General features: G+C 41.6%; 1 protein-coding gene across 1 annotated transcript; it reads right to left on the reverse strand.

The window, feature by feature from the left end:
* Nucleotides 1-29,223: 29,223 nt before the first annotated feature.
* KIAA1958 (KIAA1958 ortholog) lies at nt 29,224-49,445 on the reverse strand. Its single transcript, XM_062513755.1, has 2 exons — nt 48,296-49,445; nt 29,224-30,269 (listed from the first exon to the last, which is right to left on the reverse strand). Exons 1-2 carry the CDS (start codon nt 49,443-49,445, stop codon nt 29,224-29,226), a joined length of 2,196 nt encoding a protein of 731 aa, XP_062369739.1.
* Nucleotides 49,446-72,089: the final 22,644 nt, after the last annotated feature.

Below are 72,089 nucleotides of genomic sequence, written 5' to 3' on the forward strand. Positions count from 1 at the left end.
TTGAGCTGGGCCTGTGTATATGTCCCAGTCCCCCACTCACATACTGATTGGTTTTGTCAGATTCAGGCCTAATCACTTTCAATTTACCTTAAACTGGTCAGTTTGCTCTGTCAGCAAACAAGCCTGCTTAACCTGTCAGTTTAGATAGACCATTTTTTTGGATGGGTTTGTTCATCACCTGGCACAGCAACATCCTGATATAAGACAGGTTCCTAAGCACAGGAAGTCATTAATAGGCACAAATAATTGCTGGTTCAGCCTTTGATATTGATATTCTTTTCAGCTAATCATTGCTAGAGGAATCACCAAAAAAAAAAATCCATTTATAGTTAAAAAAATTATTTCCATTTATTTCCATATTTGCACCTTATTCCAGTGATAAACTCAGAGGCAAGGTTTCAGAGATGTCAGTATGATGTCCTGACCCCTGCAGTACAGAAGAAGAAAGTGTGAGTCCAGCAGCACTCACCACAGCTTTCTGATGATGCAGACATATTTTAAGGATAGCTGGTGATATTCAACCAAGAGTGGAAAGTCTAAAACCTAATAAATTATTGCTCATCCAAAGCCAGACCTGAGTGATATCCTCCATGTCTTAAGTCAGCAATTGCTTCCCTTAGCAGGCCTGAGGACAGCTTAGTGCAGCAGCAGAGCCCTCAAGCAGACAGGAAACATGGTGATTCTTGTTTCTGTGATTATTACTTTTTAGTTTTTCCACACTGATGTGGCCCGTGATTCTAGCTGACCTGTTTATTGTGTGGTTTTGGTCCTTTGTAAGTCTTAACCAGCATTTTAAGACCTTTTAGGGTTACCCCTGCCAAAGTTACCATTTTTTTCCCCTGGTAGACACATTCATCTCTCTGTTACATTGTGTTGCTTCTTCAGCTTCTTTTCTTTCCCTCCCATTAGTGCTCTTTACTTGCAATATTCCTTACCTGAGCTACTTGGTTATGCCGCAGCAAGTGTGCTTTAATGAAGCTCTATTTCAGTACTAAACAAGATGTAATTGCATTTTTTACAGATGCAAGCAAGACTAGGATCAGAAATTTAATTTTGGAAACCTTTAGAGTATGTTCAGCTGAGAAAAGTCATGGCTTTATCAGCTAGCTCACCACCGCCCTAAAGTATTCAGATTCACTGATGAGAAAGTTGGGGTTTTTTTGCAGCACTTAAACAATTCTATTATGATTGAAAGGTGACATAAATTGTGAAGAGTTCAGCAAGCTGAGTCAAACAAAATGCTAGCTGATTCCAGCCTGAGCAGAAGCCTGATGAGTGAGGGATGCCGCCTGATTTTGGCAAAGACTAGGTAAGCAACAACAATACCTGATAAAGTGCATATCAAGACATCTCTGTCCAGAGCTGTCTAAGGGGACAGGTTAAGGCAAGGGGATGTAAGGTTCCCCTGCTCTAACCCACAGAGACCACCTGCATCCCACATGTGGTCAGTTTGCCACATCCTCAGGCTCCAACCCAGGGAAAGGCAATTAATTGGCACAGCCCTCACAGAAACTTATTTTTACCACCAGACTGTAAGGTCAGAAAAAGAGGGTAAAGCAGATGAGTGGGCAATGGGGCTGCAAAATGAGATGCCAGTGTTGTCTTGGAACATGTATTTGCACTATGCAGGCAGGAGCACCTCCATCCTTTTAGCTCTGGAAAGTTCTTAGTCTCTGCTCCTCTGAGCCAGCCTCACACTCCAGCTCTATGCTGGGAAGTGCATATGTCACCTTAAATACAAGATGATAATTAGAGCTGAGTGAGGCTCTAGTTTTCACTTCCCAAGGGAGGCCTTGGGACTTCAAAATAGTCTTACTCAGTGCTGATGCTTCTAAGGCCATCTGAGAAAGCAACCAGAAACCCCACAGATAAGAGTTTACCACACAGGAGCATTCTTTCTGTGTGCTGCTCTGTCCAGGCCTGGAGTGTGAGCCTGACCTCCATAGGCACAGGAAAGTGCCTGGATTCATGCTTGCAAAGGCAGTGCTCTCAGTCTGACTGTAGCTCTTTCCGTGGGATAAATGGTGAAAAAATAATTGGAACCTAAGCTAACCCACAGTTTCACACAGGCCAGATGAGAGCCTGACCCTCAAGGTCATGAGGCTGGTTTTGTCCAAACCAGTGAATGCAGTGTCTGCCTAAAGAGTATCAGTTCCAAAGCAGGAGGTTGAGAAAGATGTGTCAGGAAAATGCCTATTCTGTGCCAGTGAATATGTTTATGCATGGTCAGGACTAGCACAATGCCAAACTGGAGGAGGTTTCATTTCCTCTCAGTAGTTCACACCCAAACAGAATTCATACAGGACTTCTCACTCACTCAGAGGACATAAATCTCTATCAGACAGCAATTCACTGCCTCCCAGTTCTGCAATGTATGTTCAGTAGGCATTGTGCATTCCACATAAATATGCCACTATAGAGTCATGTGGATATGTCATTGTAGATTTCTTGCTTGCTTTTGATACAGCAATGAAAGCCAGTGCTGGGTCTCCTTCCCCCTCGACTTTTATCTGTGTTTTTCTTTTCTATCAGCTATTTCCTACAATATTTGTTTCAAGTGGCAGGAGATCTACCTATGGGATTTCCTAATGCATACAGTACAGTGAAAATTACAGGCTTCTCTTTAACAATCAAATTTATTTCAGACATATCCCCATAAGTAATATTTACAGCAAGTAACAAAATACACCTTGCAGATCTCTATAAATATGACAGCTTCTCAGAACCAAGATCATTTTCATGAAGAACAAAGCAAAGCACTGAATCACAGCAAGAGTTCTTACGGGTTTGACATATAACACATTATACACCAGCAAGTGTTAGCTTTCCTGCATCTTGTAATGTTGATAATTCACATAATGGGTGGGAATTGTGTCTTTAATTCTTTTGCACTTAGGGACTGGATTTGGAATTGAAAAAATTATAAAAGTCAGATGAAGGAGTAATGAGCTTACTGATTCCCGTTGACGTACAGATTCCAGCTGCAGGTTATATCTGTTGAAATATTTTCATCTCATTAGTAGTCAGATGATGATCAACAATTCTGCCATAGTGTTCTGCTTTATTCTGACCTGGCAGGGGAGTGGTGTTATACAGAACTAGAGCAATCAATGTCCGTGTAGTGGGCATGATAAGCCTCACCAATCCTCTCACAGTAGATATGGTATATAAAAACCCAGCCATGCCTTTCCATTAGAACAGAAGCTGATTGCATATCATCAAATACTGCTCCCCAGCTCTGTGCTAAGTCTTCCAGGTCATTTTTGTTTATGACTTAAAGGCTCGTCACAGCTTCAGAAGTTTTTTTCTCAAGAGAAAGTGGACCAAGCCATAGCTGTAGAAGTTCAGGGTAATAATTTTTATACCTGATCACAGTTTTTGAAAATTATATCATTTGAGTATGCGACTGATAAAATGTTTATTTATACTTTTAAAATCTCTCAAAACCTGGTCAGCCCCAAACTGCTGGGTTTTGATTTAAGTGCTCATCATTTATACATAACAGACTGAAAATGCTGTCCTTTGGAGATGCTATTTTTGTCTGCTATTAATTTGTTAATTAATTTCATCTTGTTTGTTTGTTTATTAATTGGTAAACCAGTAATAGATTACAGCAGTACCTACAGATCTAGTGTAAATGATCAGATAGTGAAAAATAACTATTTATAATACACCAAACATGTGTACAGAGCTGTGCACCATTAAAAAATATGATTTACAAGAAAGTAATTTTTGTACAGTGGCTCTGAAAGCATAGGCACTTGAGCTTCAAGGGTTCTTTGTCCCCAAAACTCAGTCTCCTTTCTCCTAGCTATGCTTGCTAGGGAGGAAAATCCATCATATACATATTGCTGCCTCCAATGAGGAAAAAGCTCTCCACCAGCTCTTGTCTTGGAAGACCTAGTAGTGATTAAGGAAACCACTGCTCCCCAGCTCTAGAAGAAAGCAGTATTCATCCCCAAAATGGGACCACACCATGTTCTGCTTTCCTCTGCCCTGTCCTGTCATTCCACTGTTTTCTCTTGTTTGAAAGCAGCTCAGCTTGTTCACATCATTGTAGAGACTTCTTGGGATGTTGGATGCTGAGAGCAGACAGAGGGCAGAGTTGCTCTATCTTAGGTGATAAGATGGGAAAATTTCCTGGAAGCCTTTAGTGAAGGAGAGAAAAATAAAATTCTCACAGTGCTCCAGGTTTCTTCACCAGTTTGGGGATGACTGCTCTGAAGGAGCAGATCCCCACCCCTTGCTCCGCATACCACGCATTCCTGATGCCTCTGACCTGCTGTCAAACTACCAGGCAGAGGGGTGACTTGGCCTCCCTTTGTGTCAGGGCCCTTGTATGCAAATGTAGAGAATGCACTAAAGGGAGAATTTGTGCTCAAAGGAGATCCGGCTGTAACAGTCTGTGTTCTGCCTGTTTTCTTGCTTCCTGTTACCATTCTGGCAAAAAATGACCTGTTCTGGGAGTCTCTGAGCAATTCAATGTCATCAAACTCTGTGCCTGACTGCTGCTGCAAGGTTTGCATGTTCAGGTCCTGGCTGCAGTATTTTCCCCTTTGGAGAGCAGGACTATGGGGCTTTCACCTTCCAATCAACCTGTCCTCCACACCTCTTCCTCATTAACAAGGAAGAAGTAGATGTTGTGAGAGCAGTCACCAGACACGCCAGCCTTTCTCAAGACCATAGGCTTATTCTTCAGCTTCCTTGTGGAAGAGCTGAAGGTGTTGCTGGTGGTGGAGAAAGCAGCCACTGGCATTCTTGAGGATCTGGTCTAAACCTTGTTGGATAGTACAGAATGATGTGATTACAAAGTCAGACCCATCTGTTTTCTTCATGGTGTTGTAGAAATCCTCCAGGGGTTTGCTCACCTTCACTGCTGGGATCTGAAGTAAGAGGAAGGGGAAAGATATGTCAAAGTATTTCCAGAAAGGGAATGCATCACAGGTGGGGAAACACATTTAGGACTTCTCTGTGCTTTCTCTGAAGAACCCTGCAATGGCTTCCATGCTTCCCCAGAAATTTGTTTCTTGGCAGCCTTAGAGTTTTGTGAAGAGCTGCAATAAAATGCTGTGGTGTAAGGGTGCTCACACAGATCAGACGAAGTTTGCTAGCTGGTGCCACTTTTGCACCACTTGTAGAAATCCTGATTCAGAAGGAGCCAAATTCCTGTTTTGTTTTGGTTTTTTTAATGAATTCTCTTTACACTGAAGTGTGACTGTGTGCAAAATGTGTGACCTACCACTTGGGTCTAATACTCTGAATACTTTCACAGCAAAGTGGTACTTAGGGAAATGGATATTTACAGGTGTAGAAGGAGAAGTTGGTGAAGGAGGACTAAGAGGAGAAAATGGTGAAGCAGTAGCAACTTCTTCTTTTAGCCATGAGATGTCAGTATTGCAATCAGTCTGGCTGCTTTTTCCTGCCAATATCTTAGATAAACCTAACAGAGAAATCTAAAAATGTAAAATTTAAGTAATTTAAGTTTAAAATTTTATAAAAATATGAGCAGGGTTTTTATACATTGGATCTTAGCCGAAGCCCTTATTTTTTGCGTGATGTTTTTGATGTTTCTGGGAGTTCATTTTTGGAGAAAAGTTCTCAAATGCTTGAGATTACACTGGCTAGCCCTGGAGACCATACCTTGCTTGGGGTAACAGCAGGAAATTTTGTCGCATAGTGTATGAGACTGAGGTTGTGCACAAGGGTTATGTACAAGTAAACATTTAGCATCACCCTGGGTTTCAAAGCTACTGGCTCAGCCATGAAGGAAACGGGGTATAAATTAGAAAAGGTTACAGTTTTATTGAGAGAAACTGGGAAAATCCCTGAAACCATAAGGACATAAAGAAGGCTGAAAATCCTTCTCTTTTAAACTTCATGATAATTTCATTTCACCAGAAGGACTGGCTTCCAGCTCTGAAAATAAAACAGTATTCTGATAAGTTTCATCTCCCTAGTGATGTCCATGTAATCTCTGAGTCCTTTGTTCATGCACCTGTACCAGTATCTCCACACACTGAGAGCACAGGGATAGCCTTGGTGGTGCTGGGGCTCACAGCACTGATACACGAATACTCAAAGTCATCATCAGAATTAAATTGTTGAGCTTAGTTGAATATGCTAGAAAACAAATAAAGGGGATAAAAATAGCTTGTCCTAGTGACATGCTGCCACCATTGCTGAGTCATAGGAATTTACATGTTTTTCAAAAAATATGAATAATTAAAGAAAGTTTATTTTCCCTGATGATTTCTTATGAGTTTATGTGCTGAAAACTCTAAGAAACCAAAAAGAAGTTACCCTAGTGTTGCTGAAAAGCTAGAAATTTATTGCTACACAGAGCCAGTAAGAGACGTGGAGTAACACACTGTCTTCTGTCTTGCTGTAGAAACCATGGGAGGATGGCAAAGGAAAAGGTTTTTCCCTTTTTAATTGACTCTGGCACCAGGGAAAAACTGTCTCTATTCCTACACTGGCTGACACTGTGCTGCCAGTGCATCTCTCTAACGCAGGTCAGGCAATGCTAGTCAAATAGCATTTCCACCCATACACACTTCCTTCTCCCTATTAGACAAAACAAAACAAGACCCTGTTACTTCAGTGGACCAAAGGCAGGTGCATCGTGATGAATACCATGAGTTAAATGAAGACAGGTAGTGTGCATTTCATAAATGGAGAGCTTCAGCCCTATAGGCAGGAACTAAAAGCAGAAGATTGATGGAGTTGGTTTTTTTTTTTAATAGATGTTCAGATACTGAATATCCTTTTTGGAAGAGTAATGCATTTTGACAATACCACTATAATTTTATTGTATCTACTATACTAAGTCTACGTTTTTATAGGGCTGAAACTAATGGGATTTTGTAGCCCAATGAATTTAGCAGTGAGAAGTTGCTCTGAACATTCATGCATCATGATCCCCACAGTGACTATCTCAGTGTGGCAGGAAAAGGGGAAAGGTGATACATTCAAGACCAAAAGGAGGGAGATGCTGGATTTCTCCTTCTAACCTTTGATTTTTTTGCCACTGCTGACTTTACTGCAGCCCCAGAGGTGTAATGCTGCACACTGGGAAGATATGATTTTAGAAGGAAGTTTATATTGTTGCGGATTTTGCTGTTAATATAGTATAAAAAAGGTTAAGGAACTGCATAAACCCAGCTGAGGGACCCACTGCAAGAAAATTAAGCTGGAAAGTGAAACAGGTGAGTCCTACACAGGCTAACAATGCAAGCACATTGTCTAATCCTCTGAGCTCTGGACTCTTCTGTCTGTGGTGTGCACATCCCTGACAGCTCAAGGTCTCCTCCTGAAGACTCCCAGGAAAGATTGCTGGAAGAAAGCTACACAGAGGGCACCTGTGATAAATGCACATTGCTGTGCAAGTCTGTCAAGGGACAGAAGTCTCATGAACTGAAGGGTCTTGCCTCTTCTTCTGCACACTGCAACTTGTCAGTGGGCAAAAACAGGACTTCCATCCATCTGAAAGGTAAGCTGCAAGCATTTTTTCTAAACTAAGCTGTGTCTAAAACCCTTGGTCATAGCAAATGTTCTTCCTGTCTGTGTGCAGCCTGGCAGCCACTTGACATGGTGCGTTATTAGGTGGACAGCTCTGCTAAGAGAGGCCAGAATGCTACAAAAATGATGAGCACCTCTCACCAGCAGTCTCCTTGACAAAGGTTTGCCCTCCTGTGCCCTTGAGTGTTGCCACAACCCTCTTCCAACCAGTGTTCAGGCACTGCTTGCCTCCCCATTCTCCTTAGAGTTTTCTACCTCCCAGGATGTTTCTTTGCCCAGTCCATGGATCAGTAACATTCAGCACCACATTTCCCACAAATTCCCATCTCATGGGTTGTGACTGGCTCATGGTGGCTCATCCAAGGCCTACTTCCAAATGCGTTCAGAGCATTTAGGGGAGCAGCCTGCTAAAATCAAGATTGTAAACATACCATACCAGTTGTCCTGCAAGATATAACAGCTCCAGCCTCACTGATATTCTCACACTGCAATGAATCCCACTTAATTCTGACAGGCCTTGGTGCAAAAGTTATGGTGGTGGTTCCTTGAATCACAGTATCAGGCAGTTCACTTAACTGTAGCAGGAGACAGGGGCTTAGATTCTGGCTTCCCAAGGCAAGGTTTATCATGTGCTAGGAAATTAAATCCTAGTTCCCCCTTTTTCCATACTCCAGATTTTCAAAAGTCTTGTGTCTAGTTTGAGTTAAGCTCTGATGCTTGATAGCCCACAGTAACAACTTATTAGTGCCATTTGGTCCTGAAGGGAAACAGTGAGAGCAAGGTGCATGGGGGGCCATTCAGGAATGTGTCCTAGCGCATGCACAGTCATGACGGTGAAAGTCTGTATCAGTTTTTCCTTCCCAGCACACACCTCTGTGGCAGGGCGTTCCCCTTCCCCAACACCTCAGCTGCTGCCTGTGGAGGAGGTAAGCCAGGCTGGGACAAATGTCTGGCAGGGGGTTATCCCTGTCTCCAAGAGGGCCAAGATCCCCAGCTGAGAATAAATGTCTTGGTCTGGAGAGCAGATATAGAGGGAGATAAAAATTAAATATCACTGATGGAAAGACACTGCTTTACGATATAAAAGCTGCACAAATTTCCACGGAAACAGAAGCCTCCTACACACTCCCTGGAAATGTGCAGGGCTTCTCCCACAGAGTTTGGGCACATCTCCATGGATACTTTTCCAGAAACTGAGAGGAAGGGTCCTATATAGGCCCTACCAAAAACTGGGTGGTAAGATGCACTCAATCCTAAGCTATACTATTTCTTCACTATCTGTAATGCAGGTACCTCACTCTCGTGCTGTGTTATTTATGTACTAGTAGTGTTCCTTGCTTATCCTGTGTAGTAAGTAAATCTTGTAAAAGTCTTACATCTTTTAAATCTATGTCTATCAAATAAATAATTCATTTTGTAATAGACCTAATTGACCAATATTAGAACTTGCAATGAGAGTGGGCTTTGGGGTGCTGGCTACCTCAGTAAAAGTACTGTCTACTGCCAAAGGTCTGGGCAAACACAGAAACTGATTTAAAACTCCTCCCTCCATTTCTAACACCCTTGTCCTCATAAACAACAAAAAATAGCATAAAATGCTCAGGGGCTTGGATGTGTAGGGAGATCACAAAGCAATGGCTGCTGCAAGCAGCAGGCAGCTGTAATGCTTGGAGAAAAGGAGTGTTGGCCTAACAAAATAAAACTGAAATAAAATTACACTTTTGTGATGGCAAGCATGTATCAGCTACCATCTGTAAGGGTGTTCTATCACCAGAAGGCTGGAATTAGAATTATCCTGCTTTCAACTCATCCAGGAAACACAGCATCTTTGCCTTTTTTACTGGTCCCAAAGAAAACAGTTTATCCCTTTCATTCTTAGTCTGGAAGAGTCCTGGGAAGACTAGGATCTTAGTTCAATACCACACCAGCTCATGGGCTCTGTTTAAAGATATGGGTATTCCCATCCTGCCTTCATCACTGACTTCAGCAGCTGGATACCAAACCACAAAGCTCTTTGCCCAGCTTTGCCTGTCAGGAGCCAGATGATGCTCCAAGTGTTTGAAATCATGTCTGAACACCTTGTGGAGTACTTGGAGTACTGTTGATGCATCACCAGGACATACTAACTATACCCTTACTGAAGAACAGGAGTTCTTCAGACCTGTCAGACAGAATTTGGAAAAGCATTAAGCTGCCAGGAACATGTGCCCTATAACCTGAAGAGCCATACAATCACTGGTTCTGTTTTATAGTCACATCAGCACTAGATGGTTCTAGATCAAGTCCCAGGAGACTGAATTTTTTATGTGTGTAATTGAGAGGCTGCCTGTGTAAACTCAGTGCCTGTGCAACTCGGTGCCACTGTAGGTACATGAGTAACTGATAAAGCAGGAGATCTTGCACCTACATCTGAGTCCTGGTCCTTCACCCCTAAAATGCCTTTTGTCTCCTTCCTGGAGGGTTTATTTTCTAACCACACTTCAGGGAATATGGGCTACCCATGTAAACACACAGCACCTGAGCTTCATGACCTTCAGTAAGGCAGGTTCCTTTGGAAAAGTTATCTCTGTTTTTGGTTCAGCTGATGCCATCCATACTCATGGCAGAAACCCTGCAAAATCACATAACACTGCCATCTGTGCAGGCAAAAGCCCTCTTGCCAAACTTCTGTCATTGAGATGATGGAGGAAGAAAACAGTTATATTTTCTTGCCAAAACATGCACACACCCTACATCCATGCAGACAACTGTGCTATTATCTGGATGTCTGGTGGGTGCTCCATGCCAGACCATTTAAATTGAAATGCACATGGTAAGTGTCTAGGCACCTAATGCTCTGCTCCATGCTGATGCCAGGAGTTGCACTGTGCGTGTGTTTGGTAAGAGAAGAAGAGGAGTCAAATGAGCTAAGGTACCATCAAAATGGGTTAGATCTCAGCTCTGATGTCTCTTTCCATCTCTTCATGCTTCTAGACCAAAGGCAGTTCCTCACACAGAGCTTGTTGCAGTTCATAATGCAAATCAGCAGTTACCTTCTCAGTGGCACTACCTCAGAAAAACCAGCATCTGTATTCATTCTCCCTCTATGGAGGCAAACGTACTAATCTCCTCCCACAGCTACTCTAAATAAAGAAGATAAAGATATCTGTAGTATCTGGAAGTTCCTAAAATCCACAGATTCTGCTAATTTTTAACAGTCTTTACTAATTTTTGTGCTAGCACATGCAGCAAAGACACTGACATACACCACAGGCTCCTGGCAGATCCCACTGCTGTCCAGAAAGAACAAGGATTTTAGTTGCTGTTTAGAGGCCACCCAGCTCTCACTGGGTGAGCCAGAACACACTTCCTGCTGGCCTGCAAGCATCAGGAGCCTGATGCAGCACCAATGCAGTCTGACCAATTTCTGGTGTGCTGAGTAGTTTCATAACCACTTTTTACAGCTGTGTAAATAGACCTGTCTCCAGAAGGGGCTCCAAACCCATGAGACTGAAGAACACAGATGCTGTGGAGAGGTGACCCCCACAGCAGATGGCATTGCAGAGGAGGATACAGCTTAGCTCTCTTTTTGTAGCATGGGCCATGTTTGCTCAATCATTTCCTCGTGCAACCCTTTGCACTAGAGAACTTCTGGTCACCTGAGCCTTCAGGGACATTTCTGAGTGTCCCTCACCAAGGTCTAGACATAGAGAATTTCTCCTTCCAACATGCCTTCCTGATGCATTCAATGGCATCATCTTGTATGACAGAGTTAATGGTTCCATGGCTAGTGGCATCCTAGCTCCTCAGTGCTCAATGCTTCTGCCTGTCTTTCCCTAGGTACACATTTGAAGCATGTTTTTTCTCCAGACCCCTTTCATTTTGCACGGTGTGGTGATTTAAAAATAGCTGGGAATTAAACTCCAAATAAGCTGTTCCTGTTCCCCCCACTCCTATTCCAGCGAGAGAGGGACAAAGGCAGATACAGTTTGAGATAACAATTTACTGAAAACAAACAGCAACAAAATAAGAAATACAGAAAAACAGCACAATACTAATAGCAAAAGTATACCAAAGACAAGGTGCTTTATATACAAAAGGTGTTTGCCACCTCAACTCAGTGTGCTTGGCTGCTGAGACAAAGACAAGATGGCAGATGCTGTTCTCAGTCTCCAAGCACAAGACAGTGAAAGAAAAGATGGACAAATCTCCCAAAACCTGGGATAGTCTGTGTTGTGTTTCCTGATTTCAACTGCTGGGCTTGGCTGGGCTCGGCTGTGCTTAGTATCACCAGTTTGGCTCAGGTTTCCTCTGCTGAGCTTGGCTCAGCTGGGCTCAGGCTCAGACTCACCTCTATCCCTCATGGCTCTTCCTGCGCTGTCACCATGGTACTCTGGTGGGCTCAGCTGTGCTTTCTTCTTGGAGCTGCATTTTTCCTGACAGACAGGAGGGGACAGGCAGTGGCAGGAGAGGGACAAAATCTGCAGTGCTGATTCTGGAAACTTCCCTGAGGAAAAACGGAACAAAATGGTGCTGCTACTGCAGTGCATTCACTTTTTCTCCCACCAAAGCCACAGCCCAGTGATGATGGGGATGGTACAGAATAGCAACCTAGCCATTGCCACAGGGCCACAGGCTCCCTCCCTCCCACTTCTCTGCCCCCACAAGCAAAATTAGGAGACATGGTGATAACGTAACTAATAGTTATTCCTAGTACATTAGGAGTTTTGTGGTAAATAATAACAGAGTCATAGAAATGTTTGGGTTGGAAGGGACCTTAGACATCATCTAGTTCCAACTTTCTGCCATGAAAAGGGGCATCTTCTGCTGGACCACGTTGTTCAAAGCCCCATGCAACCTGGTTTGGACACTTCCAGAGCTGGGGCATCTACAGCTTCTGTGTGCAACCTGTGCCAGTGTCCCACCACCCTCACAGCAAAGGATTTCTTCCTAATATCAAAACTAAAGCCGCCCAGTTTTGGTTTAAAGGCATTCCCCCTTATCCTATCACACCACATCCTTGTTAAAAGTTCCTCTCCAGCCCTCTATTAGAATCCCTTTTGATACTGGTAGATACCTATAAAATCTCCTAGAGTTTTCTCCTCTCCAGGTTGAACAGCCCCCACCATCTCAGCCTGTCCTTGTAGAAAGGTGCTCCAACATTGTTATGGCTCTTCTCTGGACTTCTCCATCAGGCCCACATCTTTATTATATTGGGGATCCCAGAGCTGGTTGCAGTGTTCCAGGTGGGGTCTAAGCAGAGCAGAGCAGAGAAGAGCAGAGGGGCAGAATCCCCTCCCTCCCCTGCTGCCCACGCTGCTTTGGATGCAGCCCAGGACACATTTGGCTTTCTGGGCTGGGAGTGCTCATGGCTGGGTCATGTCCGGGTCATATCCAGCCTCTCACCCACCAGCACCCCCAGTCCTGCTCACAGGGCTGCTCTCAATTCATTCTCTGCCCAGCCTGTGTTTGGCCTTGGGTGCAGCACCTTGCATTTGGCCTTGTTTAACTTCATGCCTCAGCAAACCTCTCGGGTATCCCTTCCCTCCAGTGTCAACTGTCAACAGCTCAATGTTGTCAGCAAACTTGCTGAGGGTTCCCAGTGTCCATGTCACTGACAAAAATGTTAAACTGCATTGGTTGAAAGACCTGTCCCTAAGGAACTCCACTCACATCATGCTACATGCAGGATTTTTTCTTAAATCTCCTCCAGGTGTCATTTCCTTATAGTTTTTTAGAGAAGTGGCAATAAGCATCTCATGTGCTGCCAGTCTTGCATGTGCATTCTCTTCCTGTGGGAATTTGGACCTTGGAACAAAGTCTACATGCACAAATAGCCACAAGTTCTTATAAATAGATATCTTATTTAGTAATCTTTTTTTTTTCTTTCTTTCTTTCTAATTAGTCTTCTTGAAAGGTACCAGTAGTGAAGATTGTAACATAGCAAGCCATCAGGCTATACCACAAAGAAATGGTGTGGATCCTTTCAGGAATAGCTGCCTTTTTCCATTCCTCTTTGGTGCAAAGCAAAGCAAGCCACCAGTGAATTACAGATGCCACTTTGCCACCTGCAAAGTTTATCTGGAGAGGCAACATGCCATAGTGACTCCCAGCAACTTCTGCATCAACTGAAGTCACGATACCCTTCAGCAATGTCATGAACACAATGTTCAGATATATTTAGCCACAACTGAGCTCAGAAAATTCTATCACTTTTGTTAGACTGCCCTGGGGAAGTACTCCAGATTTCCTGAGCCAAATTCCTTTGTGTTGCTTCCCCTGCTACACCAAAGGCCTGCAGAGTGTAAGATTGCACCCAGCATATGCACACTGCTGCTGGTTATCCAGCCATTCCACTTGCTGTGGGAGCATGGTAGTTCTTAAAGTGGCAATCTAAGTTAATCAGTGTACAAAGGGAAAAGTGAAAGCAGCTGAATTACCATAATTTTGCCAATTTGCTTACCTGAATCTGCATTAAACACTTTAGCCATTAACCACCCACTGCCTACTCACTTTTAGACCAACAGAAGCTCATTAACTTCAACCTCTGTGACGACTGTTTAATCCAAGCTATAAAAGTTTAATACAACAGGTTTACTGTGCATGTGTAACAGACAGTGAAAGCACCTGGTAGCTCCTGGCCATCACCTCACTTCTCTGTCTCTTCATCCAAAGGCCTTCCTTTCTTCCTTCCACTTGTCACTGGGACAACAGAAGGATCTTTGACACAGTATTTTTACATGTTTCTGTGCTGAGTACATTCCAGCTGCTAGCACCAAGCATCAAGAAGGGATTTTTTTAAAGCAGAATTTGCCAGGTGATGGAAATATATTCCCAGAATACCTGTGAAAAGCATGCTCCTCTATATCTCGCTCATGGTGTCACTTATCTCTTACTATCCTGCACTATCCTGCATTGATGTCCTAAAAAACAACACATATTGCAGTTCCCTAGATGCCACTTTTCAGGGGATTTGGCTTTTTCCTTTTTCTCATGTTCCTTTGGCAGAACTCAAGACACTCTGACCTTTTCCAATTGGGATGTTTTACTTTCACAATATAGGGGCTTTATTAGCTTTAGCATTTCTTTCATTTTAAAACCTCTTGAAAAGAAAAACTTCTTATCTGACAAACCTGTCTTAAAATATGCATATTCTTGGATTCATACTTCATTCTAGATGAACTTTAAAACAAAGAAATGTGGAGAGCAGACATTACTGCTGAAATTCTGCACGCAGAATAAATAATTTCAGGCCAAATTGTGCCTTGGCATAGAGGTTCAGGAAAATGGCTTCCAAAAGGCTCTCAAAAATGGTTCTAAGAATGTAGGCTTTCAGTGCTACTATATTGAGATTAAATGTGCACATGGTTCAAGTCAAGCTTTCTTTTAAGTACATTCATGAGTAGGGAAGAACTTGCTTAAGCAATTGGTTAAATGTTTTCCTGAAACACAGCCCCAAGAGCTGGGAGGGTAGGACAGCAACTATTTCTTGGTCAGCCAATTTGTACTCTACTAATCAAAATGCAGCACAGGTGCATGGGAACTCCCCAGATATGCAGATACTCACACTTGAAAAACATGAGACATAGCTTGTGCTATTTTTATACAACATACTTTGAAATGCCACATAAATTGTCTTCACTCAATTAAAGAAAAGAGTCAACTTTGCAGAAAACAATTTATTGAATACATGAGACTCAGTTGCTGCACCTAATTACAGACAAAATACTGTGAATAAAGCATGCACTTATCACAGACATCAATGACTATTTTGATTTATTTTAAATGGTCTTTATTTCTGTAAGTTAAGGCTGTACAATTACAAATTTTAAAAATCAAAAATACAAAGTCACACTACAATAGTAGCAAACACTGTACAGACACTGAAACCAATCTCTAATGCAGCAGAACCAGACTTATTAAAGATTATCGTAAGAGAATAAGATTGGAGGTGAAGTGCAATAAAGATCAGAATATCTCTGGAATTTACAGACCAGTAACACTGAATGTCATACTCCAATTAGCACAAATTGAATCCATTATTCTCAAAAGCCTAATTATCTGATAACTAAGCAATAGAGAAGACTCATAAATACCACTTTAAAAAGCCCCTCTTGGTCTCTTTACTTTCTTCTTATTGAGGGTATTTCTGTACTCAAATGCTTAAAGAATATTTTTTCAAGAAGACATTGTGGCAAAGAACGATATAACACACATTTATTTACTTTATCCCCATTAAAAAATAGTGGAATGTCTTGAAGAAGAAAAACACATCACAACAGAAAAAAAAACCAGCTCTCAACTGGCACAAGTGACAGTCAACTTTCTTGACAGTATCAGCCTTTACCAGTGAAGGACCTTGCCCTGTAGGAAGTTTGCTTCTTAAAAGTACACTGCAGTCATGGCAATGTGCCATTCACATGTGTCAAAATTTATCCAGCTGATGGGTAAAAAAATTACCAACCCTGGAAACCCCACTGGGGACTGAGTCTCAAAGTAAGTTATTAAATCCTTCTTCATTTACAGCCACAAAGCCTTTTTGCTTGTTTTTCTCCTGTTGCTGTGCAAGTACAGAAATAGTGTAATTTGAGGACAATGGGGTCAAACAGTGAACTGAAAATGGACTAGCTGGCAATATTGCTCATATATTCAGAAAATGATTTAGTAACCTCCCCCTTCGCCCCAGATTTCTAGATTTGCAGAGCTTAATGCATTAAAATGCATCAGAATATTACTTCTCCCTAATAAACTCCTGTTTATATAATCTCCCAAATGCAGAAGCAAGAGATCTGTTTAAGAAGGTGTCCTGTGTACAGGCAACTGCATTTCAAGTGGAAGATATGCAGCACTCCTCATGCTAAAATCTCTGCCTTAAATAGCTGATTACAACTGGGGCTTGCAAGGGGGTCTAAAAAAAACTAGGACCCAAATTCCACTGGGGTTTGGATGGATACTTCTTTCCTGGATCCTTTCAGCAGCATAGGCTAAGCTATATTTAAAAGAAAAAAGGAAAGCTGATCCTGCAATATAATGCACACCAGACAAAATGCAATTACAGGACTGACAATATGTACACTGAAGGAATCACTGTGATTAGAAGGTGGTATCTAAACCAGCATACCATTATATAATCTAATTTGCATCTTGAAACTGATTAATTGTGGTAAAAACAAATGCAACTAGACACTGACATGCCACAGGCAGCAGGCTAGATCAAGTCTGCACCTATAGAACCCTTACTGCATTTCCAGTGCGCAAAGTGGGAAAAAAGGATGTTTTATGGCTTTTCTGACTTGAATTTCAGCTGGAGATGATGCAGATATACCTAGATTCACAATGGAAAAGAACAAGATGGGAAAAAAGCAGCAGCTGTGCTGCAGGAATCTGACTTTTTTTTTTGTGAATTAGGCTGACACATAGAAGTCATAAAAGAATTAGTGCAATGGTGATACCACTGAGTCTCTGATTACCCATAAACAGAAGAAATGTAGGATATAAGACCCGAATATTTAATATTAGGGCCACATAGACAGGAGTTCTGTAGAGTGAAAGCTCTCCACTCATACTAGTGAAAGCACATGTTCATGTGTAAATGGCTGCTAGACAAACAAAACAACAGAGAGCTACACTACTAACTGGTCCCAGATGGTTCCTTGTCGGGTAGAACAAGTCTGAAGAAGCTTCCAATTTTTAAAGGACAATTATAGAACATAACATTTCTGAAGAGAGCCCTGTTCCCTCCAACTGATAGAAACTGAGATGCTGCAAATGGCTTCTCAGCATTCTATCACTTGTGGAAGGTTTTAATCTTCATCTGGGTTTTCTTAATTCATCAGATTTTGGGGGACCAGTTGCAACCTACTACACAGGATGATATTCAGTGTATTCTGTATGCTTCCTTTAATACTGCTTTTTGTAAATTTCCTGGGTATCACTAAAAGGAACAACTACACTGAAAAATTTGGCATAAGCATTATCTTTTTGAAGTGTTTTTACACCACAAGGTGTAAATTTTCCTTCTTGGAGACAGAGATTACTTCAGACCCATACTTCTAAGGATGAATTCAATGTACGCTTATTTTCCCCAATCAGTTTTTCTCACGACTTGTTATTTTGATTTTAAAAGTCTTTTCAAGATGGTTTTCATGCTCAACAGAGATGGAAACTGATGGCCAGTCTCTTCTTTTTTCCATACAAAATACTATCTTAAAGACCAGCCGAGGTACAGTGAACCATGCCCCTGGTGGGAAATCCACCAGAGGTGAGCATCTCATATTTCCCTCTTGCCTGTTTGTTCTGTGAGTACAGTATGATACAATTTCCACCTGTCAGAATTTTACAAAGATCAAAACAAATGCATATGTTTGTGTTCATTTGCAATACTGCCAGATTTTAGGCAGAGGGTAGAAGAGGAACTGAAAATACAACGTCAGAATTTTGATGCATAGGACTTGTCTGCCATGGGAGCAGTCTGAAAGAAAGAGACCAAAAATCTTAGGCTTGACTTTCATCCAAGTCTCATTTGGCAGCAATGTGTGGCTTCTGCAGAGGCAGAGCAGAGATTGGAACCCACCACTTGACCAGGCTGACATTTGTTTACAAAAGCCAGCTCACAACTGCTAGGAGAGCTAGAAGTTTCTTATGGTAATCAGAAGACTGCTTTAATTAAATGGCATTTTAGCATGCTCCAGAATCACCTAACCAGGATGGCTCTTCTTTAGATCCATTACCAACAGGAACATTTGGGTGCTACACGTTCCCTCATACCCCTTACAGCTGGTAGACTGCTGCTGCAGTAGGGTGGCAGGAGAAGATGGTTTCTTTTCAGCTCTATTAAAGGTTTCCCAAATAAAAATCAGTGAGAAGACACTTAAAAGAAAGATGGAAACTTATATACTATTTTTTTCCTTTTACTATTTTTTTAAGCTTCAAGCTGGTAAGTGATCATCTGTGCAGACAAGATACTAGAAATTTGGCACATCCCATCTACCACAACATATTGATTCCTTCTTATAGAAGGCACTAAATACTGGCATAAACCAAGAAATGATCAGCAGAATGCAGTTTTAGCATGACACACAAAAATCCTGCTAACTGGCACAGCTTCATAGTACAATTTTCACTTACCTAAAATGGTGGTGATTATAGCAGCAATGGTTAGGATTTTTACAAGTACCACATAAACATACAAATGTCAGAACATCTAGAAAACATGCAAAATTTCAAGAGCAACATCACTGAATCACACAATGCATATAATTACTACTACTACTATTATTAATATTGTTGTTGTTGTTGTTTTTATGCAAGACAGGGTAATCTTCTTAATAAAAAAATATTTTTTTAAAACCTAGTTTTTTACAATCTGTTCTTCAAACAAAGTTGTTAAAATCAGTGAGTGCTAGCCTTTTAGAGGTTTAACTATAAGAATGAATTGGTCACTATGAAGAATTCACAGTAAGGTGGAAATTTAATTATACTTAAACAAAGTATGTTTGTCAACTGCTGTTTTGAAAGAAACTGTGCAACAAAATGGCAAAAAATACATTCACATTAAAAGATTAGAAAGATTAAACATTGCATGCAGGGAAAGACAAAATCCTTGTGTTAGCTGTTTCTCCTAGCACTGCTCACCATGAGACCAAAGGTTGTCATGGCAAAAATACTTTCCAAAGGCAGAGTTAAAGCCTGCAGATAATTAAAACAAATGAAAAAGATTTTCTAATTCTGGTGTAAAACAAAGTCGGATATTAAAGGATAAGGATTATGCTTGCCTTCTTTAGAAAAAAGGACAAAAACTTCCATTGTGTTTGCTAGGCTTTCCCAATGCCTTTCGTTGCACTTGGATATTCTGCCACTTCTTTTTCTTCCAGTACTGAGTAGTTGGTCTGCCCAGACAGTCTCAAGATGAGCCCTGAGATGGATGGGCCATGTGGACAAAAAAAGCTGACAAAGCATCTATGGGCAAGTGATGTCCTCTCCTGCACACCCCAGACTCATTTCCAGTGGGGCTAGTCATGTGCTTGGGGGGGGGGGGGGGGGGGGGGGGGGGAAGTCCAGGAACAGTGCCAGCTTGGTGGAAGCAGAGGCACAGGCATGCACTTCTCACAGCACTCTGCAGAAGTGGCACCAAATTCTCACTGGAAGCAGCACCACCCAGCTGGCAAATAGGTACAAATCAGTTTCTCACAATTTCCTCTCCTGACAGCTTTCAGATTTCATTAAGACATTTTATTTAATGTTTTGTCTGCACATCTCTGAATGCATTGGATACTTCTGCACCTGCATTTCACATCTATACACCCAGCTTTGTGCAGAGGAACGAAGGCTTTCAAGCTGCTCACAGAGAAAGCTCCTGAAGAAGTCAAAGCTTCCAAGATCTGAATCATAAGCACCAGGCAGAAAACAAAGGTCTCCACAAAGCAGCTGACACTGCAGTCATTGTTCAGTGCACCTTTAGCCTCAGAGGGACTAGGATATTTGTCTCCATGCACAGAAGTTACCAAAATCAATTTGAAGCCATTTAGTATTGATCCTTGTCTTTTATATCCACCACTGAAGATAGTAAGGCAGAGTCTCCTGTAACTGTTTTGTTTTTAGGCTGGAAATTTACATATAGTAAGTGAATTAAATGCGTGATAGTAGAATAGAAAGAGGAATCCCAGCAGGAGCAATGTGGAGCAGACCAGAAAGCTACATATGATGTAGGAAAGCTGAGAACATGCTGAAATGGTAAAAAGGGCAGTCTCAGCAAGATTACAACTTTCAGAAAGCAGATCAAATTCTAGGCATAGGAATGTCAGACAGTTTTATTAGTTAAAAAAAAGGCAGCTGAAGGGGAAAAGATATCTGTTAAACAAATTAATTAATTTTAAGCATTTTGTCTTCTATTTTTTTCCTAAATATTTTGCATTGTCTTGATGTTTTTCCCTTCACATGACTGCTATGTTATTTTCTTGACACTTACAGACTGCATTGGACAGTAGTAACCAAAAAGAACTCACTAACAGATTCCTACATCTTTGTTTAAAAGAACTAAACATCTCTTCTCATTCCCGCTGCAACTACCCCACTGAATTTCAAAGACAGTACCTACCTTACCAGTACATTAAATTCAGTGAAAGAAACCTTTTTTAATTGCAAAAGATCAGATTGAAATATGAAACGGTACTGTTTTTTTCAGATAGTAATAAATGCTGTCTAATGAATGTTGAGCACAAGAATAAAAGATTAGCCAAAAGCATCATAATATCTTAGAAACTGTAAGTCCGTTTTTTAATGCACAGACAACTCATTTAGTGGCATTTGTATAATAAAATAAATGGAATTTTGTATGCTTTATCAACTACCACTAACCAATTGAGTGAGACAACAGAGGGAATTAATTTCTTGAGACAGAGATCCATCAGTTCATGTAACAAGAAAATTTTGTGTCAAACTCATCTTTTCCCACATCAGTTTAGGAATTAAAGCTTTAGACATCACCACTGCCTCAAATGTGTTCCACTTGAGAGGATAGTGTCAAAGTTTTCAACAAACTCAGAGGTGTCTCTGGGTTGTAGGGCTTCACAGCTTTGCAGGATTTTGCCCCTGTAAATGCGTCTTTGCTTCCAGGAAGAGTCAAGGTGCTGGAGAACAACAGCAACAGAGCTTTGCAGGGCATCAGCCCCAGTGCAGTGGGGAGAAACAGGCTGGAACTTGGTTTGCAGCAGTGCAGCTGGAAGCAGTGTAATCACTGCTTCACTGGGGGCTCAGAGAATGCCAGCTTCTCCTTAGAAGGGCCAGTCCCTTGCTGGCTGTAGTTATGCTCCTGTGAAAGCTCCATGTGAAAGAGGTGGATCGCTGATGTCCCTGGGGGCCCTTAGCTTTCCAAAACCCTTGAAGAGATCAAGCACAGCCTCATGGGTTTTTCATATGCTGTCCTTTGGAAAGCATCATCATTTAGTCATTCTTAAGGCCTTCTCCCTTCTTGGCTTGAAGATGCTCAGCTGATAGGAGTGTCCTTGAAAAGCTGTCCTTGGTCTCTCTGTTTTTGGAGAATCATGCTGCAACTTTTATGCTGGCTCTGCACACAGCAAACAGACAGCTGGAAGACACCAGCTATTATGGTGTCCACAACCACCATGACGTGGCTCAGCACATGGGGACCATCACCAGAAAGCATAGTTCCAGGTTTCTGGCTGGGATATAGCCATACTTTACGATGGATGGTCTCCTCTCTCCATTGTTCCTCAGCACACACAGGAAAGCAGTGAAATAAGAGGAAATACATCCTGCTGTTTAAGAATAAGGACAGCAAAGAAACTACCTCTTCATGGAGACATTTAGCAAAGAATCCTCATTAAGAAGAGCAGACTCATTTCCTGCTATGTTTCATAGAGAGAAGTCCTTCTCTACCCTAACCCAGAGGGATGAACTGGCTCATTTCAGGCAAACAAAATGACAATTGTGCATCCTGTAGTTTCTCTTTTTTAACACATGTTCACACTACCTCTGGAAGTTCAAGGAGCTGGATAGGTCCCAATGCCCTGTTGTCTGCACCATGAGATGAACTCTTCCCCATGTCAGAGGGAGCTCAAAAGTTGCATACTGTTGAGTACCAGTCATCTCAGTCCTACTTGTCAGTCCATGATGTCAGTGGAGGGCCATGCAGCACACAGACGTGGGCCTGGTCCTCCATACAGGAGTAAATTTAATCTCATTTAATGACTTGAAAGCCTCTCACAAAAAGCATAAGAGGGAAGGAGAGTGCTTCCAGCATGAGAGATGAGAGCTTCCGGAGTGCTCACACACAGTATCCTACAACCCCACATATCCCACGTGAGGTGGTCCGCCCTGAGCGCATTATCCCCAAAGCACAAGGTCACTTGATGGGCAGGGCTCCCAGCCAAGAGCAGCCCTGCACAAACGATCCCCCTGCCCCACAGAGCAGACACCAGGAAGGAGCAATATTTCAGGATCAGGAATGGTGAGAGGAGTGGAGCTGTTGGGGTTGAGGAAGATCAGTCAATCACAATAGTCTGCAGCTAATTGTCAGACAGAATGATCAGCCCATGCACCACATGTGTTAGTCTGGTCAGACAATGCACTTACAGGATGTACACAGACATGATGACAAGAAAGGGTAAAATATGAGGTGAACAGGAGGAAGCCTAGTGCAAGAGGAATCTCAGTTTCCTTTATGGCTGTCTCAGTCCTTAGGGCAGCCTAGGCTCTAGAGTGACGCAGCATCTGCTCTTTCTATCCCCATCTGACCACCCCACATCGCTTGCGCAAACAACAGAACAAGATTCGGCCACAAACATTTAAGACAAACACACAACAGTACAACATTGCTTGTGTGTCATTCTCTACACAGCTTTCGAAGAGGGCAACAATGTTGTAGAGACTCACAGCATCTTCTAAAAGGAGCGTTGAAAGTGTTGATACTTTTCATGAAGGAGAATATGCAACAGGGACACAGATTCTGTTGTCAGATTATCCTCTAGGTCAGCAACCCTGATGCTGCTATCATAAAATTATTGCATTATGCAAGTGAACAAGGTATGTGCTGTTAATTTAGTTATCCCTTGGAATTTAGTTTACAGTGTAGTTCATTATAGTATTTCATCCTCCTGCACTTAAAAAACCATTTTGTTGCATAAATACATTTTTGAAAATGTAACAGGCAGTTTGCGACACCCAGGCATCACAGACTTCAGTTCCAACTAACAGCATGAAGACATGTAACATTGTGCAAAACCACAACATCATAAATACATGCATGGATGACTAAAAAAAACAGAGCTTACACCATCCAAAGTGTCCACAGCTCTGACCAACTACATGTGCAATCATGTGAACAGATCCAAATGCATGTATTGTGCACAGGTGCATCCAGATCAGTCCAGTAACATCCACATATAATCCCCATGTTTGACTCTTATTGTGGTGTCCTGAGAAGGCCACATGAGAAAGTCAGCACTAGCATTGGTGCAGACCCCTTTTCACTGTGTAGGCCTGTGCTTTGGCACTCAGCCTCTTATCTTAAGTTCAAGGCCAAATTTTGCTCTTGGTAGCACTGAGCAAATCTCCCAAAAGCCAGTAGATCATTCTGAAGGCATCCAATACATCTGCAAATGATCTGGAAGGGTCTCAATCTGTATTATCCTTTTGATGGGTTTCTAATGGGAAGCAATAGCTGGGACAGGCTAATGGCTCTGTGATGCTGGTAGACGAATACCATCCTCTGTCTCCCTGGCTGGGTCTGCACCTCAATTTTTTTGAAGATTCAGCTCAGTATGTTTGCCAGAAAATTATCTGTCTTCCCCCTTTATTTTGGCTGTGTTTTCTGCTGGGGAACTGAGTTGAAATCACTCACTGATGAGGTCTAACATCAAACTGAAGAAAAGTGAGTGGCAGGAAAAGAAGGAAGGGAAAAGAAAGGAGAAAAGCAAGCCCCGTTTTGGAGCCAGCTATCCCCATCTTAAGGAAATCACATCCTCACTATGGGACAAAAGCTCAGCTTTTATGTTGGAGTAGGATGTAGTCAGGAATGCAGCCACCCACCTGCAGTACCTCACTGTGGCCACTGTACCAAATCAGTATCATACAGCCTGTGTCGGAGAGGAGCAGGAATGTGTTTTGGCAGCTGCCCTTGATTTTATGGTAAGAGGTTCTCAGTAACAAGAGCCAAGGTTGGAGACCACAGTTCTTCGTTTGGGCAGAGGGACAGGATGGTAAGACTTGGGAGCACTGGCCTCTGGCCACACTGCTGTGTCTTAGCACCAGGGAAGCTGCACACCATTGCTGTGATCTTGCAATTTGCTGCCAAAGCAGGTGTGATAACCTCAGATAAAATTGCAAATAACTGAGTTGTCCTCTCTCACCTAAAATACAGAGGTTAGGATACCTACTCTTCTACTGATGAGACAAAATCACAAGAGCAGTTTAAATCCAAAGTCTCCCCCCCACCCCTTCCCCCCCAACAGTTAATAACCTTTCACAGCCTTAATACAAATGGTAATTAGATAAACTGTGGTCACTCAATTCTTTAACTGTCCACAAACAAAGTCTGAATAATAGGTTGTATTAAATGCCCTTCAAAACTAACAAGTTTATTTTCATACTACTTGGGTATCATATTCTGTCCATATGTGTTTAACTTCTTCAACAAGTAGTCTCTGTGGGGCTGCCCCACCAGAACTTACCCAGCAATCTGCTATCAGCACTGCTGGAGTTACTGCAGATATCACAAAGCAGAACAAAACTATTCCCATAATCACAGAACCACAGAATGAGACTATGGGTAAGGTTGGAAGGAGCCACAGTGTGTCATCTGTTTCAACCTCCTTGTTCAAGCAAGGTCATCCTAAAGCACATGGCACAGGGTTGTGTCCGAATGTTTCTCAAGTATCTCCAGTGAGGGTGAGTCCTCTCTGGGCAATCTGTTCCTGTGTGTAGCTACAAAGATGCCCCAGTGCCTTAATCCTCTTTGTTACCCTCCACTGGACCTGCTCCAAGAGCTCCATGTCTCTCTTGTACTGAGGAACCCAGAACAGATCACAGCATTCCAGGTGACACCTCACCAGGGCTGAGTAGAGGGGCAGGGTCACCTCCCTTGACCTGCTGGCACTGCTCCTCTTAATACAGCCCAGGATGTCACTGGACTTCTTGGCCACCAGGACACACTGCTGGCTCATGGGGAGCTTGTTGTCCACCAGGACCCCCAGCTCCTTCTCCACAGAGCTGCTTTCCAGCAGGTCACCCCCAGCCTGTGCTGGTGCCTGGGGTTGTTCCTCCCCAGGTGCAGGACCCTGCATTTGCCTTTGCTGAATTTCAGGAGGTTCCTCTCTGCCCATCTCTCCAGGCTGTCGAGGTCCTTCTGAAGGGCTGCACAGCCCTCTGGGCTATCAGCCACTCCTCCCACTTTGTGTTGTCAGTGAAATTGCTGAGGAGGTCTCTGCCCCTTCATCCAGGTCACTGATGGATAAGTTAAACAAGAATGGGCCCAGTGCTGGTCCTTGGGATGAGCCACCACAGACAGGCCTCCAGCTAGAGACTGTGCCACTGACTATGATCTCTGGGATCTGCTGTTCAGCAGTTCTCAATCCACCTCCCTGTCCATTCTTCCTGTCCACTCTCCCTGAGTTTGCCTATGAGAGACAGTCTTGAAAGCCTCACTGAAGTTGAGGTAGAAAAGATTGCTGCTCTCCCCCCATCCATCCATGTAGATGTTTAATTGTAAAGGGCAAATCAGGTTGGCCAAACATGATTTACTTCTAGTGAATCCATACTGACTATCCTGATCACTTTCTTGTGTGGATAGAGGTGGTCTCCAGAATGAGGCACTTCCTCACCTTTCCAGGGACTGGAGTGTGGCTAACAGGCCAGTAATTTTCTGGGCTCTCGTTTTTTCCTTGTGGACACTGGGGTGACATTTGCTTTCTTCAGTCTGCAGGCACATCTCCATGACCTTTCAAAAGTGATCATGAGTAGCCTCAGCTATGGTGTCCACCAAGTCTCTTAGCACTTCTGGATGTATCCTGTCACAATCTATGGACTTGTGGATGTCTAGGTGTTCTCCAACACCTTTCCCTACCTTACTAAGGGGAAGTCTCCCTTCCAACATTCCTTCATCCTAGTCTCCTGGGTCAGAGATCCTCGAGAGCTGGTCTTGTCAGTGAAGACCAATGCAAAGGCAGCGTTCAGTAACTCTGCCCTCTCTACATCCTGTGTTACCGAGGTCCCTCCTTTATTTAGTTACAGGCCCATACTATCCTTCCTTCTCCTTTTGTTATTGATGCATTTGCAGACATCCTTCTTGTTGTCCTTGATGTCTTTGGCCAGATTTAATTCCATTTGGGCCCTGGCCTCCCTTGTGATAATATTGAAGCTATCACAATAAGCAAAGGTCACTCATGTGCCCTGCTAAGTCTCTTAATCTCTAAGTATTAGAGATGTTGCCTCACTGCTGCTGGACATCAGCACAACCCATCCTAATGGAGTGGCAATCAACAATTTAGGCAGCATGTAGAGTAAAAAAGTCATGGGAAATGCTTCTTTTGGCCTCTCAGTTCAAAACCCAAGAGTGCCAGTCTTTTTTTCTGAGGTCTGTGTTGAGGCTGAATTTCAGCACTGATGTGAAGCAACTCTTCAAAGAGCTGCTTGCAGCATGGCACATGTACAGCCAATGACCCGCCTCCTCAGAGCTCAGGAGTGGGATGGGCTGGACATGGAAGGAGAGGTGGGAAACAGAGATCTGCTGCCCCACAAAGACCAGCTGATACCCATCCCCACACTGCAGAACAGGAAAGGAAATGCAGACAATTATGTCAGATACTGCTATAGTTGTCACTGGCAAGTGTTGACATGAGTGCCAGTGGGGGAGAAACAGAAATCAGACTTCTCTAGAGGTTGGCTCCATGGTTGATCTCTCACCTGGCACTTTGAGAGAGGTCCTTGGCACAGAATGCTAGCACTCCAGAACATACTAAGCACCACTGCATGAGTCCTCAGCAGAAAACAGTAAAGAAATCCCAGAGCAGCACTGGCCTTGCAAAACTATTTTTCACTGTATCACACTAAAAGCACTGCTGTGAAAAGGCAAGGCAGTGCAAAAAGCAGTCAGATGTCTGGCCTCATATAGAAACTGGGCAGCTGTCTTTCTGGTTTCACCTGAAATCTCTCTGTGCTTCTGTCTCCTTCACCTATAAGTCAGATATGCCATGGCACTCAAAATCACAGACATACCTTGCAGTCCCTTCAGTAGAGTCACAATTTGGTCTCCAGTCCCAAAGCCAAGTTACAAAAGGAGGGCGCTACAATATGAACTGTTTGTGCCCACCAATCCACTGCCTACCCTGAGAGACAGCAGATGATAAATGGAAGACTGTAGAACTGGTGGTTATGTGACCATGGCGTGCCAGACATAGGAAACACAGGCTTTGTAACAGCCTTGCTACATGTGGAAAAAAAAGAGATCACAGTCAGGTTGTGTCACCTGCATAAAGCTTCCTGGGAGGACAGGTATTTATTATAGAGGAAATCTCTGCCCCTAGACTTTTCAGTGGCACATCTGCAATCTATTTCATCCCCAAAACATACCTTCAGTAAGGCTTAAGTGAGGTGCAGACACGCTGCCACCTCCCTCTCACACAGGAACATTTCATCCTAGGAACACAGAAAAAAAGGTTATAGGTGCTAGTAGGCTTACTTCTATTTCTATTTGCTACCTTTCTTTCACCTCTTCTTTGGAATTAGTGATGATTAAAGTCATTGCACAGTTGCAGATCTAAAGAATTTGATGGATATACAGGAATGTGAAGAAATACAGACAAACAAGCCTAGAGAAACAACAATTAAGAATTGCAAAACAAGAAAGCCTCTCCAAAGGCTGTTTGGTCCAATACCCAGCGGAAGTCAACCAAGGTTGTCTCTTTCATTGACTTCAGCAGGCACTCGATTACCCCAGCAGACTTGTCTGAAGCCTCACCACAGCCCTAGCACATCCTTGAGGAACTTAAACAAAGTTTAATTACTTGAAAAGTACTCTTCCTAATTTTAACTGTCAAGAATTACAACTGTTCAATGAAATAGTGAATTTGTTAGCTTTTTCCCCATACTTGTAGTAGAACAACTACATTACAAAGTAGAACAGCAGAATGTGTTATTTCAAGGCTTTAAGGTCCAAATTTTGCTTTCAGATCCACATGCATATTTTCCATTGTCTGAAACGGAAACAGATGATGCGTAGTTAAGTGAAATTTGTATTCCAGTGCTTAAAACTCTCCAGCTTTTTACCTTTCTGTAGAAATTATTTTAAAATTTCTGTAGAAATATCATTACACTCTCTGTTGTTTTGTGGATTTCAAATGATGGCTTAAGACACAGTTGATGCCATTTTTTCCGTACAGCTGGGATAAGATGGCAGACATTCTGCACTGTTGGTTTTCCCAGAATACTGAAAGAGTGCTCTATGTCAATAGATTTTACATTACATACACACAGTGATAAAATACTAACAACCTATGCTTAAAGAGGTAAAATTATGTGCGACAATGGTTTTGCCATTATAATTTGCATATTGTTGAGAACAATACTTTTTAGCCTAAACACCAACATTTTGATCCCAAAAGTTAAAAATGGCATTTAGCTGACTTCAGGATTTTTGTAGCGTAAATGAGCCTCAGGAAACAATAAAAACAAACAAAAAATTCTGTAAATGGTTTTGTGAACTTATACTGATGTATTTCTTATTTCTTGGTCTTGCTGATCAAGAATAAGCTAGCAGGTAAGAAGCAGCAGCCAATGATAAGTTTGTCTCCTCCACTGTGGGAGACCATGTTAAAATACTAAGTTGAAAAAATGCTTTAGAACAGAATTGCTACATAAGCCTCCCTGGGGATTTATACTCATTAATGTGTGCATGTTAAAAATGGTATTTTCAGTCTATCTTGTGTTGCCTGAGAACCATTTTTATCCTTCTAAAATCTGCATTCATATTATAACCCATAAGTACTTTTCATTTTTGTATTAACACTATAAATACTGTTAGTAATACTAAACTATTTCTGTTGACTTATTTGTAAAAAGAAAAATATATGTTTATATATTCTTATAAAGTGAATTAACACTGGAGAGAGGGCTGCAAGGGGGAATAGTGTACAATCATGGCTGATGTGTATTATTGAGCATCAATTCAACGCTTGAAACAAAAAGGAAAAGAAAAAAGTGTTCAGTGGTCTTTCAAGCTGTGTCAGATGAAGAGTCATAGGATGCTGATACTATGAAGTTGCCAGTATTGGAGTGGCTAGCCATGGACTGGGCAGCCTGCTGGCTCAAGTTATTGCAGATCAGCACCAGCTGGTTGCTCTGAGCTTCTGAGAGGGTGCTGCAGCTCTGGTAGACGCTGAAGTTGGTCTTGCGCCCAGGGATGTTGCCTTTCTCACACATCGTTTTCACCATCTTAGCAAGCTTGTTTTTCCCCAGGGCTTGACAATTGTACCAGTGAAGGGCAGCCAAGTTGACAACAGGTTTGATGGACAGGTAGAAAGGCGCATCCTCATAGCGCATGGCCGGAGGGCGCCGCTGGGCGTATTCCTTGTAGTCCTGCACGGGGCAGGTCTGCGGGGAGTGCTGCGTGGCATACACCCGCGAGTCCGTCCCTCCTCTCTTGCTCTTGGTACTCACATCCCCGCTGTCTGGTCCCATCCACTCCAGGTACTCCAACCCAGTCTCTGTCACCCGCAGACGGATGTCTCCCCACTTGAGAGTGGACCCATGGAAACCGGTGCAGTGTCCAAACGCCTTGGTATTGTTCAGCCACACAAGGTTCAGAAGCCCTTCAGGATTGTACCGGCTCAATAAGCCTCTTTTACGCAGGATAAGCTCATCAGCAAAGGTGAGTTTCATGGATTTGTGTGGCTTGTTTCCTTTGCCTTTACACCTCAGCTCTATCTGCTTTTGCTTTAGAGCTTCCTGGGACCTCTTGAACTCCTTATCCCTTGTAATACTGTATCCATACCTGTGCTCTTTGAGATACCGCTCCAGTCCACACTGGTAGTTGGCCAGACTGTTTGGCTCATATTCAGACCCATCTTTTTGTCTGGCGTCCACAAAGAAGGAGGCCAGGTAGGCATCAAGCTCTTTGCAGGGGATGACATAGATCTCACGGGTCTCAGAGGGGTACTTGCAAATGAGGAATTCTCGGAAATTTCGGAGAGCTGTCTGCGTGCTGCGAATGGTCTTCTCATTCTGCTCCCTGCTGAGCTCTGCTGCTCTCTCATCCTGGTCTGGAAGAGGAAGAATGGAACAGAAAAGAGAAAGCAGAGGTAGTGAGTTTATGTGACACACTTTCTTCTAAAGCAAATTTCCTCATAAAGGAACGAACTTAAAATCCATTTCACTAAAAGCACTGGTAAACATCTTGACGTACCTTTCACACAACTGAAAAGCCAACTTCAGTTTAACAAATGACATACTCAATTACACAAAACTAAGTGAGCCCCTCATGACATTGGGGCACAGATTTGTGCATGGAGATTTGTAAAAAGCATCGCGATTAAAGGCAATAGGCTTTCTACAACAAAGGCAAGGTGGAAGGATTTTCCATGAATCTCAGTGTTGTGTGCAAGGCTCAAACTCAGGAATAAGCCCACTCTGAATTGTTTCACTTGTGAAACCACATGTTGTACTAGTTACATTTTCTTCCTATTAAAAAAAAGAGCTAAAACATCACATTTATTACAGTAATATTTATCTTTAATCAGGCGCATTTTTAAGGAGTGAAATAAATATAGTCAGAATGTACAGTACAAAATAAGGCAGCACTTCCTATGAAATGACAGGTAAAATTACTACAGAGCAATGTGCAATTTACAAATGTACAAGAATAAAGAAAGTATAGTTAATATGTTCACATCAGAAAACATGGAAGAAAACATGATTACACAGCCTCACTATGTAATCAAACTGTGCCTTGACATTACAAGTACAATTATGACCTTGTCTTTCCATTTTGCAGAAAAATCAAATTCTGGAAACAATTTTATATCACTTAAAAAAGGCTATCCTCATAGATCCTTACAATCAACAACCTAACAAAACACAATGTTCAGATGCTACCAGTATAATAGCTGTTACTGACAGCTGAGTTTCTGGCTGGTAAAAGAAGCATAAAAAGGAAAAGCTTTATAAGCAACGTGTTTTCTTAATACATGCAAACTATCTGTTTGAATAAGAATGCAGCTTAAAGTATATAGGTGGAACTGTTATTCTGAATGTGATAAATCTTAATGGCTTTAGAAAATTAACAGCAAATGCAAAGAAGGAAACATACAATTATTTAACTATTTTCTGAAATCGTACGTGGAACACTTTTTGTCTCTCTTCCACTTAACAAGCAGAAGAGGGGGGAAAACCCCAAATTCTTTTCTATTCATTCTCATTGCAAAACCCACACATTCTGGCATCCTTTTAGCAATGCCATAGCAACTCTTACCAGGTGTTTCCCACCCAAGATAGACATAAAAAGTGATATGAGACCAGGTGAAGTTCCTGTTGCCTTTCTGCCATTCAGGTCAAGCTTATGTCAGGCTGTGTAGCACACCCATGGCATTGCACAAATGTTCAGACACTTGCTCATCTCTTCCCTGCAAGCCTATTAGCACAGGAGAAGACAGCAGGGAAAGGAAGGCAATCTCTCCTTCCCTACCCCACCTACAGTGTTCCATGTGGTGCAGAAACACTGGTGCAGAGCTGGGCAGCTTCTCCTTTCACCAGTCTAGAGAGTGCCTCTCAGGAAAGTTCATCCCATCACCTCCATACCTCATCTGCAGACAGAAGCATCAGGAATGACTTGCCCCAAGACTTCCCAGAAGGACAGAAGCAGGACTGAGTTTATAATCCTCATGACCAGGTCCTGCATCTTCAGAGTGGGGCATCCTACACCCACACCACTCACCCACTGAGAGGGGTTTCTCAAATCCTCTGCAAAGCACAGAGAAGTGGGCATCTGCAACTAAGGCCTTTGGGGGCTTCTGTAGGCAGGAAAAAGTGCTGCCACAAAAGACTGAGGTTTGCTTGAACTGTGCTCCAGGGGAAAAAGAAAGGTCACCTGCCTGATTCAGAAACTCATTTTAATACTGATGTCAGTATCAAAGAGCTCCTAGCAGCCCACAACAAAGACTCATGCTTTAGGCAATGTACATAATAGATCCTTTTAGCATGGCTAGATGCAGGCTGGAAACAAAGAGACAGCCCTGTTCAAAGCTCCAAAACAAACATTTACTCTGGTATTTTCTTCACTGCACCCACCACCAGTTATTATAGAACTGTGTAAGTAATCATTGCTTTGACTGACAGCCCACATCCTAAGTTCTATTTCAATATAAACAGCACATATAATGGCTCAGTTTTATAAATGTCATCAATCACTTTTTAGAGGATAGCCTGTCACAACACAGCAGTGACACCCAGTCAGTAATTTATGTTACAGCATCTTTCCTTAATCTGCAAAGGAAATTGCCCTATCTGCAGCTAACAGTTATAAAACCCACGCTGAATTAAAAATTCTCCCAACGTACATTACCAAAACAGTACCTCAGAAACACTGCATTCTTGCAATGGTGTGTTGTGTTACAACAAGTGGACAAACATTAAAAAAGAATAGGTCAGGTTTTCCTGCAGCCATATCAGGAGAGCTACCACTACTTTGGCTGTGAATCCAGTCTGAAGTAGTAGTAATGGATTATTCTCTTCCTACGAGCTCACTCAAATATTGGTGATGTATCATGTAGCATGGCACAAATGCAGGGGAGCTTCCCATGTGAAAATTCTGACATGTTTGCTTTGTCTCACTTTGCTGATCTTGCTGAATAGAGACCAAAGCTCTTTTTTATGGTCTGTGGAGATGGTGGAAACTGCTGGAAACACTTGTGGGGATCTACATTATTTTCTTGACTACTGCAAACATAAGCCTGTTTGCTCTTGAACCTCCACTACTCCATGCATCATCACCTCTTCAGTGTGCATGGGTAATGGACACTGAAAAAACTGGGTAAAAGCACAGAAAAAGAAGGCACCAAGTGGTCCTAGAGAATACCTCTATATCAGAACATCTCCAAGCTGCAAATCGATGTGGAATAGGAGAATGGGGAAGTGCTATACATGCTTTCACCTTTCTTATAGTCTTCTGTATGCCTCTGTTATTGGGCTTGAGGAATACAAACACTCTTGTATTACAGTCTAATTTCTCTCATCTGACTGGTCAGAACCAATCAATCAAAAATTATTGTCATCATTGATCTATGAAGCCAAGCTATCCTTAGTGTCTTTTCCTTGTCATAATTCAGTCTTTGGAACTAGTAGTGCTGTTCCCCCTGTTTTATAGTCTACAAGCAGAAGCATAAAAAATGAATTGGAGATACATTTCCTGAGGTCCTGCCCCCTCAGCTGCATCACTGCACAAAGGACCCAGTTACAGCTCTTGTGCTTCTCATCATATCCTGCATCAGAGTTTCATTTCCAAGAAAACCAGAGTGTGGCAGAAAAAGACAGTAAAACCCGCCTTACTGGGGGGTCCAGGGTAAACTCCCAAATGTGAGTTTGAAAAAGTGACTTAAAATGTACTTAAGATGTTCAAATTCAAATGCAGTGAAAGAGATAAGTGACCAGGTAGAGATTAAACAGACAACCTACTGGAAGCAGATGTCCCAGGCTAGCCCATGACCATCAGATGATCTCTCCCACAGAGCAACAGCTGTTTTCTGATCTTTTCATAATCTGATTTTAACACAGCCACGACTTATTATTATCAGCAGAGTTATCAAACTCAGGCTTGTTTTAATTTCAGCTCACACACATACACACACTTGGACTCCCTGAAAAGGATGTAACCTCTGTAATAACATATGGCAAGGGGAAAGGCATTTGCTTCCACAACAGACAGATACAGATTGTTAATGTTCAGAGAACATTTGTGACATCAGTGGGAGTCACAAACCTGCAAACAGTCTTATTATTGCAAACAGTCTTAAACTCTGCATATGGTAAAGCAGTGAGATCTCACAGATCTACATTAAAAGTAAGGTGGGTTTTCTTGGTGATAATCACATCACCAGCTTAAGTCTTCCCTGCCAGATTTTCTGACTAGGAAAATTCCTCTTCAGCTTCTACCAATATGCTTTCATACAAGTGAAAAAGCCTAGTTAAGCACACACAAAGCACCACAGATCTCTGTTCTGGAGCTAAGTGCCCTCTCTCCACTCCCCAGCAGCTTGTAGGTTGGCTGTTGCCCCTGTTTTGCAATTACTGAATTGATATCCAAACTTTGGGCTGTGGCAATATGCAGCCCGTTAAAACCATTCAATTCAACCACAGCCTGCTGCTACCTTTTCCTCCTATGCCCTCCTGTTTCAAGAAGGTGTCTGTAGGCAAATAACACTCTTAAATCTACAGTCTCAGTGAGCAGAGGTCAGGCTGTTTTGTGAGGGAGTTATGGTCAAGTCACAATGGCGAACAGCTGCATGAGCCTCTGACTAATGTGCCCCCCTGGAAGCCATGCTCTTGCCTCCCTGTCAGAATCAGCTGAATACCACTGTCATACCACATCATCCCTAGTACTTGTTCTGCATGCCAAACTTAGAAAGCCAACAGCTGGTTTTCACCATATCACAAGAATTAACCAGTGAATACCATTCTCATGTCTTGCTGCCAAAAATGAGGGTGGTGGTAAGAGCAGAAGGTGTCCACAGCAGCAGTGCCTCTAAACATTTGCAGAAACCTCCTGGGATTAAGTAGAAGAAATTGTTTCTGTATGTTTTCTTGAATTTCTGCCCTACTCCTCTGATGTTATTACTAAATTCTGTTAAACAGTTGAAGTTCCCTGTTCCCACTACATTAAGTTAAGCTCTACTTTAACATTTAAAATGTTAAACACTAGTTCAACATTTTCAGAAAAGGCTTTCGTTAGCATGTAAAATCTGTAGTATTAGAGAATTAATTAATATCCACTCATGAAAGACACTATGTTGTTGGCAAAAAAATTATACTTCTATTCAGTTAACCTCCTCCAATGAAATTACCTGCAAAATGTTTTATGATTCTAAAATTAAAAAGCTTTAGATAACGTCAAAGGAGAAAGGACATAGGTTGCAAACAAATGAGTATGAGAATATTTATTCATTGGTATGTCCATGAAGTAAAGTCACTAAAAAATACCTTAGTCACCTGTACACTTTTTGCAAGGTATAGAATGGCCTGATGACGAAAGCTTACTCACACAATAGAGCTGATTTCCAGTTTGTGTTCTCTTTCACTACTTCCTCACAACAGCTTCAAAAGATTTGAGATGCAGTTTGGCTGCTGGCAAAGCCAACAACAAAACACGGATCGATATTAATGGGACTTCTGCACAATCCTCAGATGTCAGAAAATTTGTAAGTATGACAAGGGATTAAGAAGTTATGTTCCTATGACTGACCATGCCACCGTTTTTTGTTTTTTTTTTTTTTTTTTTGCAGTGGATACTAGCAATTGATAATGAGCAGTGCAAAACAGCAGCACCCTGGGAACTCCAATTTTTACAAAGCTGTCTTCCTACTCCACCTGATGTATGTGACATCTGAGCCATTCCAGCACAAAAGTTAAAAAAATTAATTTTCTAAATAAAAAATTGTTCCTATTGGTTCACTTCACCTAGTTGTCTGGTTTTGCTTTCACTAGGGTAGTGAAAAAGAGAAGTGCTACATTCCAGTTTTACCTGGCATTTCCCTTCTTCCACTGAAGAATTTCAGTGGCATTTCTGTGGTATGAAGCCATACAGTTTCCTATCTCCTTTTGAAGCTATTCTGAGATTCACTGGCATGAATTGCTGCAATGCAAAGTGGGATGTATTTCCTCTGTACCCACAGTGGGATATTCACCCAGATTCAATCTCCATTTGACAGGAAGAAGTATACCAATTCCAGCTCTTCCAGGCTTGCCCAACACTGCAACACTGCACAGCAGGATGCTACAGCTTGGACACGACATGGAGAACAGCAGAAACGTAAAATATTTTGAGAAACCCATATATCTGGTATTTTTGTGATATGCAGGCAAAATATACTCAACTGGCAGCTGGAGTGGAATCTGCTATTTTATCTGGCCCCTTTCCAAATCAGTTACCTGGACTGTAACTAACCCTGCAACCATCTCCAGATCTACCTGCCATGCCTCATCCCACTCTTATTTCTATAGCTATTATTTTTACAGGAGGCACATATAAACAAATTATTTGAATTCTTATATAACTGACATTCAGAGACTCAACTCTTCATAGAGGTAGAGGATATAAAAGCCACACTTAGAGTCTTCTATACTACAAAGTCAAAGCTATTAGAAAACTTTCTAAAAATGTGAAACTGCATTCCTTTCAAAATAACAGACTAAACCTCCTTCAACAATGCTCAGTTCTAAGATGTAACTTCTATTCTTTCAGAACTCAGGTTAAACAAATCAGGTAGTTTGGTGAAATTGGAGTGCTGCTGGAGTTGGTAAATGGGAAAACATTACCTATAATGTGAAGCTAATGTCAGCTGTATGTTGAGTATGCATCTTCATATTCAGCCATATAATATTCTAATAATTTCCAGATAACTCTGGGAAACAGATTTTTTTTTCCCCCCAGGACTTCCTAGCAATATAAAGAAAAGTTGCCCTTTCAAAGTATGTTGGCTACTTAATGCTTTGTGGCAGAAGGAATTAAAGGAATGATGGTAATGCTCTACACTACCCTGTGAACTGGAAGTTGGGTGATCACAGCAGAAGTGCACTCGTTTTCAAAGACTGGCTCGGCACCAGTCTGGAAATTGTTGCATACACATCCTCAGCAGAGTTCAGTTTTTCTCCCAAGTAAGTTTCCAATTCCACAAAACATTTTTTAAGAGCATTCTGGATTGGTGTCCCTATACTTAAATATCTGCTTATGTAGAAATCAACTTGACTAAGTCATTATATTTATAGAAGGTGGAACTGAAAAATAGTTATGTGTATATAGTGACTTGATTCAAAAGCTGAAAAGAGGAAAGAGTACAAGAAGAAAAGACAAAAATGAGAAAAACTGTTAAGATCTGAGACACACCTCCTTTATTGTATTAAGTTTATAGTTTGAAAATTATACAATTCTCATTACAAAAATCCATTTCTTGCATAACAATACCAAAAGGCTACATTTTCCGAAAGTTTTCCACCTTTTCATGCTCCTACAGAGAAAGCCAGATTTATAGATGTGTAAACAGATTTCTGAACCAGTGATTTCTCAGCCAGGAATTTAACTACTGGGCTGGTTGCACAAAATCACAGGTATAAATTTATATAGCATTTTGGAATATTTGGCACAGTGGGATTTTGTGCCTCTCTGCAGTCTAAAGCTCTGTGGAAGAAGAATGAGAAACAGGGCCCTTCACAATTCAGTCTTCTCTAAGAAGAATTTTAACTTAAGACATGTAAAATACTACACCTCATACCACCAGAAGCTTAGGATGTTCTCACCTACAGTGTAGCTACACCAGTTTTAATGTCATCACATTTAAGAAAAGCCTTTAATAAGCATATCTGAGAAAGCAATTCAAGAGGTCTGGAAGGGATGTGCCCAGGCTATGAAGTTTGCCTGCTTTTAGTTCACTCCAGACAGCAGCTGAGAAGCAGAACTGGGAAATATGGGAGAGAAATAAAGATGAGGGGGAGAGAAGAGAGAGTAAGAACAAAGGATATGAAGAAAACATAACACCAAAGAGAGAGATTAAAACCAGATGGGAATCCTCATTATCTGAAATCTAATTTACATCAGTGTTTCAAAATGAGTCAGTCTAACTGGGGCAGCAAGCAGAGAAACAAAGAAAAAGAGAATGTAATAAATATTTTATTACATTAATCATAATAAGCTGCACTTTAAGTCTTGGCCAAAGCATATTCTTAAATCAAGCTGAGAATGTGAGCAGTTTCAGGCTTAAGAGCATGAGGCCCACATGACTGTAATTAACATAATAAATCATACTGTGGAACTCTACACAGGCTGACAGCATTTGGTTGATATATTGCTTATTAAAGACTGCAGAAATTTTTCCTCTATTTTATTAAAGTGCCATGGGTAGTGAATAAAAAAATACCCTTTTCTACTCTGTCTGAACTATCTACTAGTTCAGCCAGAGGAAGAGGAAAGAAATGTGCTGGCAGGTCATGCCATTTACTTCTGATAATACAGATTGCAGCACATGCACCCCAAAAAACTGCATTTTAATATTTTTTTCTCTCACCATCTTTAATTTGGCCAAGTACTCCAACTGCCTTGTTAGAGATCTTGATGTATTGTTTCTGAAATTCTCTGTTGGTGATTTTGCCCAGCCAGACCAATTTGGTTTTACCTTTCACTGTATATTGTCCAGGAGTGAAGCAAGTTACAAAGGGCATAAATTCTATGAAGAGCTCAAAATTTACAAACCTGCAAAAGGAATTCTGTGCACACTTCTAACACACATATTTCTTTTGTCTTCACTGGCTCTGAAAGCAATATTTGAGGAGCAGCTCTTCACACAGTTTTCCAGAAAGAATGAAGTCTAACATTTCAAGTGAAACAGCTTTTAAGGTGGACTTTTAAGGTGGATTAAGGCCGTTTTTCTGTTTTGTGCCGAGCCCTCTCCCCCTCACACTCTACAAAAAATGACAACTGAGTTTTATTTTAACCTTTACAAATCCAACTCTCATCACATTAAAGGGATGGAAGTTTAAAATGCAAAGGTGCTACAAGACTGGAGAAGGCTCAAACCTGGGCAGAGGGCAGATATATGAATACATCCCAGCTTTCAGAAGAAGGATAGCCCTCAAGCTGTGATAGGCAGCTGCTCACACACCCTGGCTGACCAAAGATCACTTTATTCCAGACTAGCCATGTCATGCCCAGACATTTGCCAAGACAAGGACTCCCAGGACCTGCAGGAGCAGCTGGAAATTTTGCACAGTGAGGAGACAAACCTGCAAGAGAAGTATATTCATCAAGAGCCAGATTGTTGTTCATGGCACAGTTCATTGCTCTCTATCCTTGAATACGTTTTTAAACCTAATTTATCATAGTTTGACTGAGTAAATATTTAGTCACATTTTGCAGCTCTACTTGAGTAAAATCTCCTTAAGTAAAATGAGGAGTTTCAGATGTTTTCTAGCTATGTACACACTCAGGAGAGTATACACAAACTACATACCACTCAGAATATTATTATAATTTCTCTTCTGTATTTACACTGTCAAAATTTTCTTGTCAGGATTGTTTTGTTATTTCCATAAAGATAATTTGTTCTTCTTTATAGGATATGAACAATCAGTTTCTCTGCGACTGAATGAGTTCATGCTAAAACTGGCACAAAACAATTAATATAAGATGTGACGTGGGGTATAGTGTAGTGGATAAAATTGTGGGTGTATTATACATATACACGGCTATTTTAATAAGCACCAGCACAATAAACAGTCTGATGTATTTAACAGTTCTGTAAGTGAATGGTAAAAGGGAGAAGTTATTGTCAAACTAAGTTTTCTGAGGACTATCTTAAATCAGGGGAGGGAAACAAAGGCATAAAGCCAATTCTTTATACAGAGAGGAAAAATAAAATGTAAATCTGTTAGCAAAAAACCCCAAGATATCTATAAGCATATAGGCATGAATACTGTTCTGTAATGCTAGGAATAGTGTTCCTATCTGTAATTTTGTTTTCTTGGATTTATAGTCAAATGAGAAATAAAGTCCTAAACAAATGGCAATGCTCCATCTGCCAAGAGCAAAGGACAGAAACAAACTCCGAAAGCTGGCACGTCAACATGACTAAAAGATAGAGCCCATAACAATCAGAAGAGTGCTCCAAGTTGTGGACAAAATGAAATCACTCCCATACAAAACCATTGATGCTTCTGTGGCTCATTTCATACTGCTATGCTTGACCAGTCACTGTAGGAAAACAGAGATTAGGCACATACCCAGTGAAAAGATAAATGAGTGTAAACAGAAAATCAAAACAAGCTACTCAGGATCAGAGATGAACATCCTTATTTTTCACATGTTTGATCTTTGGGTATAGGTTTCCTGATCGAAATAATACAGTAATACAGCACATTCAGCTGTTGCACTGGGGTGATGTGACCTGGGGTAGAATAGCTCAGAACACATTTTTTCAATATCTGAACAAAAACAGAAGAACATCTTTTTTCTTACATTTTTTCCTTCCCAGTACAAAGCAGAAAGCAATTCATTAAATATTATTAATCCATTGTTGTATGGTTTCAAGTGATGCTTTCATCTGAATGCCTATGAAGTTAATGAAAAGCTACAACAGAGCACAGTGTCACTGTGATAGTCACCCTCAGTTTAATCAACAGGAGTACATACAGAATTTCTCTGTGTGTATGTGCATTTACTGTTCAACTAGAGTTAAAGGGATTAACAGGTATATATTAGAAGTAAGATGCAGCCAATGAACTTAATAATCAATGTATAATTAATCAAAGCTTTAATAACACAAAGTTCTAATTAGACTCAGCAAGGTCCTCAGCAGCACTTTCTAAAAGACAGGTATTGTCATTCAAACCAGGACAGGTATACAGGAAGCCCTGCCCTCACTCCCACCATAGGCAGGTTTCAGTGGGAACCGTGAATGGGAATCACTGTGTATAACACATTTGTGTGATCAGCAGCATCCCTCCATTTTTAAAGGGCAGCATTGCTTGGCTACAGACAAAAGTAAACTTACTTGGGAAATGAAAACACAGTTTTGCCCAGCTGTTCCACAGAGACCACCAGTCATATTCAAGCTGTTCAAAATAACCACTGCTGAAAGCAGCTTTTCTGTGACCATTCTATGGAGTGCCCCAGCAAGAAAGAATTATCAGGGAAAGCAGGCGTTCCAGTTTCTCTCTCAGGGCTTTGATTTAATAGCTTGTTTCAACACTTCCTGGAATGGGCATATGCTTAATTTAAGCATACTTTATCAAAGAAAGATAAATTTCATCATGTTTCAGTGCTTCCAGGATCTGAATGTTTTAGCAAGCACTGCTCTGTGCTGTGCCAGCCACAATAAAATACTTAAAATATCATCATGCTTCTGCTTTCTTTCCTGAAAAAATTCTAACAAGGATTTCTGTATTCCAAATTTTTATCTTGCTTACAGAGATAGAAAATACACTCAGATATTTTTACTGATCTGTCTCATGATCAAGCAGATTCTAGTTTCACTGCACAAAAAAAAAGATTACATGACAGAAGGAGAGGGAACTATATCACTAAGATGGATATAATTTAGGTATTATGAATATGTGAAAAATGAGTAGACACTGTGTGCTGGCTTCACAGAACAGCTTATGCAAAAATGCCACGTTCCTATCACGGAGACAGGTGAAAACAGCTCTCCCAAGGTCTCCCGCTATTAAAATATTAGATCTTGAATACATATGTGAAGTAGTCATTCTGCAGGTATAGAATCATTGAACCATAGAATCATTAAGGCTGGAAAAGACCTTTAAGATATCAAGCCCAACCACCCACCTCGTACAACCACTGTGTTCACCACTAAGCCATATCCTCAAGTACCACATATCCACACAGTTTTTGAACGGTTTCACAGGGATGATGACTCTACCACTTCCCTGGGCAGCCTGTTCCAATGCTTTACAACCCTTTTGATGAAATTATTCCTAATATTCAGCCTTAACCTTGTGCAGCTTGAGGCCATTTCCTCTCATCCTGTCACTTGCCTGGAATAAGAGACCAACACCTACCTGGCTGCCCAGGCTAAACAACCCCAGTTCCTTCAGCTGCTCCTCACCAGACTTGTCTTCCAGATCCTTTCCCAGATTTGCTGCCCTTCTCTGGACATGTTCCAGCACATCAAATGTCTTTCTTGGAGTGAGGAGCTCAAAACTGACTACAGGGTCTTATGTGTGATCTTACCACTACCCAAAATAGGGGAATTATAATTTTCTTCGTGCTGTTTAGTGAAGCACCAGCCTCACACAAAATGGAAAATCACTCTCAGAAAGCATCCTGATCTAAACCATCAAGCCCTGTGTACCCTTTTTCTCCTAGCATCCCATCTGAAGTGCAAAAGTAAAGTACGTGTCTGAAGCCTTTCCAGGGTCAGCACCTCTCTTGGCTCCTGTGCTACATCTCCTCTGCAGATCTAAATCTCATCCTAACTTGTTTCTCTTTTCTTAAAGATTTACAAATCATAAGCTGAAAATAGCTCCAAAATGAAACAATTGCAAAGATCACACAAATAACTGATCTCTGATCAAAAGCACCATGCTAAATAATTCCTAAAATTAAAGTAATGCTCAGTACAGATGTGTCCAATTTTGTTTGTTTTCTGTGTGTTTTCAGGAGAACTGGAACACACAGAGGCATTATTTTCTTCTTTTATATACCAGTATCATAAAACAGAGCACTTCACACAACACAGTTGCCTATTTAAGACACCCTAGAGAAAGACAGAACATAGTATATCAATCATGTTAATTTGCAAAAATAATTATTTCCTACTTTTCATTTGCGCATCCTATTTTTTGCTTTTATGAGTTTCATGTTTGGGTAATGGAGGACAGGGTATATTTCTAAGTCTGAAATGAAACAGATAAGCTCCAGAACACAACCATTCATTGAAACTATACACCTGGTATGACACACCATCTTCCTTAATACTATTTGACTATGGTACTTTGAATGAAATTAATATATTTAAATGAAGACTCAATAATTCTCCGTGATGCAATTCCTCTATTCAGAATTCCAGTGAATACTCTCAAATGTCTGTCAGCTGAACTTGGCATGTTTTACAAAATTAATCCTTAAAAACTGCTGAGGCCTAGCTGCAGTAGTCCTTTTCCTTCCCTCCTAGCTGCAGGCAAATAACTTTCACAGATTGCATGGAAATAATAATTCTTTCACCTTCTTCTGTTAAGAGGATCATTAGGCCTATGCAACTTCTATTGCAGGAATTCAACTGAAAGCCCATCCCCAAACATCTCCCACATCAATCTACTTTCAGTATGAATACTCATGAATGGTTTCCTCCAATAAGTGTATAGATCTGTATATATCTGTATCTATCAATATCTATATCTGTATCTCCATTAACAGTGCTGCCAGGAGATTGTGCAGCTGATAGTTCCACCTAGATCTCTTTGTGCTGCAGGTAGTTCCACTCATAGGAGGTCCATGCTGAAAACAGGAAGCAAGCCTTGACATCAAGGAAAGCAGTAGCCTAATCTTTTGCACACATAGCTGTTGTGATAAACACTTAATATTTAGGATAATCTCTATGTAATGAGTCCATTGCTGATTGTACAAAAAGGCATTCTGAGTCTGAAAGGAATTTTCACTAAAAAAAATACATGTGAAGTCCTAAAAGGTAATAGATACATTACTTAAATACAGTGAAAATCTAAAGATATTGTAATAATTGATGAGTTTCCACTTCTGTGTTCTCCTGCAAGAATTACTACCTTGATAAATGCCTCCTGTAGGAACAGCTGCATAAACAACTCTTGTATTAGAGATGTTAGTACTATGGGTTCATTTATTTTTTAAAAATTTGTTTGTCATGCTGCACACCCTGATGATAAAGGCAATTGCATAACAAGCAATTACTCTGCCAAGGCTAAACTTGTCCTATTTATGCTACTTTCCTGCTTTGAAACTGAACTTCCTTGTAATATTGTAAAGATAACTAATCATTACCTGGATTTCTAGAATAAAGATGTCTAGCTAGACTTCTAGAATACAGCCTCCAAAACATCAGATTATAATTTAACAGCATTTGGATGCAGATAATTGAAGATGGGAGTGGGCTGGCAAATCACTGGTGCAAGAACAGGTGACTAATTCAGTCAATAGCTTCCTTTCCCTATATTTAAAACTGCAATGGTATAATTTTATTCTTCTAAATAAGCCAAGCCCTACCAACTTAAAAAAAAGAAGTGCTATATTTTTTGTAATTATGTATCTGAGCACTTATTATTTTTAGTCCATCAATTACAGCAGCAATAGATATCAATTATGGGATCTAAAGAGTCACCAGTTGACTTTGAACTCTTCAGTACAACACAAAGAGAATAGACTATCTCACCCCTAAATATATTCAAATGTTCACTTGACCACATTCAGCAGCATATATCCCTGCAGACAGGTTTCAAGCAGTCACTTTAGCCAAAACTCACCAATTTTTTGTATGCAAATTGCAAATATGGAGACTGATCAGAAGTTATTTGAGTGTTCTTGGAAAGATTTTGTTTATGTAAGAGATTTGTAACTTTCTTTTGATGTGATTATTTTTCTTGTGCTACTTTAGTTCTTGGCACGGTTCCACCAGGCTTGAAATAATCACAACAAGGATTAATTTTGCCTTTCTGTATGCTTTATACACACCCCTAAAAAAGGTGTTATTTTTTTCTTGTTTGCACTTCTTTGGAATGTGCGAGACTGACACTTTTTTTTAATAGATAAACAATGATTTAGAAGTTAGAGCTAAATGTAGTCAAAACAGTCAGCTCATAAGGTGTGAAGAGACTCCTTTCACCTCGAAGTTTTGTAAAGTTTAGGTGCTCATCTAACCGCTCTTAATCCCCTTATATCCATTTATATGAGGATCTTGGTTCCCATTTAATTTAAACTCACACCATTGCAGTCATTGCAGACAGAAAGAAAGGGGGAAAGGGAGAGGTCCTACTTCTTCTGATTGCAGAGAAATATTTAAAATATTCCACTAAAAGCTCTACATCAGTACCCAACAAGCCCCAGATGAACTCCATTTTATAACAGTCATGTTCAAAACACATCTTCAGCCTCAGTCTTCAAGTAGAAATTGAGTATTCTTCATAAATTCTTCAGCAATTCTGTTTATAAAGTAAATCCTACGGCTCTCAGAATCAAAACTCGTGTTCATTCAAAATAAGCTCTGTCCTTCTCTGGGCCAGAGCCTCCCTCCACAGACTTCTTCAATAAAACCAAATCACTCCTGGTTTCAGACATCCTAATGTCACTAACTGCTCTAGGCTGCATGTACTACAATCAAAAGTATGTTTCTTACTCATCTTCCATCTCCACTGATGTGATCTACCTTGCCCTTGCTGGTTCTTGAACATTAAAACCAGCCCAACTATTAACAAAAACAGGACAGAATAGGTAGTTTGAGAAGCAGAAACAGCAGAAATTCCCTGCTCTCCATTATTGCAAAAATTCCTATCCTAACAGATGTAGGCCTTGTCAGTCTTTCCAGAATTAAAAAAGGACTAAATAATTAGTCCTAATAACCTATATGCATTCTTGAAGGCTTTACTATTAGAATGGTAATGAAAACTCACAGATGCATGTCCACTTATTAGTGCTAAAATTTAACAAAAAATAATTCAGTATATTCCACAGTGCCTAGATGGACACCGGAACACAAAAATCAGTGTCTAACCTAACTGAATCTTCATTGGGATGCCAATTCTCTTTTGAGACATGAAAATATCTTCGTAGCATCCCTGCTTATACATTCAGTTGCCATAGCTTAATGAAAGAGAGTAAATGAGTTTTAAAAAAAAAGCCATGTGTGAAAGAGAGACTAGTCCTAAAGCATAATGTGGCTTGAACTGGCCTAAAGTAACATATATCATCAAGATTTTTGATTTCATGGATAATCTCACTCAGACTTCCATGATCTATGGGGTTATCATGCATACAAATGCAAGGATATGTCACTTCAGCTAAAGCTCAAGTAGTATTTCTTGCTGATTGGATTGCAGCCTTTAATCGTAGCTTAAATAAGGTCTTAGTCCTGTAGACCTTAGACCTTACATCACCAGTTCTAATGGGACCAGAAGCAAGGCCTCAGATATTGGAAAGGACAAGGCAGAATTTAAATCCCCTGCTCACTTTCAACTAAACCCTTGTTAGTCAAGCAGGCAGTGAGTCTATAAATTATTAAAAGCTCTTGGCTTTTTTATATAATTAGTTCCTGTCTTTTTTTTCTCTCTTTTTAATATCAGAATGTAAAAGACTCCCATCTATCTGTTTAGCACAGAAAAATTTTTACACAGGATATAGATAAACATCCTCTTGTAAATATGTAAATATCCTGTACATAAGTCTGTAATTATGTACAGACTCACTGTACATAACACCCTAATCTAGTCTTTAATCAAACCTCCATATTTTACCTGAAAGAATCTGCTGTGCATGTGTAATAACTTCAGTTTCCAACACTGCCTACCTTTTTGCAACTTGAAGATTTAATAATGCCAGCAGTTCTTCCCCAAAGGAGAAGGCTCTATGGAAATGGGGAACTTTATTAATGTGTCAAGTTTTAGTCATATGTCAATCACTTTACCGTCATTAAAATGCCACTACCTTTGAGCAAAATAACAGCATGTGACAACAACACTGTATCAGTCTGAGGAGAAGAACTGTGGAATGCTTCTTTGAAAGAGCACAAGAAATTTAACCACTGAGAACTGAATAAACTGGAATTTGGACAGCACTCTGAGAACTCCATCACTGCCCATGCAAAAAACACATGGAGGTTCAAAGGGTTGATTTAGGCAGTGAGTGTAATTCAGGTGCAATCCCACTTTGTCCTCAAAGTGAGACACTAGACATGGGCCAATCCTGCTTTTTAAACTATATAAATGTGAAAATGTTGTGCTGCATCCATTTCTGTAAGGTTTAACCCTAAGTAGTAACAACTGCTGACCTTATTTGTCTTATAAGGACCTGGCAAAAACAGTTAAAAGGAGCTTCAATGTGTTAATGTTAATGGATCTGTTGGAAACAATGCACTCTCCCAGATAACACACACCTAACATGGAAAAATTATGCTTAGGTTTGTCTTCTATTGTCCCAAATTGCAGGTTTGAGACTGAGAAAGTTGGAAGGTCAGGTTGGTCTGTAGAAACCAGGTCTACATATAGCAGTGACAGGTTATACAACGAGGAGTCGCATCAGGCATCCTGCTTTTCTCATATTTAGCAGAGCAGTTTGTTCTAAACTAGATGGAGTTCTGCAAGGGAATTTCCATGAGGGATGTTACACAACAGGACTGCTGCAAAATAACATCTCAGAGATGCAGTCTTGCAAGAAATGGGTCCCAAATAAGAATTTGCTTTGCTGTAACTAAGACAATTATCATCCTTTCAACCCTACTAATGGTTAGTAGGGTTTTACATAGTAAAACTGTGTATTTAACTTTGTCTGTTGTTTTACCTGGCAAGAAGAACTGCAAGTTCTTGTCAGCTGATAGATTTACTAGTGTCCAATCAGATTTCAGGATGTTCCAAGTTATGTCATGGCTTTTAGCTCTCACAGTACCTGCCACAAGGACTGCATACAGGAAGCTTTGAGCCCTTTCACTTTTTGTCTATGCTCTGTCTGACTGCGCAGTCCAAGGCTGAACCAGCAAGGGAATAGATGGAGAACTTGTTCTTGCCTTGTCTCCTCCTGGGATGGCACCACTAAAGAAGAAGCTGGAAGAGTGAGTACTGTCTGTGTTCAGGTCCAGAGGGAGCTGACAAGTCTGCTCAAGAAACAGATTTCCACCTCCTCCCAAACACCTGTGGCTAACAGTTATTCCGCACATGGGATAATCACTCAGCAGAAGTCAGCTCCTTTAACATGGTCTTTATCCAATACTGTTGATCTGTTTGTGCCAATTCCATAGGCATTGGCAGGGGATGAGAAAAATTATGGAAACAGTGTATGAGAACTTGCACTGGGAAAATGGAAAAAAAATTATCATAGATTAGAGTCTTATCAATTTGATGGTTAAGGTTGTACTTATACTTCTTGTGTCCACAGACTGCTCTGACTTACAGATAACGATTTATAGATCTCTTTCCTGGTACTCTCCTTTGCCTTTCCAGGTCCAACAGGACTCATCTGACAAGGTGAACGCAACACCAAACTCTCCAACTCTAGGCTGAGACTACTTCTTCCTGGTTCATCAGGAGAGAGCATGGCCCAGTTCATGTCCTCCTTGACCCATGCACAGAGCAAGGTTGCCGCATGGTCTCTTCCATGCCACAGCTGTACCCAAAATGGACTTTTAAAACCATTTTGCCTATGGCTGCAATACACTTTTTCATACGCAGGTGCTTAGTTGAGGTTTTCCCAGGTGTATGTGGCTTCTATACCTACTGACTTATGTGCTACCAGGACCCTAATGCAACGCAGCACAGACACCCCGGATGTACCCCCACTGAGCCAGGCCTGGGGGCCATCCCCAAAATGCCACCGCCCCTCCACTCCCATCCAGTGTCCTACCTGGCATCGGCTGCACTACTGCCTCGGGGGTGGTGGTGGGTGCGGCGTGGGGCTGCTGCTGGCTGGAGCTGACCTCAGGCTCGGCGCTCACCGAGGGGGAGCCGGCCATCTCACCACCCGGGGCCAGCTGTGGGATGGACGGGAGGGTCTCCTCACCAGCCGCCGGTGGCTCCTCCTGACCGGGCAGCTGCAGGGCTGAGAGGGGGATGCTGATGGGTTTCCCAGCAGTGGTGATGGAATTGGAGCTGGTGGCTGGCACCTGCAAGGCAGCCATAGGGCTACCGCCTGCACCCCATGGCGGGGAGGCCAGGGGTCCCCGGGGTGGCCGCTGCACGGCCATGCGGGGCGGGCCAGGAGGGGAGGCACAGGGGCGCTGCGGGTCGGGTTCAGGGCCAGTGGCCGGCTGGGGCATGGTCCTGGTGGGTCCCAGGCAGGAGGGCCCAGCTGGGGGCTGCGGCTTGGGCTTGGACATCTGCGTCAGGGCCAGGGCTGGTCCGTCGGTGCCAGCCGTCAGCTCCGCGTTGGCCACTATATAGTAGTCCTCAGGGAGCTCCTGCTTGATCTTCTTGAGGAGCACGTCACCGCTGCCCTCGTCAGCGGGCTGCCCCTGGGCCTGGGCCTGGGCAGCCGGCCGCTTGCGGGGGCCGGTGGGGGCACGGGGCGGGTGTGGCTCAAAGTCACTGTCCTCATCAGTGACAGAGGACTCACAGACCATGTCAAAGAGGGTGGCCTCATCCTCGTACTCCTCCACAGGCTCGCCCAGCTCTGAGGGCTCGCTGCAGTAGAAGTCACAGGAGTCACGAGTGCGGGTGCAGTCCAGCTTGGCCTTCCCTGGCCGGCCTGGGTAGCGCTCCAGGGGGCTGGCCTGAGCCTCTGATGGCACCCCTAGCATGCTGGGGCTGTCTGAGTTGAAGCTGCGGCTGTCCTGGAAGCAGACGCGCTCCTGGGAGCCGGCCCGGCAAGTGGCAGCCAGGGGCCAGTGGTAGGCATGGCCAGCACTACAGCCCCACATGGCTGTCAGGTTGCCATGGGCCCCTTCGGAAAGCAGGTGCTTGAGGTTGGGGATGAGGCTGCAGATGGTCCCATGGCTGTGGGCCCAGCTCACCAGCTTGGAGAGATTTTCGGAGGAGGTGTGAAGGCAGTCCTCCATGGTACAGGATCAATAGCGCCTGGCCACTGGGAAGTCAGCTGAAGACACGGTTCAGAACACAGGGTCCTGGCACTGGTGGTCGTGTGTTGCCAAGCTCATATTTACTTCTCGCCTGCAAAGAGACAGAACAAAACTCCACTCTTCAGCACTTCCAAAGCATGACCACATTTGCATGGAGAAATGAAATATTTGTACGCTCAGCTAAACACAATTCACTCTTATCTCATGCCCTTCCAAAACATCTCAAAACTATGCCTTGTTTTTCAAACAAGCAAATTCAGTATGAATGGCAAAATTATTAGAATCTTCACTTTTTGACAAAATATAAAAGCAACCTAAAAGATGGTGATTGCGTGTTTACACCTAGGAAATGAAAATTAAACAAAATCTTAAAATATACAATTAATCTTGAACACCAGGGTGGCAATCAAGTACCAATTCTTACTGGATCTGAAGAAATGATGAAATTTTACATAATTTATGCACATTTCTCAACTAAATCAAATATCTCCTTTTCAACTTAATTTAAGAGGTAACAAAAGGAAGGCTTAAAATTTGAGTTTTCAATACAAGGAATAAGCAAACAAGCTCACCTTTCACTGTTCCATACTGATAGTCATCAGTTGTTCAAAGGTGTAAGAAACTCTTAAAGGATCTGCAAGGCTTATGCCATAACCTTCCTTTAACTTTGAGACTTAACATTTTGCTTTTTTTTTCATATTGTCTGTATTCCAACATCTAAATCATTATTCAGTTCAAGAAAAACATTTGCCATTTTCACCAAAACTATTTAGAAATTTGCAGTACAAGATAACAGCAAAGTCTGTGTGTCTCTCTTTTTATACACCTAATGACAGAGAAGTCAACGCCAGTGACTTCAGACAACTTACAACTTAAGTACTTTTTTTCTCATTTCTGCAGGTCTGTTTGGAGCTCATCCTAGCCCTCTCTCTGCTGTGCTTTGTGAACATGACCTGCAAGTCTTGGAGTTCCTGTTGTTCTCATTTCACTTTTGTTACCATACAGGCAGAAAAGCACATTACATTTTTCCTAGATGAAATACAGCATTCATGACAATGTTAAACCTCATTTTATTCCTTGTCCTCTTCTACACAAGCATTTTTAGATGCAAAATGAACTGTGTCAAGGCTCAAGAAGAGAGCCACACAGTGACCAACTGCCCCTGGGGAATGCTTTCTCTAAAATCAACACAAATTACGACCTGCCTACTTAGTGCTCCTCAGTGTCACCTGTCACCAGATAGCTGCAGATACCTGCATTTGCTCTGTGCCAGGGGAGGTGAGGAGGCTGTGTTTCAATGACTTTGCAGCTTGTACATCCCTGCCCACTCACTCCCTTTCACCCGGAAAGGGTTGATCTGTGGAAATCAAAACTGGAAATAAAATAGACAAGTACTGCCTATGATTTTCCCCACAAGGCCCCTCCTGGGTTTTTCCACCACCACTGTGCATCTTTGGTGGAGTCAAGAATGGAGCCAGCACAGGAATTTCTAGAAACTTTGCAAATTTCTAGGTATTTTTTCAACATCTTTGAAATGACGCATGGAGGGAATGAATGAACAGGAAGAAGCAGATCATTAGGAAAAAAAATTGTGTAAAATTCAAGTTTGTTTTTGCAGTAGATCAAGCCAGAGTGCATTCCCAGAGAACAACAGCTACAATATCTTGAATTCCAGCCCACATGCAAACAGAGATCTTAGAGCATCACCTGCAACACAAAACTCCTTGCATGACCAGGGCATCTGTGAAATAAAATAAATGCAGAAGGTCCCCAGCTTGCAAGTCTTTTAGGAACTGGAGAAGGACTCCTTTATCCAACATATGACTTTTGAATATGTAAAACTTAGTTTCTGTTATATTTTGTTATTTGTTTTAAAGATCACTCTTAAGAGGGGTCAGCACCCCTGGGGCATCCATGTTTTTTCTGAGACATATTCAAAGACATGTATTTATAACATACCCTGCCACAGAAGAAACACCAAAACACAGGAGGAGGAACACCATACTCTTAGCAAGATATTGAAGACAATATTGAAAGTGAACAGAGGAAAAGAGGGAGAACTAAAGTCAGCAGTACAGTCAGAAGCTGCATCAGTGTAAACCTTGTGTGGTATCATGGAGCTGCTTAGTTGCCACACAGCTAGGAATGTATCTTGGGAAGACAGAAAACCCTGTTTGGCTGAAGGACCACTCTTCCCTTAGGGAAATGACATGAGGTCTGCCACAGTCTGACTGCCATGGACAAGGTTGTTTGAACAGTTACTCAGAAGCACTGTGTCTTCAGTTTGCCAACTGCAACAGAAGTTGCCAGTGGCACTTTGGCAGGGAGGGACTTAGGCTGCAGGAAGCACAGAAAATGCATAATTTTCTGGTGCTCTGTAGAGTACCTTGTCGGCTCAGTCAGACAGCAGGATCCTGGCTGACGATCTGCTCTTCTTTCCTAAATCACATTTTAGAGATTATGTAAGTCTTCATTCAGATCTGATGACTCATTCTTAATAACCTGATAACATGGTAACTCTGAAATCATACAGTAACTAGCAAAAACATGATGTAGCCTCAATGTAATCTACACCAGTATTTTAACTGCATTACAGAAGCCTTAATCTTCCACATATTTCTGCAGTTCAGAGCCTACAAATATCTAATTCAGAGTGAAGCATGTCTGGGTGCTGGAAATTCATTTCAGCTATCTGGACTCACATGGAAGAGTCAAATGTTAAGGGTTATTTTTTTATTTTACAACCTCATTTACAACGTACCACTATAATGACTAATGTGGACAGAATGTGTGCTGTGCAAGAAACTGCTGTTATTGTAAAGCCATGCCTTGAGATCTGTTAATGCATTAAGGGGAACACCATTTGATTTAGAAAAGGCGGTATTTTCTGCATCCAGAACCAGAGTTTTGCTATAGTAGATCCTTTTGGTGACCAAAGGGTAACAAAAAATAGCAACATTTGAATGGCTTCTTTTACTTAGGAAGACATGTTTTTAATTGAGTGTCTCTTCAGGAAACAAAAGGGCATACATTACAGAGGAAAGGCTCACAAATCCTGGCAAGTTCTGCAAGCCTGTGAGGTAGTTTGGCAATGTCCTGTATTAAGCTAGAGAGTAATTTCTCCAGCTATGCTCATTTGTCACTTAACACAGTCTCTGGATGGTGCCTTCTAGGGAAAGAGAACCCCTCACCTGAGCAAAATCACTATTTTCAACTTATGTAGGCTTATGCTGTTTGTCTGTGATTTTAGCTCTGTAAGAAATAATTTAGAAATATATATAGGGGATACATAGTAGGAAAAAAAGAAAATCTTCATGCTAGTTTTCAACTTCCACAATTCTAGGATCCTAAATTTTACATAAATTCAGTCATTTATGTGTAGCCTTCCCTCTTGTGTGTCTCGGAGATTTTGTGCTTATATTTTGAGCTTTCTGAAATTAGTAGGAGCTCTGCTGCTGAATAAGCATGCTTTACTCCCAATGAACCACAGTTACAATTCCTATCAATAACAAGCAGCACCAAGAATGCTTTCCTGAGAGAGGGGCTCAGAGGGTAGTAGAAAGAAAAAATGATACATTTGTTTTTGGGCAAGTAATGCTGTACTCCATTCAGAAAAAATATCATGCTTGACTGCCACATTTAGTCAACAAGGCTGCAGCTCCTTCTAAGTTGTATGGTTAGTCTTCAGGATGCTTTCCTTGCCAAGTATGGCATGCCTTCAGCTGCAGCTGTCATCACGGCAAGCCAGAGCAAAGCAGCAAAACCTGTTTGCTGGAGAAACTCCTTCAGCTGGCTGGGACAGCATTTGTGGGTTTCTTCACCTTTTCATGTGGAAGACTGATTACAGGATTTAGAGCCTCCCAAGGGCCTGCCTCATTCACAAAGTAAAATGATTCATCCATTGGCAAAAAAATTGACTAGTGAAAAATTTGGGGGCTCAATCCTTAATCTGAATGTAATGCTACAGGCACCACTGCTTCTATTTTGTAATCTTTTCCCCCAGCACCTACTAAACAGGATCTGTGTGAGCCTGCTCTGTGGCTGAAGAGTCACAGAGAGACCAAAAGAGCACCAGAAGAAGGTGGTGAAAAGGGAGCAGAACAGGTGGTGCAGGAAACCTGATCAATCTGAGCTAGATCTTGTACGTAAGAACCTCTCCTATTACCTACATGCCAAAGTCTCAGTTAAGGTTCCCAAGACTGACCTATTTCTCACCCTTTTTTCCCCAGCCCATTGTGATTATTTTGATAATTTCTCAGACATGCTAAATTCTTATCATGAATCCCTGACCAAGCCACCCTGTATGCTGGTACTTCCCTGTCCCGAGTTTCAGTCCTCAGGAATATAGGCCTGATTTGATTGCTCTCCTTTGCAGGGTATAGGATCATTAGAAAATGATACAGAAATACACAGGACAGCTTCTTCTTGCAGAGGAAGGTTCTTCCTTCCAAGGACCATGTCTGAAAGGGAAGTGACCTTCCATGAATATGTCTGCAAAGTTGCTGAGTACCTCCAGCTACAGAGAAATCAAATCACTTGGCAGTGCTATGCTTATCTTTTTGACCCTGTGTCTTCCTTATGCATCCTATAAAGGACATGTTCTGCCATGCTCTTCACAGAAGCTCTGTAGCACTAATGTAGTCTTGTAAAATATCAACACTCCACAGTGTAGAGCTGAACCCAGAAAAAGTTTTAGGATTGTGAAAACACCAAATCCTGCTTGTTCAATTCACTCTTTAGCAAGTGCACCCCTGAAACCTTCCCTCAAAGCCTCAATGAAATATATAATTTTGTTAGCAAAGATACTTCTCACTGTGATCTGCAACAAGTACCTGAAAGACAATATGGACTCTGTGGTCTAGCTTAAAAAAACTAAGTTGCTTCAGACTGACAGATGAAAGCAAGTTTTAGGACTAGAAGCTCTGCAGACTTGCATTACTGTTAGATGAACTGTCCAAGGATCATTATGTACTGCTGGGTTCGTGAGCAGACAAAAGTGTGGCAAGAACAAATATTTTCAGTTGTACTTAGGTCTTTCTCCGCTAGCAACAATGGACACGATGCAGCAAGAAAGATGATCAGTGCAAAATCCATCCTGAGTTTCCAAGCACTTGGAAAACTGTATAACTATGATTTGTGAATTTTGACTCTGCCTTCCACTGAGGTTCTAATGGGTCTGACACTGAACTTTTTCACATCTTCAAACAAAACCTTTTCATAAAGTATCTTTCAACAGCAAAGGCAAAATGCATGTTTCCACCTCTAACACTTTTACTGTTGCACTATTCCTCATTCCTTGAATACAAGTATGATCACTGTTGCGCAGAAAGAAACAGCTCCTGTGGTGCAGCCAGGATACCTACCATCAAATGTGTTTAGAAGAGCTTAATGTCCACTGAAGTGAAGACTCCACTGAGTGCAGTAGCCATTGAACCAGGTCCAGAAAGTCTTTTCTGTGAGGTTGGACTTGCCCAAGGAATAATGTCACTGCAGCCACTTCCCTTGATGGATGAATTTTGGACAGGCTAGATAGATGGGCTGAGGTCAATTGTATGAGGTTCAGCTAGACCAAGTGCTGAGTCCTGCACTTTGGCCACAACAAGCCCACATAGTGTTACAGGCTGGAGGGCAGAGTGGCTTGAAAGCTGCCCAGTGGAAAAGGATCCAAGGATGCTGATGGACAGAAGCTGAACATGAGGCAGAATATGCCCAGGTGGCCAAGAAGGTCAATGGCATCCTTGGCCTGTATCAACAACAGTGTGGCCAGCAGGACCAGGGCAGTGACTGTCCCTCTGTATTCGGCACTGGTGAGGCTGTGCCTCAAGTTTTGGGCCCCTCAGTACTGGAAAGACATTGAGGTGCTGGAGTGTGTCCAAAGAAGAACAAAGGAGGTGGGAAAGGGTCAGAAGCAAGAGGTCTGATGAGAAGTAGCTGAGGGAGCTGGGGCTGTGTAACATGGAGAAAAGGTGACTCAGGGGAGACCTTATCACTACAACTCTGAAGCTCTTAAAGGAGGATGTAGCCAGTTGTGCTTGGTCTCTTCTTCCAAACAACTGGCAAAGAGATGAGGACATAGCCTCAAGGGCTTCAGGTTGGAAATTCAGAATTTCTTCAAATTATCACTACAACTCTGAAGCTCTGAAAGGAGGGTGTAGCCAGTTGTGCTTGGTCTCTTCTTCCAAACAACTGGCAAAGAGATGAGGACATAGCCTCAAGGGCTTCAGGTTGGAAATTCAGAATTTCTTCAAATTATCACTACAACTCTGAAGCTCTGAAAGGAGGGTGTAGCCAGTTGTGCTTGGTCTCTTCTTCCAAACAACTGGCAAAGAGATGAGGACATAGCCTCAAGGGCTTCAGGTTGGAAATTCAGAATTTCTTCAAAGAAAAATTGGTATGGGCTGCCCTGGGACGTGATGGAATCACCATTCCTGGAGGTGTTTGAGAAAAAATTGGATGTGGCACTTAGTGCCACACCTATTGTAAGTTTAAGTTAAGTTTTTCAAACTAACTGATTCTGTGAATCTGTAATTTTGATTTCTGTTTTTTGAAAAGCCCAAACTGATGAAAATATGCCTCTATACTCACACAATTCTTCCATCATTGTTTTTGATAACATTTTTTAACTCCGTCACCAGTACTTAATTCCTTTAGTAATCCAGATTCTACTGCTTTGAGTACACATTTTGTCTTCCAAAACATAAAAATTCAAAAATAAGACCTCTTGCTCAATTTTTCTCAGTCCAGTATCTCTTATAACTGCTAGAAATTCCTGCCTCCACTTTTAATGCCTCCCAACCTGTGTTTTATACAGGAAGAGTCATAAATGATAGTGACAAGGAAATCTGCATCCATTCAACACTTTAATAGTTAAACAGCTCTGCTGCAGCAGTGCCAGGGTGAAAACCTGATATTCATGATGCCTCCATGAGCTTTGTCAATATAGTTGTCAAAGGCAAATATGATGGTGACTACAATGTACATTGCTAGACAATGCAACTAGTGCTACAACACAGGGTACTTGAGAAGATGTCTGTGCATCAGGACTAGCAAAACATAGCATGGAATTTTACCATAGCCTCAACTCAGTCCTGGCTATTTGACATATTTTATTATCTGTGTATTCAGCAAAGGCATTTTTAAAGAAAGAACACATCTTCTGGGAAAGCATTTCTGAAAAGTATATCAACAATAAGATTTTAAGGTTCCAAGCGCTTGAAAAAAATAGTCTATATTTTATTGAAGTTACCAGGGAGCTTACCTATCTTGGATTGGTTATTTTGTGTTGTTTATTAAAATGTGTTCCAAAACTGCATCTGCCTCCATACCGTTTCTCATGATGACCTGAGACTAAAACTGCATTATATCAAAGACACTAGGATTTGTCTCAGCTTTCAGTTCACAATCATTACTTAATGGAGAAATCACACCCCATGTTTGGAAAATGTTTAAAAAATATAATTTCCTGAGTTTACAATGGGCCGTGGGTACCCTCTCTAACTTTAGCATTACAATGAAAAGAATCAAGCACACACAGCCTGAAGGCAGTATGTTTTCCCTGGCTCTTCATTTTTCTAGAAATTACATTAAGAGAAAGCCTGCACATGATTTACTGAAAAGAAAACAGGAACATTAACACTGACTTGCACAAAAATTATGAAGACCAAACCCTCATCTTCTTAGAGGGAATTACTTCAGTTCCAGCCCAAACAACTTAACTATTCCATGCTATTCCTCACAAGCAAACACAAGCAGCTTCTGTGGATGAAAGACTTTACTGTGCCAGATTTGATTTGTAATTTTTATTTGTAGGACTTCTTTCATTTCAGAGCTTTTCTAAATCAATTGAATATTGGAATAGTGCTACTATAGCAATACTGAAAACATGTTGCTTGGCTAAAATGTGTGAATGAAACAACACCAAACAACAAACTATGAAAAACAGAGGTAATTTCCTACAGAAATTAGAAAAATTGTAGAAACTCAGCATTTCTATGTAAGAATGAAACTTTACTTCCTTTACTAGAAATTTAACGGTTTCAGTTTTTCCTTTTTTTAACATAGAGGTGGTTTTGGATGTTAAATGATTCTCCAAGGACTTAATTCTCAGCAAGAAAAACATTCTGAACTTTCTTTACAGTGTGCTCTTTGAAATATCAACAATTATTGTTATCATTGAACTATTGGCATCACTCTGAGGTCCTGTCCTGCAGCTTTTTAAAATTTCTTTTTAAAAAAAAAAACAGTCACAGAGAAAAGAGTTGTTCTTGGCAAACAAACCAAGAAACTTTAAGATAGCAGATTATTCCATAAGCAGGCTCATATTCAACTGCACATAACAGATCATATGCAACTGAGTCCCTAATAAAATTTCCTAGACCTGACTTTGATGTGATGTAGGAAAAGCAGTGATATGAAAGCTGCCATAGAAACGAGCTAGCAAGGATTTGCATTCAAATGTAAGCCAGACAAAAATACAAGGAAACATTCTGTAGCTGACAGCCAGGGGACAAAAAGATTAGAAAGGCTTCAAATGCTCAACTACGTACCAAGTTTCCTTTTATCCCTAGAAATATATCTAGCTGCACACCTCTAATATAATATCACTGGTCAACTGATATTAAAATGGAAATTAAACCAAGGTTTGGAACAGATTACATTTTAAGATTACTGAGATGAGTTCCCTGAAAGTATGCAAAGATTGATGCCCCATGATGCTTACCCACATAAAGGTGAGGGGTTGGCGGCAATCCCACAGGACAAGCAGGCTTACCCACTATTCTCTTGGTGGAGAAGATAGGGAACAGGACATCCAGAGATCTTAGAGACTGAGCCCACCCAGGCCACTCTGCATGCCACCACAAAAACTTGCAGGTCTGAGTTCAGCGGGGCTGGAACTATGGAAGTTTCAACAGCTGTACATGTACAGCCCTTTGACATTGGCTGTCTCAGACAACCCAGGCTTCAGTTCTTAGAAATTATGTCATCAAAAGCACTAAATGAGATCTTCAGAGGTCTGTGTAAACTAAACATCTATAAAATCTGACCCTGAGGATCTGAAAATCTGACAAAACTCTAACTAGGCAAGTACTGGAACTTTGGCCAAAAGAACTAAATGCATGTTCTCAAGTAAGCACAGTTCTTATTAACATCAGTGCAGGATTTGGCATGCACAACATGTAGATTTAGGGAAGGTGTGTGATTAGGAAAGAGAAACTCCAGAATATTCAACTGGCATGCCAAAGATTTTGGAAGAAGAGATCTACCTATTATGGAGGACTCTCAAGTCTTACAAATTCTTGCTTATTTCCTCTTAGAGATTCAAAACCCCAACTGTAACCTTTGGACAGCTGAAATTCAAAACAATGTACTACATACACTGCTGAATGTTTGGCAAAGTAAGTGAAAACAATACTGAATAAATCACAGGACCAGTAAAGTGAAAGCAGGTGTGTAAAAAAATATGTTCATATATGGTTGGATTTTTTTTTACATAGCTGCATCACATCTCTTCATTAACCTGTGGGTGCCCCATTACTGGAAATGTTCAAGGCCCAGATGAGATGGGGCTCTGAGGAACTCAATCTAGTGAGTGGTATCCCTGTCCATGGCATAGGGGGTTGGAACTAGATCTTTACGTCCCTTCCAACCTGATTCTGTGATTCATCAAAGTCTGTTCTTGTTATGCTTTATTAATACTGGACTTACTGCACAAAAATAGATGAGGAAATTCCTTCCAAAATTACCCATTTCTGTTCATACTGGTTCATTTCATTAGAGCGAGAAATGGCCCTAGACAAAATGCATGCTAGTATAAACAGCTAAATAAAACTAATTACCAGGATAGGAATTTATTGTGAGGTATACACCTCCAAAGCAAACCTTTCAAGAAATGCATCCTGACAAATTTCTTAGTCTCCAGAAAAATAATTTTAAAAAATCAAAATTACATTTTTTTCTATCTCCTCTCCTCTCCTCTCCTCTCCTCTCCTCTCCTCTCCTCTCCTCTCCTCTCCTCTCCTCTCCTCTCCTCTCCTCTCCTCTCCTCTCCTCTCCTCTCCTCTCCTCTCCTCTCCTCTCCTCTCCTCTCCTCTCCTCTCCTCTCCTCTCCTCTCCTCTCCTCTCCTCTCCTCTCCTCTCCTCTCCTCTCCTCTCCTCTCCTCTCCTCTCCTCTCCTCTCCTCTCCTCTCCTCTCTCTATTCTTAAAATATAGTTGGTTTCAAAAAAACAAAACCAGCAGATGTTTTACTATACCAACCTGAGCATGTTTATAACTAATTCTTTCTTGTGGTTTCATTTAATCCAGCCTTTGACTACAGCTAATGGAAAATATACAGCCTTTCCCATTAAAAAAAAAAGAAAAGAATGAAAAAAAAAAGGAAAAACCCAACATACCTTCATCCCACAAATACAGGCTCAAGTGTCATACTGTGTAGGAATTCCAGGGATGTTGATATCAATATCTAAGTTCTTATAACTCTCTCTAGATAATAATAACCTCTAATTAATGACAAACACTGAAAAAGATGCCAAGAATAACTGAGGATCATATTATGGGTAATACAGAGCTTTCTAACATACTAAGTATTAATATAATCTTTGAAAACATTTCCTGCAAGGACATGAACAGATTTGATACTCATTCATTCACCTGTGTCATGAAGTGTATTTGCATTTAAAACCAGTCAGGTCTCTTACACACAGCAGACATCTGGACATGTCTTGTTTGACGAAATAAAGCAGAACCTAGAAGACCTATTTTGGAATTATAGTGAGGAATGACACAGGGTCTTATTTAGAAATTAGAACCCAAAATAAAAATGAGAAAGGATGAAAAAGAACATGTTGACATTTATACAGGATGTAAGTTTACTGAACTGCCTTGACCACTTTTCTTTAATTTCTGCTGATAGTTTTTCAATCAGATTTCACTGTCAATGCACTTAGGTTTCCTCTCCTCTCAGAAAGAGTTGTTTCAGTCAAAGCTCCTGATTATTTATTAGTACGTTGAGTCCAAAACAGAACAATCTGTACTGTGATTTCCTGTATTGATGCTTCACACCACTCTTGAGGAATCTGAAAAAGGCTGGTTCCTTCCAGTTGCAAAGTGTTCCCAGTGAGATAGAGCTGGGGGGGCAGCAGTGAAAATTAATACCAGCAAACTCAGCAGTGATGATGTCACATCCCTCTAGATAGCAGCACTTCTTCTGAATTTGCCAAGGCAAGATACCCTCTAACCCTTTTGCGAATTGTCAGTGCTGGAGCAACCTCAGAAAGAAGCCAGAGGGACAATTATTCCTTGCATTACTCCACTTCTGGGTGTTATAAATTACTCACCACAATTGGGTAGGTCAATCAATAAGGCAATTTGTTAATTCACTGATAAGGAATGGGTAAGCAGTGCTGGGGACACAGGGAGTCTGCACTCCACCAACACATCTGTCCTAGCCCTGGTCCCTGCCCCTTTTACAGGCAGTTTCTTGTTGGGCCGTGTCATGCCCACCGTGCTGGGGTACAAGTCCGAGCAAGCCCAAACACGTTGGCTAGCACTCCAGCAGCAGTGGCTACAAGCCCCCACCAGGTCTGGACAAGGCTCGAACACGTTCTCAGGTTACACTCCCAGCAAGCAGGTAACAGCAGTGACAAGCCTGCTTAGGTCCAAACAAGCCCGTGCTTTCCTTACACATAAAAAGTAGATACAATTCATAATTCCAGTGGCAAAATAATAATAAAAAATACATAAAAACAAAAGCTAACAATTCACAGCAAAGTGATATAAGTAAATATAATGGAATCATTCTCTTTACCTGTGTCTCATGTCCATGCTTTACTCTGAGTTTAGTATTCTTGTTTATATTGATCCCATGGTGTATTTTTCATAATGACACAAATCACTATGTGATTCGTGATTATCACATCTCACAATCCCCCACCTCCTTTTTTATCTTATTGATTCATTTATTTTTTTAAACTGAGATAGTGTTTGGGGTTTTTTTGTGCATGGATCTGTTTGTTTTTATTTTTAGTTTATATTATTAGTTTGTGAGTTTCTTCTGAGGTGGCAAGTTTCGGATCAATGGGAATGGCTGAAATTTGCATGTCTTGGATTATTGAGTGTATGAGCCTGAGCAAAACATGGAATTAGACATGGAATTAGACATGGCAAACCAGTAACTTTAGTACTGAACACAGAATTATGAATTCTACTTTTCTACTAGACTTTATTAAATACTTCATTTTACTAAGCCTTTTGATGCATAGAATTTTATTTTTTAACTGGGACGTGTACTAGTTGTTTAATTTTTTTGTTAGCTGAGTAACAACTCTGTTACCAATTTGTAAATAGCATTTAGACATGTTAAACTTCCTACAAACTCTACTTTCCTCAGTTAACAACTAATTTTATGCTACATGGTTTTGGTACATTACTGCTTGGGTTTGAGACATTTGTTTAGCTGTTTTTACTACTGCTTGAAGCCTGATAATTTGGTTGAGCATATAAATGGGAGTTTTATATGTTCAATTGCCATTTTGTGTCCAAGTATCAGGTTTATTGAAGTGAAATTGGCACAGTTAGATTGTTGTACTGGTTTTCCTTTTATGCTTACTAGTTGCTCTTTTACCAAATCTTGGACTTTACTTCCAATGATAAATGTGAAATAAATTAATGTTTTCATTTTGGACATTTATTTCTTAACCTATTACTACATGTTTTTAAGGGGTTTTTTTGTTGTGGTTTTTTTTTTTTTTTTTTTTGTAATTTAGTATTTTTTTCCATTTTGCATGTAAGTACCTAACTTGGATGGGTTATAACAGTGGCTGTTGACATGGGTGTGTGTAATAAGAAAAGAGCTTTGGTGTCTTTCCATATACAGCTTTTGGTAGTATCTGTGACATGACTTAGTCAGTATCCCATAAGGTAAAAGATGAAAAAAGAAAAAGGAGTGACGGGAAGAATGAAAAAAAAAGGGGTGACAGAAAAAGGAATAACAGAGGTCCATTATGACTCATACTTCCACCTCCCAAGCCTATGGTGTTGCTACCCATAGCAGGTGTATATGATCTTCTTGGTGACAAGCACAATGGCAAACACGGTCTTGCCCTCTATTTCCTTATAACTTCTTTTTTGCTAATTTTAACTGTAGATTTTCACTGTTCTTTAAGTATTTCCCATTCAACAGGCACTAGTAATTCCTATCCACAAAGCAAAGTTATTATTTCAGTGGGTTTTTTTAGTTTTATCTGTATAAGAGAATGGATATGCCACTTGACACTTTTTGCAACGAGAGTGCTGGTTTTGTAAACTACAATACTAATTTTTGGTTTTTTTACAATTTAAATATTTGTACGTAACTAGTCTAGCATGTTCTTTATTGGGATGAATCAGGCATGGTATGTAGTGTGGCACCAGTGAAAGCTGTAATTCCTTCTTTTTTTTTGTTTAAGTTACAGGCTAAGGCCAGAATATGAGAACTTTTTGACTGAAACAGTCCTGATCCTCCTGTTTGAAGTGGAAGTATTCCTCCCCAAGGGGGGTATTGGAAGCATCTCAGAACTTGTTCAGGTGGGAACTACTGATATAAACTTGGCCTTATTTCCCAGTTGGTTGTGATTCTTTGTACATTCTTTGGATCAATTGGGTTCTCCCAGTTCATTACCACCCAGTCCCCGCTTAACAGTCAATTTGGTATTACCCAATTCAGATGTTATAGTCCACTCCTTAGGTTCTTCCACAGGTCCTTTGATTCTGCTAGCGTGGATCCACTCTTGTCCCTTGGTCCGGATCGCTACCTCAGTCATCATAATTATTCCCACAATAAAAAAAAGATGGGGAAACATCTTTTTCATGTTTTTATTAATACCCATTTCCCTGAATGGATACTATGAATTTTAAATTCTAAAGGTGTGGTTTGAGAGATTATCTCTTTTAACTGAAAGTTTTCAAATGTTTTTGCTATTGTAATGACATATTTTTGACACTCATTTTCCTTCTTTCATTAAGTAGCAGTTTTATGTTGGGTGGTTAAAAAGAATAATCCAAACACCATCTTATAGGATGACACTTTTAGGTTTAACTTGGGTTATGTCTGGACTTTCAACAGAGTCAAGATAAATATTTTACTCACAACATTTGGGTTTCAATTATTATTATTAATTTTGTTTATTTTTTTTTGGAAGTCTTGCTCATCCTGTTTACTTGGCCCAAACTTTTTGGATGCCATGGAGTATCTAATTTTTATTTTATTCCCAAGGCTGTTACTTGCTGTATCAACCATTTCATATTTGGGAATAATTTGTTTAAAAAAAAGGTTTTACATGCTGTAGCTCTGACAGTGGGAACAGCTTTTACTGAGTGAGTTAATGGTCTATTATCTTTGCCTTTTGGCAAATTATGCATTTTTTAGTTATTTGCTTTATCAATTCAAACATTCTAATGTACCTATAATTATTTTTAAAAATTATCACACAAAACCTGAGATTTCTAATAAGTTTTTTTTATGCATGTCTTCTAATAATTTTTTTATAGCATGCATATTTTTTTCATCCACTAGGGCATACCTTGACATTTTTTTTCCTTGTAAATATTTGGATGAACTATTAACATTTATATTTTCTTTTTAGGAGGGCTTGGTCTGTTAAATTTTCACTCCTTCTGGTATAACCCATATTCCTAAAAGTATTTGAAAATCCTTTCCCAATATGTTGTTACTTATTTTAGGAACTACTAAGATATTTCTCTTCCATACTCTGGTTGCACTTTTAATTACTACACCTTTAATGATAGGAACTTCAAGATCCTTTTCTTTTGCCCCTCCTGTTTTCACAGTGTTATTACACACATTACATCCCTTTGGAATATTTACCACACAAGCTTTTTCTTTTCAGTATTTAGAATAAATTCTAATACTTTCTTTTGTGGGACTGTTTTTAGAGTTATTGAAGGCTGTAGATGGTAGAGCCCATTTTTCTTTTAGGTGTATTTCCTGGACTACTCTTAGATCCCTTTTCAGGTGAGGGTACCTCCCTTTACAGTGCATTTCTTTTTTACAGTAGAAACAGGCATTTTCAGCTTACTCCCAGTATCTTGACTGTGTCAGGGCTTTACCCCTTTCCTTTTCCCTGTTTTTAAAACATGAATATTTAGGAGTACTGGACTATTAGTAGGACTATAGTAGGACGATCGGGATGGCCCTGGATCTCAAGTGAACTCCCAGCACTTAGGTATGATACTTTTCCTCTGAAGAGGGAGTTCCTTGGACAGCGGGAGCCGGAGTCACCAAGGGAACAGTGGCAAGGGCTGTGTTCAGTAACAGACCTGAGACTGCTCAAGACAGAGAGGTGCGGGCACAAGTTAGCCTCGGGACTTGGACTTTTTTCTTTTCCTGTTCTGTCTCTGGGATTTCTGGTATTTTAAAACATTTTACCCCTAGCGGTTATGTGTCTCCTGCCCGATACACGGTATACTCCCCGTTTTCTGGATTACTTGGTTTTTCCAAATTCACAAATACATTTTAAGGGCCGGCAAATCCAAACCTCCCGGTATTTTTATAATGATACAAATCATTATGTAACATCTCACAGAGTCTTGAGCTGAATTTCACCTTGTTTTGCACTGACAGTATTTCACCTTTACCTGCGGGCATATCAGCTGTGACTGTGCTACGTACAAGACAGTAAAAAACAGAATCCTCCAGATCTGAATGGCAGTTCCTGTCATATGTTCACACACACACCTCCACCTGCCCAACTGCAAGTAAAAGGCGCATGTTGGCACCAAAGAGAAAGACGGAAGTGCTGATTGAGTATTACCACTGAAAATTGTCCCTGCTATGTTCAACCTCCAAACCCTTCTGATTCTGCCAGTGCAGTCTAAGCTTCAATAGCATTTGTATGAGACTACACTGAAGGGTCAGAGCAAACTGGCATCTCCAGCCACAGTCCCATGAGTACAAAGTGAAAGACAATGCTGTGAACCAGCCCTTAGCAAAGTAGCCCCCTATGTGGGGACTTTGCTGGTGTGCCAAATGGAAGGTAACATTTCACTTACTGTCCTGGGAGGCTCAACACGCCCCAGGGTAGACAGAAAGCTGGACACCATTTATGACCCACGCTTTCCTGCAGCGACAGAAAATGAAATTCTGCCACACAAAACAGGTGAACACACTTAAGTCTTGTAGGACAGACATACCTGCTGCTCCTTGTGTCATCTACACTATGGACAATAGGATCTTTCTACAAGTGCCTTTTAAAATGTAACCATTTCATTAGAGCAGAAATGCAAGTACTGAAGTGTTGCTTCTGATGAGGCATGAATGGTGGCACTTCTGTAACTGTTCCTCTTTGTAGCCATGCAACTGCCCATGTCCACAGAAAAAAATGGCACAGAAACAAAGCACTCAAAAAGCTTTACAAAATACAGGACATCTGAGAAGTCTGAGCAACTCAAATTACATTTGCAAAGGGCAAGCTCCACAGTTTTATAAGGCCCAGCAGCAGCATGAGACAAAACTGAAAAGCTCTGTTTATCTTTTAAATGTCTTTTACGATACTGCTTTTAGACCAGTTGAAAACATGAAGCAGGTCCTACAGTTTGGTCCTCAGAGATGGAAGTGTGTCCATCTTTGTTAAAACCAGGTTTCACTTCAAGCTGCACCACAGCACCCTACAGAGGAGTTTATTCCCATGGTTGCTAAAGCAAGCAAAATGCTGAGGAGACATGAAGAGAAATTTAGCCTACTTGCTGTCTGCCAGACGGGAACAAATGGACTTAGGAAGACTTCATAAAGAGATGCAAACAAAAATAAAGCCTCTCATAGCATTTTAAAAGGCCTCTGTTTAGAATAGCTGTGCAATACAAGGATAAATCTGCCAAAGATAAAAAGGGAAGAAATTAAAATCTCTTGGCTGTACAATTTTGGAAGATGATCGATAGGGAAAAGGCAGTCAAAAGATTTCTCTCTCTGCAGCACAGCTATGCAAGTTATACATATCATAACTAAGAGCACTGCATGTGGTAACTAGCCTTTTTTTTTTTTTTTTTTCACGTAAAGCTTTGGGTTGTTCTCATCCAGAGTCCAGTCCTACAGACTAGGCAAGATGGACCGTGCAGGGCAAGGGGAAGGAGAGCAGCCTCTGAGGCAAATACACCATTTGGCAGGCAGGATTGGTTCTGTGCCAGTAACCAGAAGCGATACTTGAGCCAACCATGTGAAGATACAAGGCATGCAGAAGAAACCCACTCTGGCATTGCTCTCCAGTGCATGGAGATCATTCAGGCCAGTGGCAACAGGTGAGAGCATTATAAACTACCTTGCCACTAGGCAGATGGTGAGACTGACCTGCTCACCTGGGTACAAATGCTGCAAATGCTTATCACTCAAACATGGTGCAAATCTGAGCCACAGCCACCACAGGGCAGCATCAGTGATGGAGCTGTATTTGTTAGCTTCATGCTTTACCAACAACCAGTTCCTTTACCTATGGAATATTTCTGAAGCCAGTAATGTACAAAGTCTATAGCACCAGAAGTTAGCATTAGGAAAAGACTGATTTACGAAACTAATGTAAGCAAAAGGCTACCAAAATTCCCCAAACACAGATATATATTTAAACAAATGTCTATAAAGAAGACAAGTGGTAATGTCTAAAGCACTGCACTTAGCTTTTCACTGAAACAGAGCAGCACTGTCATGTGCCTCTGCTTTAGCAAGTGCTTCCACAGAAAGCTAAATTCACAGAATTCACAGAATGACTAGGTTGGAAGAGACCTCCAAGATCATCAAGCCCAACCCATGCTCTAACGCTTCAACTAAACTATGGCACCAAGTGCCACATCCAGTCTCTTTTTAAACACATTCAGGGATGGTCACTCCACCACCTCCCCAGGCAGACCATTCCAGTACTTCATCACTCTTTCCATGAAAATCTTTTTCCTAACATCCAACCTGTATCTCCCCTGGGCACAGCTTAAGACTGTGTCCTCTCATTCTGTCAGCTGCTACCTGGAGAAAGAGCCCAACCCCCACCTGCCTACAGCCACCTTTCAGGAAGTTGTAGAGAGGGATGAGGTCACCCCTGAGTCTCCTTTTCTCCAGGCTGAACAACCCCAGCTCCCTCAGCCATTCCCCAAGTCGTTCTCGCTTGTGTTCCAAGCCCCTCACCAGCATTTTAAAGACCAACTTTAAAAATTTCTTTTAAGAAATACACTCTTAACCCAGATGTTTAAACCAAATACTGCCAGTTTCAGCAAAGGTCACATGTGCCTGTAACTTTCTTAATTCTTCCTCACAGCATCTGACTACTGATTTGTAGTCAACATTTGCAGTAGTTTTACCATTCGGCATAAAAGCATGCAGAAATATGTGAGCCATCTAGATACATCCAGAGGGACTGGTAGAAGATAATGGCAAGGTTTCCAGAATAGTTCAATTTCATCAGCTTCATTCAGCCCCTGCACCTTCACAGCACATGCTGCTGCCATGCATGACACTGGCATTCCCAAGTGGCATTCTGAGTTGACAGTCATATGCCAGATCCGGAGTGATGCACAGTGAGGGCACTCAACTGATCTTTCTTGTACCTTCCCATTAATGGCACACTAAATTCCTTTGCCACTAAGGTTAACAAACAAGATGTAACTCACTAGAGTGATAGTTGGCAGTCTTGAATGCAGAAGGGATTTTGGTCAGGTGCAAGAGCTGGAGCAGCATGTGTTCTCCTTGCCACACAGCATAGAGGTAGAGTTGGGAGCTATCTTGATGATCTTGGCATGCATAGATGCCTCCAAAATTAAGTTCACAACCCATTAAAACCTTTTCAAACCACCCCTACAACAGAAAAATCAAGATTGCCCTTTATGGCAGTTTCTAGAAAGCATTCTCTGTTAACTGTGGAACACAAGCTAGCAACCAGACAGGCCAAGGGTTTTATTTACAACAGCAGCTCCTGAAAAAGCTGTTCTCTCCAGCAGTCTCAGACTTCTCACTCACAGCCCACTTGATCTAGCTGTGATGTTGTTGTAGCAGGCACATCAACAACCTTTATGAACATAAAGCAAAACAGAATAAAACAGGATTTTGTCAGAACAAATACCGTCTTGCAGCAATTGTCCACCCAGTTACTCTGTACTCCTCAAGCATAACAAGCAAATGCATGTTATAAGAAAGAGCAAAAAAACTTTCTGCCAGCAAAACACAGGCATATTGCTTTGCATGGACAAACCAGGTGGCCTGCATGCTGCAAGTGCAGTAAAGTGCATAATGCATAATGCCCTCCACACATATCAAGCTGAGTTTCCTGACAAGCATCAGGCAGCACCAGGTAGCCCTTGTATTGCTCATTTTAAAATTTTGCTGTTTAGTTGTAGCCTCTTTCTCCTCAAGGGATCACTAAGACACCAGCCTCAAAAAGACACTGTTGAATACTGTTCTCTTCTCTTACTAGGAATATACTATTGCTTTAACCTTCTCTGTGGGGAAGGGTTTTTTATGTCTGATTTCCACCACAGGGGTAGCTGGATGGACAGTGAACAGAATCAAGACAGACTACTGTAGTAAACTGCACCATTCCAGAGGGAACTGTAGTCTCCTGTCCAGATAATCTAATTAAAATTTGGTTTTCTCTTGAGAGATTTATACCAAAATACAGTAAGCTCCTTCAGGAAGCAACAGTCTGAGCCACATGGCTTTTGAGGAAAACCCAGTTCTAAAGTTCCACCCCATCCTCCCACCTAAACACCACTGTGGCATGTAATCACCTAATTATCTGGTGCAGTGGATCGTATCTTCCATCAGATTATCTCCAACTTGAGTGGCTTGAAAGTTCTTTGTATTTTTTGAATTGTTTTCATCCTTCTCTCGTTCTTTTTCTGAGGATATTATACCTATTCTTCAGAGTTCTCAAGCAAAGTAGATTTTCAAAACTTGAGGCTTTTTTCTCCTCCACAGTATATTCTGATAATGAACTACCCCAAAACTTAAGCCAGCAGTGCCCTGACAGCCAGGAGGGTCACCCCTGTCCTGGGGTGCATCAGGCACAGCATCACAGCTGGGCAAGGGAGGGGATTGTCCTGATCTGCTCTGCTCTGCTCTGCTCTGCTCTGCTCTGCTCTGGGACAGCCTCAGCTCCAGTGCTGGGGGCAGGTCTGGGTGCCACAACACAAAAAAGACATTGAGCTGTTAGAGAGTGTCCAAAGGAGGGCCATGAGGATGGTGAAGGGTTTGGAGGGGAAGCCGTGTGAGGAGTGGCTGAGGTCACTTGGTCTGTTCAGGCTGGAGGAGACTGAGGACAGACCTCACTGCAGTTACAGCTTCCATGTGAGGGGAACAGGAGCAGCAAGTACTGATTTCTTTTCTGTGACAGACCAGTAACAGGACTCTAGGAAAAAATATGAAGCTGAGTCAGGGGAGGTTTAGATTGTATATTAGGAAAAACATTCTTTATACAGAGACTGGTTGGGCACTGGAAGAGGCTTCCCAAGGAAGTGGTCACCAGCCTGACAGAGCTCAAGAAGTGTTTGGACAATGTTCAGGCACATGTTGTGATTCTTGAAGTGTCTTGCGCAAGGCCAGGAGATGGGCTCATTTATCCTTGAGGGTCCCTTCCAACCTACATATTCTATGATTCTGTCAGTGTATGAGAACTCTCTTCCTGCAGTTTCCTGCTCTCAGAGCACAGAAATACTGGTTTCACAGAAATACAGCAGCCGATCATATCTGCTGCATTTTCACTGTCTTGGTGTTGAGGGTTAGTTCTCTCCCTTTTTTCCCTCTGTGGAATTTTCCCCATTGTCATGCTAAGATACCTGTTGACTGGGCCCTGGTGACAAGGGGCAGGGGACGGGAGGGAAGAAGCAAGCCCCGCGAGATTCAAACAGCCAGAAGAGGAAGCGGAAGGCTGGGCCTCGGCCCATTTTCCCCGCGGAGTTCGGACGAGAAGGACGATCGCTGCCTCTCCTCCATCTCTGCCATCCCAGCGTCGGGAAACCACTATCGGACCCTGCCCTGCTGTCTTCTCGCTGTGAACTACCACCATCCAGCACTCTGCTGAGCACTGGGACCCACACCATGAGCGGAGAGCTCTCTCTCCATCTCTCTCCCCCTGGGACAGCTCTGCCATCACCCCCAGCCCTCCTGCGGCTCTGCGGGACCCGCCCGCCCCCAGCACCGGGAACTGCAGCTCAGGGAAAAGGTACCTGCAGCCAAAAAACACTGGGACTGAGTTACTGTTCTGTTTGTGGGTAATTTCATAGCTGTTGTTGTTCTTGTTTGTCTTGTTAGATATACTAGTAAAGAACTGTTATTCCTACCCCCATATCTTTGCCTGAGAGCTCTCTTAATTCCAAAATTATAATAATCGGAAGAATCACATTTTTTTTTCAGTCCAAGGGGAAGCTTCTGCTTTCCTTGGCAAACACTTGTCCTTCAAACCAGGACAGATTTTGGCGCCCAACGTGGGGCCCGAGGGCATTGAGAGAAAAGGGTGAAAAAGGAATAACAGTTCTTGAGTTACCTCAGTTTTGTGTTAGGTGGCATCATGTTGTCCAGCTTACCGTGGTTTGGGCTCCATGTGGCCACAGCTTTATCTCTCCCATTTGCAAACCTTTACTTGAACATGGGTCCTATAACTCAGGCTGCTGTAACTATTATCCAGTTCCTTTTGTGGGCTGATAACGTGAGAAATTCATGGATTTTTAACTTCCTCTGGAAGGTGGGCACATGGATTCAGAGCTATCACACTCTAACTGTATGTTTTTGGGGTTACTTTAATAATGGTACATACTGTGAGGATATGACCAGGGAAAATTTTGTCCCAACCCCTTACACAGTTTTTTGGGTCTGCTCCACCAGCTTTTGAGGGGTTCAAATCTCTTCTAAGCAGTAATGATATCATACAGTGGCTGACATTGCTAATAGGCCTTGTAAACCTGTTCTATTTAACATTCCGAGATGAGGGGAGATTGACTTGGATGACAACTCTGATACGTCCCCCAAGGAATAGCGATCCTGCCCCAGAGCCTGGCCCTGCCCCAGAGCCTGGCTCTGCCCCAGAGACTAAGGACTCTGCCCCAGAGCCTGACCCTGCCCCTGCCCCAGAGACTAAGGATTCTGCACAGAGACTAAGGATTCTGTCCCAGAGCCTGACCCTGCCCCTGCCCCAGAGACTAAGGATTCTGCCCTAGAGACTAAGGATTCTGCCCCAGAGGTTAAGGATGTTGCCCCTGAGCCTGATTCTGCCCCAGAGCTCACCTCAGAGAGGAGCCATCCAGAGTGGGTGGGGTTTCTAGTGAAGGAGATGGGCCAAATGCTGAAGGAGTACCTTTCCCCAGCTCTTGAGAAACTCTCCCCCTGCCTTAAAGAGGGAGAACCTGATGGTGCAGCAGTGGAACCCACAGATGGTACATCTCTCCAGGCTCCAGCTGAACTGCAAGGGCACTCACAGCCAGCAGTAGTTGCCCCTGTGGAAACTAGAAAGTCTAAAGTGAAAACAAAGCACCTAGATAATAAGGATCAGAAAGCAGGGCCCTCACAACCAGCAGGGGAGCCAGAGGTTGAGATTGTCACGGAGTCCCTGTCATACGAGAGTCTCCGTAATCTGCGTAAAGATGTTGTGCGAAGGGGCCGTGAG

Source organism: Cinclus cinclus, chromosome Z (genome assembly GCF_963662255.1).
Source record: "Cinclus cinclus chromosome Z, bCinCin1.1, whole genome shotgun sequence".
In the NCBI taxonomy this organism is placed as follows: domain Eukaryota; kingdom Metazoa; phylum Chordata; class Aves; order Passeriformes; family Cinclidae; genus Cinclus; species Cinclus cinclus.

What these genes read in the sequence shown, in the direction of transcription:
- KIAA1958 (XM_062513755.1), bottom strand. Translation starts at nt 49,445, where the DNA reads ATGGAGGACTGCCTTCACACCTCCTCCGAAAATCTCTCCAAGCTGGTG. An exon ending in AGTAGTGCAGCCGATGCCAG is followed by an intron (nt 30,270 to 48,295) that starts GTAGGACACTGG and finishes TTCCTCTTCCAG; the next exon opens with ACCAGGATGAGAGAGCAGCA.